General features: G+C 38.2%; 4 protein-coding genes and 1 pseudogene across 4 annotated transcripts; 2 read left to right on the forward strand and 3 right to left on the reverse strand.

The window, feature by feature from the left end:
* The first annotated feature begins 24,394 nt into the window (after positions 1–24,394).
* marcksl1b (MARCKS-like 1b) lies at positions 24,395–26,882 on the forward strand. Its single transcript, XM_087787512.1, has 2 exons — positions 24,395–24,644; positions 25,490–26,882. Exons 1-2 carry the CDS (start codon positions 24,558–24,560, stop codon positions 26,063–26,065), a joined length of 663 nt encoding a protein of 220 aa, XP_087643638.1. The 5' UTR covers positions 24,395–24,557; the 3' UTR covers positions 26,066–26,882.
* Positions 26,883–30,718: 3,836 nt separating this feature from the next.
* On the forward strand, positions 30,719–35,943 carry hdac1 (histone deacetylase 1). The gene is made up of 12 exons (XM_087787513.1): positions 30,719–30,838; positions 31,632–31,744; positions 31,932–32,049; positions 32,129–32,203; positions 33,015–33,153; positions 33,223–33,364; positions 33,450–33,542; positions 34,314–34,422; positions 34,485–34,865; positions 34,927–35,082; positions 35,300–35,342; positions 35,406–35,943. Exons 1-12 carry the CDS (start codon positions 30,796–30,798, stop codon positions 35,431–35,433), a joined length of 1,440 nt encoding a protein of 479 aa, XP_087643639.1. The 5' UTR covers positions 30,719–30,795; the 3' UTR covers positions 35,434–35,943.
* Positions 35,944–36,634: 691 nt separating this feature from the next.
* eif3i (eukaryotic translation initiation factor 3, subunit I) lies at positions 36,635–39,974 on the reverse strand. Its single transcript, XM_087785934.1, has 11 exons — positions 39,864–39,974; positions 39,521–39,613; positions 38,899–38,986; positions 38,358–38,423; positions 38,101–38,250; positions 37,791–37,918; positions 37,616–37,726; positions 37,362–37,451; positions 37,221–37,294; positions 37,016–37,108; positions 36,635–36,936 (listed from the first exon to the last, which is right to left on the reverse strand). The coding sequence occupies exons 1-11, from the start codon at positions 39,864–39,866 to the stop codon at positions 36,855–36,857; spliced, it is 978 nt and encodes a 325-aa protein (XP_087642060.1). The 5' UTR covers positions 39,867–39,974; the 3' UTR covers positions 36,635–36,854.
* A 484-nt stretch (positions 39,975–40,458) lies between these two features.
* txlna (taxilin alpha) lies at positions 40,459–45,941 on the reverse strand. Its single transcript, XM_087787514.1, has 11 exons — positions 45,827–45,941; positions 44,589–44,785; positions 44,283–44,522; positions 43,893–43,984; positions 43,648–43,818; positions 43,275–43,466; positions 43,079–43,198; positions 42,937–43,011; positions 42,541–42,633; positions 42,099–42,194; positions 40,459–41,686 (listed from the first exon to the last, which is right to left on the reverse strand). Exons 2-11 carry the CDS (start codon positions 44,764–44,766, stop codon positions 41,384–41,386), a joined length of 1,560 nt encoding a protein of 519 aa, XP_087643640.1. The 5' UTR covers positions 44,767–44,785; positions 45,827–45,941; the 3' UTR covers positions 40,459–41,383.
* Positions 45,942–54,811: 8,870 nt separating this feature from the next.
* On the reverse strand, positions 54,812–56,102 carry LOC148084457 (uncharacterized; annotated as a pseudogene).
* Positions 56,103–72,089: the final 15,987 nt, after the last annotated feature.

Genomic DNA, 72,089 nt, shown 5'->3' on the forward strand with positions numbered 1-72,089 from the left:
CATGATCTGGAATCACTGAAATTGTACAAATAAAATGTTTTATTTTCATCAGTAAAATAGTAAAAATACCATATTTTCTACACATTAATGAATTTAAAAATATTAAAAAAATATATTCTTTCAACTCAGTGTAATAGAAACGTAAAATAAATAAAGGAATACTTTATAAATAATCTCTCCTAAAACAACGTTTCAAGAAAAATAGAAAACAATTGGATCTGTTTGTTACAATAACATCGTCCATTTTCCTCCTGTTATCTCTCTTATCCCACCCACTACAGTAAACAATAAATATAGTTAGATATAGTTCTCCTGTGTGAATGTAAAGATCCATTAGATATTTATATGTATTTATATTTTACGTACTGATTGTGTATATTAAATAAAAACACAAAATTGCCTTAGTTTTAGGAATAAATTGACATGATAAAAAGGTCGCAATATCAGGTAAATTGTTTTTTATGGCTAATGAATTAGGTAAATAAAGTTCAAATGTTGCTTTTATCTGACACTGAAATGTCATTTAATTATGTTAAAATGTGATTTGTTGCAAAAGCCAAACAATTGCAAGAATTTGTGTTGCATCTGAAATGAAAGATTTTTTTTTTCTTTTCACTTAAATATTCACACGTCCCTTTGCCTAAATCTTTAGATAAAGAAAACAACAGATTTTAATATGAATATCAAAGCTACATTGTAATTTTTTCTCTTTTTTAAAAATGAAATGTACGGAGAAGAACGAGGACTGTTGATTGGACTGGATTACACATCATCAGGTCAATCCTATTACCACACATGGAGTCAGTCACTGCTAATCCAGCCGGGTTTGACATGGTCAGATTAACATGACGTGATGATGATGAAAAGGAATAAACGATGACAGGAAGGATCCGTGGACCTGAGCCACATTCAGAGAATAATAACAGATTACCAATGAAATGAAGCGTAAAGTCACTTTGTGTTTACTCCATCATCCATTTTCCTCCTGTTTTCCCAGCTGTCCAGGGTCTCAGCCTGCATTGGTGAAGTTTTCTAGTAAATTGCGAGACACAAAACCAGAAACCGAAGCACCCTCTTCTTCTCTCATCCCTCTATCTCTCTTCTCCCACCCACTCGATCACAGTAGGAGGCCTTTCACACTGGTTCTGAGTAGGTTTCTGCCTGTTTTTCGTGGCTACTGACTCTCCTATATTGACTTTATTGAGGTTCATCTCTCAAAGAAACTACAAAAACAAATATTTCTCTTTCAATTAATGTGATCCTGTTTCTCTTCTCTCAACACCAACCAGGACAAGCAGCTATTATTATTGTCTAAATTGATTTATATGAATATATAAAAATGTGAATACAAATGTATTTACAAATGAGAACTTTGACTCACACAAACAACTGTATTCTGTACGTACAATACCTGCACCGACACACTCCGTCTCCTGCATCTATTTATACACCACGTTTCATGTCTGTGACTTTGACTAGAAGCTTTTTCTCCGTCGCTGAAACATTCATGCTGCTCTGCATCTTTAGTTTTCACCCGTCTCTCCGGCTCTCTCCTCCCACTCACCCGCATCCCCACTCCACTTCCTTCTACCTCTCTTCACTCTCTTTTTTTTTAAAGATTTCTAACAGACATATCCTTCTATCTCTCTGCTCTCTGCCTCGCTATTAATTGGGTTCACATTCATATTTTACTGCTGACTTTATGAAACCTAGGCTGTACATCCTTAATGGTTTAAACACTGAGGTTTACTTGCTTCTCTGGCCTGTCATCTTTTTGATGAAAACGAGTAGAGGAAAATGTTTGGCTTATTTCCTGACTATAAGACACAATTTTTTTCACATGGTTGAAAGGTGTGGCTAAGTTATATATTTTACGGGTATGCAGTGTCCAGGAGGTGCTCTAGCAAAACTAGGAGGTGTAACACATTTTACACCATACAGATGGAAGAAATGTTGAAAGTGAAAATATATAGAAACATTTATTTTTATTTCAAAATAGTAACAAGAGCTTGTGTTTGCCATGACACGACTTGGGAAACATGTGCGATCTCTGAACACGGCCATTTCCATAAAACGTCTTAATAGTATGATTAATTTTTCATCATTAGATAATTTAGACTCCATGATTAAACCTTTCTATTCTTTGTCAAATTGGTGCTATAAAACTAGAAGAGACATTACAAATATCGGTGTTTATAAATATAATTGTGTTTTTGAATGCAACACACATATGCAATGGATCATTGATTTCCTAGATTAACACTTCTTAGATACTGAGGTTATTGTCATAAAATCATGGCAAATTGTTCCCGGATTCTCAAATTGAGCAGAATTTTTGGATTATGTTCTGACAGACCCAACTCTACTCACTCACATGTGTCAAATGTAAAAGTCTTCCTCTCCAAGATGCAGTAAATCCCTCATCCAGTTATTACTTTATAAAGTTCTCCCCAGTCTAAAGTGTCAAAAAAAGAGAAGTTACAGGTGCGGAGTCCATTATGACAGATAATGAGAAATATCTCCTCTTTAAGCCAGCTGTAATCCCGCCCACTTTGTTTATACAACGAGACCCTTGGAGGTGGAGACCTTCAGGATTGATGACACACGGTGACAAACCTTTATGCTTCACCGCAGATCAGGCGTGGTTATGGTAAACAAGATTTAATCTCAAGAAAAATTGAGTGTTTTCAGTGAGAAAAATAGAGTTTCGTACAAACAGAAACATACTGATGAGTACAATAGAGTCCAATATATATTTAAGACATACTTGAATCAACACAAAAGCTGCCTCTTGTCTACATTTAGAAAATTATTATTATTATTATTAAATTATCCGAGCAAAGAAGTGATTTGAGAAAAAGGTCATAATATACAGAATGATCAATTTAAAAAAGGTTTTTTTTGAGTTGAAAATCAATGTCAGTTTATACAAGCAAAATCCAGTCAAAACTAAAGAAAGCAGATGTTATCATCCATAGAAGATTGATACATTAGATACATTAGCAAACCTAGTTTTGTGAAGAGAAATTCAACGACCAGAAGACTAGGATGAGACTCATTTGTATGTTTTGGATGAAAAGTCGTCAGTCGCCTCTGGCCACGGCCCCCGAAGTTGTACTGTGAAAACGTATCCTGTGATTCCAGGAATGTTTATCTCAGCGTCCTATAACAGCTGCATTGTGTTGCCTTGTGATAACGTGGCCGTAGAACCGCTGCCAGGCATCTGGGCTGTTGTGTTGTTTACCTCGCAGTCCGAATTAAGAAGACAAGTCATTAACATTCTCCTCATTGTTGCCGCGTCGCTGTCAAGTCACCCAGCTGCATCTCAATGGACCCTTCATTCATATAGTCGGCCAGTCTTTTACTTCATCTGATAAGTGGCGAGAGTCGTCCCGGGGAACGCAGGTGAGCTGACCCCCGACTTCACAGATGCAACTATCAGGTACCATCATTGGATAGAAGATAGTCATGTTTAAAAATAGGCTTCTGGGGGACTTATAATTATTAATAAGAGGCTAATATGCTGCTAATGCGGATGTGAATTATTTATTAAGAGATGGTAATCGTAGTGCCAACTGTGGCTAGGGTCATATAAGAACACTGAACTTAAAAATAGAATACAATTAAATTAAAAATAAAAAGATGAACATGTAAAACCATCCTACAAAAATTGGAAATTGTTGGAAAAAAAAATTGATGATATTATAATGATGTGCATGATGATGTTCAGTGGTAGTTAAATTGAAAAAACATTTTATATTTAAAAGTAAATTAAGTCCATTAACGGAGGGAGCAACGATGCCTTCAATGTGGTAACGACCAGGTCTTCTTTACAGTGAATCATGTGGAGACGTGGCCATTATTATTGATAATCTCATGGTGTATGAGAAGGAGAACACACACACACTCTCACACACACACACACACAGCCAGTCCCCCAGGCTGTAATTGATAGGAGGACACCCCTGACAGATAAACAGAACCTAATGATTCAATGTAATGTGACTCAGTGGCTGCTTTAATGACATTACAGGACAGAAGCGGCGTGTCTGTGTGTGTGTATGTGTGTGTATATGTGTGTGTCTGTGGAGTCTGATAGCGCATAATTCAGTCTTGCCAGGTGAATTAGGCTGATTAGAAAGTGATGCAGCAGATGGTTTGAAGCTTTGTGTTAATATCTAGCGCTCATTGACATGGAGTTACAGAAAGGAAATTCTTATGTACTTTTACGCAAACCCTGACAAAATCAGACAGTGAAAAAGCAACAGATATCTGAGTTGTTTCTCAATCTGTTTGTAGGCTTGCCCATGGCCAACAATTGCTAGTTAATGTTGAAGACTTTGTAACTAGAACATACAATCACTGGCCACTTTATTAGGTACACCTTGCTAGTACCGGGCTGGACCCCTTTTGCCTTCAGAACTGCCTTAATCCTTCGTGGCATAGATTCAACAACGTACTGGAAACATTCCTCAGAGAGTTTGGTCCATATTGACATGATAGCATCACGCAGTTGTAGCAGATTTGGCAGCTGCACATCCATGAGGTTCCCATTCCACTACATCCTAAAGATGCTCTATTGGATTGAGATCTGGTGACTGTGGAGGAAATTTGAGTACAATCAGTCTGAGATGATTATAAAGGGATAAATATGGTCATCAACAATACTCAGGTAGGCTGTGCGTTGCAATGATGCTCAATTGGTACTAAACGGCCCAAAGAGTGGCAAGTAAATATCCACACCATCATTACACCACCATGACAGGCCTGAACCGTTGATACAAGACAGTGTGGAACCATGCTTTCATATTGTTGACGCAAAATTCTGACCATAACATCCTAATGCTGCAGCAGAAATCCAAACTCATCAGACCAGGCAACGTTTTTCCAATCATCTATTGTCCAATTTTGGTGAGCCTGTGCAAATTGTAGCCTCAGTTTTCCTGTTCTTAGCTGACAGGAGTGGCACCCGGCTCGGTCTTCTGCTGCTGTAGCCCATCTGCCTCAAAGTTCGATGGTTGTGAGTTCAGAGATGCTCTTCTGCATACCATGGTTGTCACAAGTATTTATTTGAGTTACTGTTGCCTTTCTATCAGCTGGAACCAGTCTGGCCATTCTCCTCTGACCTCTGACCTTTGGCATCAACAAGGCATTTTCGCCCAAAGAACTGCCGCTCACTGGATATTTTCTCTTTTTTCAGAACCTTCTCTGTAAACCCTAGAGATGGTTGTGTCTAAAAATCCCAGTAGATCAGCAGTTTCTGAAATACTCCGACCAGCCCGTCTGGCAGCAACAACCATGTTACGTTCAAAGTCACTTCAATACACTTTCTTCCCCATTTTGATGCTCGGTTTGAACTGCAGCAGATCGTCTCGACCATGTCTACATGCCTAAATGCTGCGAGTTGCTGCCATGTGATTGGCTGATTATAAATGTATGTTACTGAGCAGTTTAATAAAGTGGCCAGTGAGTGAACATGAACATTACAACCTTCCTATCACGGACAATCTCAGCTGCAAAAGTTTCCATTTTTGTTAGGCACTGAAAAATAATCAACCTTTATTTGTTTCATTAGGTTTACCGTCGCTGGTCACATTCAAAAATAGTATTTTAAAAGAAAGACGCATCTGGTCCTTTTTTTAGATGAAGAAAAACAACACTATGTGTAAACGGTGAAATTTTCTTTTTCAATTATACATCTTTTGCCAACCTTTCAGCCTGAAAATGCATGGTTCCAAAAGTTTTGGCGAATGGTTTCAGAGTCTATAAGACATCCAGGTGGACCCACCCACAAACACAGGTATAGATGCTGTATTTGTATATAGAATACTTCATATACTGTATACATATCTTAAAGAAATCTGTGACCACCCTAGTGTTGCGTAACGATTCACTATTCCATCTGCAGCATCCACCAAATACAGTAAATGAATATGCCAATAAAAGGATATTGAGATCTAAAAAACAATCCTGCCTTCATGTCTAAAATTGACAACCCTCTACTTTTGAGCAGATGGCAATAAAAAAAAAAATCAACCTTTATTTGTTTCATTAGGTTTACCGTCGCTGGTCGCATTCAAAAATAGTATTTTAAAAGAAAGACGCATCTGGTCCTTTTTTTAGATGAAGAAAAACAACACTATGTGTAAACGGTGAAATTTTCTTTTTCAATTATACATTTTCTTTGGAAATTTCTAAAAATGGCAAATGGTCGATTTTCATGTGAAATGTTGGATTATATTTTCAAAAGGAACAAAAAAAGAAGAAGGACTAAAATGTTGAAAATTGACCATAGATTATACGTCGTCTGGTTGGTAAATTTTGAGGTCATATTATGCTGAGCAACCTATTTTTTTCTGAGAATGGACAAAGAAAGGTCTTGCTTCGTGCCTCATTTTCATTTATAACCGACTTTTGCTGTAACTGTTAAGGTTTCCTGAATTGCAGAACTGAACCATTTAGAGCGCGATATAGGAACAAAGTACAATAGTTCCCCGAATTGAATTCATTTCCTTGAGAGAAAGGTGTCTGGATAGACAACTATGATAAGAGCACTTCTGGGACTTAAAGTTATAGTTCACCCAAAACTCAAATGTCACTCATTTTCAATTAATAAAGAGTTATACGCAAACATGTTTTCAACAGTCAATAATTTGTGTTGGAAACCCTGTTGAGAAGAAAGTTGTACAAATCAAGATTTAAATAAAGTTTCTACAGATCAAAATTGGTGAATAATCTTATGTCCACAGACATATCCATGTTGAGCTGCTTATGCAAAAAAACACTCTTGAGTGCTTGAACCAGTCCAAGGGAAATATGTTATCAGGCCACATGAAAATGATTTATTTCCTATTCTTTTTTGTTTATTACTGTCTAAAACTTGTTGCAGTATGAATAATCTCATTCACATTTGTGACTAGGTGGAATTTTATGGGAACTCCTAGTAGCAAATAATCCCACTCCCATTGGTTTTTTCTGCTCGTCATACTAGTTTTGCAGTTTTTATGTCAGTCTATAAAAATAATAGCACCATTATACCAGCCCATGGTAGCAATAAAAACTGGAGACCCCTGATGTAAAGTATTCATTGTTAAATGTCACCGAGAATGTAAGTGTATCTAACTGTCTTTTACAAGTCAAACATTAGTGAAGGTACATGGTACGCATGAAATAACATCAAACGAAACAGACATGGAACAGTAAAAAGTGTAATTAACCGCAAGATTTAGTAAGACTCTATGAAATGGTAAGCCACTTTTTTACTCTTGATTTCACACCTCGTGCCTCTTCGTCACCTCTGATATACATTTCCTGCTGACATTGTATGACGGGGGAATTCAACAACCTCCAATGATGCGTTTAATGGTCGACTTTACACAGGTTTATAACCATTTTTACGAGTAACTGAATGGGTCATCTGCCATGAAACCTGAAAGGAAAGTGTCACCATGACACAAATCTTGCCATCATTAAGCCGTTCTAGACTCGTGACTGACCTGATAATGTCTACGACAGTACTTTATTATATTATATTATGATTATATTACTTACACGGAAACTGATGCCCATCTACGACATAATGTTCTCCACCGTCAACCAGTTACAGAACCTCTCCTTCACGTCGCCGGAGCTGCTGGAAAGTTGAGCGATGTTCTGAATTAACCCCTGAGTCATGTTACAGCGAGGAGCTGAGCGAAGCCGAGATGCTCAAGACATAAAATCTCATCAAGAATTTTCACTCTTGCAGTAAAACCTTCTAAACTGTAACTGTAAAAAAAATGCTTTAAAAGGACAGTAAATTAAAGTTATGGGAACTAAAGAAGCTATAATTATCTAATAGTATGTAATAGAAGTGGTTAAAATGTCATCAAAATTGGACATAATCTTTTTTTTCCTGCAGGTCTTTTGCCAACCTTTCAGCCTGAAAATTCATGGTTCCACCAGTTTTGGCGAATGGTTTCAGAGTCTATAAGACATCCAGGTGGACACACCCACACATACAGGTATAGATGCTGTATTTTTAAATAGAATACTTCATATACTGTATACATATCTTAAAGAAATCTGTGACCACCCTAGTGTTGCGTAACAATTCAATATTCCATCTGCAGCATCGACCAAATACAGTAAATGAATATGCCAATAAAAGGATATTGAGATCTAAAAAACAATCCTGCCTTCATGTCTAAAATTGACAACCCTCTACTTTTGAGCAGATGGCAATAAAAAAAAAAGGTTCGTCCACACAAACACAAGTCAGTCTCAGCCATTACAGTACAGCTCTAACAGTTGCGTCTAGCACATGAGCAGCCGTTTGCACAGAACTAGGTCAACAATTCTCCACGCAACACCCCTCCTCTCTTTTCACTGTCTTCACTCATTACCAACTCATTCGCCTCTTCTAGCCGTCTGCGTATCAATTCTTCCTGCCAGGGATTTTTTTTTTCATTGTTCATTGTCATGCAGGACAACTCCCCTGCTTAAAAATGCAATGCGTCGCCATTTGAATCACATTTTCAAACGTTCACTGGAGCACAAAACTGTGACTTTCAGATGTAAAGGGTGGAGTTTATTTCAAACGTGATGGTTTGAGAATCCAAAACCATTTGAAACCAGTGTCTCAGCCAAGCAGCCATCTTGATATTCTCGGCTCGCTTTTTTTTGTCTGAACCTTCGCCATGCTGCTTCCCTACCCCCACCCCTTCCCTGTGCCAGCCTGGAGTGTGTGCTGGGATCTGTGTCTATGTGTGTGTGTGTGTCACAGTGGATGATGCCAACAGCAGCTAGCCCACTATAGGCTTCCAGTCTGCTTTAAGCCCCCCCCCCCCTCTCCACCGCCCAATTTCACCAGATTCACCAGTTCTTGACCTCATTACGTCATCGTCATGCAGACCGCATGCTGACAATTTCACCCTTTAGTGAAAATGAAGGGGATTCTTCACATTCCTAAAACAATGTGACGTGCCGGCGGCCAGGGCTCGGTCGGGGGCGAAGGATGTGGTCGGATGTCTTAGCGTTGAATAATGGACCTTTATTTGGATGCGACCACCTGATTTTCTTATCTTACGGAGGCATAAACTAGGCAATCACAAACCCATGTCCGTGTAAAGAGTAGAAGTAAAAACCTCTTGAATGCTTGAAGAGCCTTGAAGAATGGACGTTCATTTGGTTAACAACTTGCACCACTTCCTTTCGATGTTCATTCATAGTTTTAGAAGTGAAATAATGAATATTTTTGCAAGATCTTCTGTCCCATGTGAAGACAGACACTGCTACCACCTCCTAAGCTGCAGTTACAGTTAGTAACAAGGTTTAAAGTAATCATATATAATGGGGTGCAAAAAGCAAGCACAGTAAGCACTTTTATCGAAAGTAGCCACAGTGGATTTGTCATCTGATTAATCCTTTTTAATTATTTTCATTACTAGTTTTTTCTCTCTTCCTTTGCATCCTTATTTTGCAATTATAATTATCTTTATTTATTTTTCGATTTCATAAAGCATTAGTTTGAATACAGTTAATTGCCTGAGATTGAGGAAATGTTAAAAAAAAAAAACGAGTTATTTAATAACTATATTTTGTGCATGAAAACGTCTCAATGCTGGACAGCAGTGGGTCAGTGTGCCATTCCGTCCATTCATCAGCATCTCTCCCCCACAGCCGCCGTTTCCCTCGTGACTCATCATCGCCCTCCATCTCTCTCGTAGGGCTTGTAGGGATTACGACTCAGTACCTTCCGCAGCTTACTCACATTTGTCAAGTGTACACTTGTGAGTTATGCTCCAGCACTGGATGGGCTCGGAGAGAAAAAGTGAAGCCAGATCTTTTGTCTGAAGGTAATGAGGTGGAGCCTAATGAGTGCAAATGTTAAATGACTTTTCCCTTCATTTGTGTTTGCAAGTGACCAGTGGAGGACGTAGAGCGTTGGGGTTCAGCGTCAGGATTCAGATAATAACTGTAGATTCATGTCAACATCGTGAGTAAGATTAATTGGGGGAAAATAATTAATACAAGATCAGGAATGTCCAATGTAGCAGCTCTTGAACAGATTTCAGCTGCCAAACATCTTTTTAACTGTGTTAGTCAACCAGAAGGTAAAATACACATTTTAAAAACAAAAAATGTTACATCAGCTTTTAAATGACAATACGAGTGAAATAAAAAACATAACAAAGTAAATATGTCAATGCTAAATCCTAAAACCAGTTTTCCAGTCAATTCCTGAAGAATTCGATTATGTTTGAAGTGTATAAAGCTATAGGTGCTTTTTTTCACTTTATTCAATGTCACCCTTTTAGAAGACTAACAGGTTAGAACACACCTGTTATAAACTAATGTACCTCACACTTTTTTAAAATAATTATTTTAAGGCTGCACTCTGGTCTGGAAAAGTGCTATATAAATAAAAAATATCTTACTTACTTACTTACTTTCACTACTATAGGCTTAATAAAGGCCTTTAGGCTTGCGAAGATGAACAGACATGTATACTTGGTCACATAAGGAAACACATGTTAATGATTAATGAAACTAGGGTTTAATAATGGGTTTGTAGAGTATAGTCAATGCTGATCAAGATGCTAGTTACCACTTTATTCATTAAATAATGAAGGTCGAAGACAAGGGAAAAGTTCCCCCCAAAAACCACGAGTGGTCTTTTGACTGTATTTACGCAGCCGTTGTGAGGTCAGAATGAAACCAAAACTGATCACCATCTTCTTTTGTGTGCTCAATTTTAATATTCATTTCACTTTCATTCTTAATATGACTTAAGTTCATTGTTTTGTTGCCTTTTTTCCAACTAATTTCTTGGACCCTGAACGTGATTTTAAACATTAAAAATGTTTTGTAATAAGTCATGTTTGTTCCTTGGTTTTTATAGTTATCCTTGAAATAACGTAAATGGAATTGTAAAGTTAACCATAAAATACATATTAAATCATTTTTTAATGATTCTGTAGCACAATTACACTACACAACGTGTTTCTTAATCTAAAGTGTTACCATAAACTCACGTAATAGCAATCAGAAGCAACATTGTCGGGTCATTTTAAAAAGCCTTAACTGTGCAATATGTTGCCAAACTGAGGAACATGTGTGTTGTGTGTGTTTTCACAGTTCAACCATGTGATCTCATGAATGGAGAGATATTTTGGTCATCAGAGACACACTTTTTCTTCTGTCTTTGAAGAGAACATGTTTGTATTCTTTGCATTTGATGTCATGAAGAAAGAAGAGGTTTGTGTACGAAGCCCCCCGGTTGAGTCATTACTTTTTCAAAAACACTCATAAATCACATCTATCCCAAGCCTTTCCTTTAATACAAGGACAGTATTTTATTATGATGTGCATGTTTTCCACTACTATGTGTTCTATAAAACATACAAACAACATGGAATTACAAAGAAAAAAAAACAAACAATAATAAAACTTGGAGGCAAATACCCATTCTAGGAAAACAACTTAAGCCTTTCCCAATGAAGTAAAGACTTAACTTACTCGCTTGGTATCCATGTGGCATACACCATCATCCAATCACGAACACACTGATCCAACATTAAAGTCATTGTATTTGCAGCCAAATGGATTCCTTCAACAACTGCAGCACAATGGCTACTGTTGCACTAGTTTGCATAAACACTAATGCATTATTGATCCATTATTGTTAAAACTCACAGAAACACTCCCTCATAAAGCATCAAGATTTATCGTCCATCTTAAGTATTTCCTTCTGCCTACACATATTTGTGTACTCAAAACATGTTTGACACTTTCAGTGTGAAACCCTCTTAAAGTTTGGATAGTTCACACAAATTTTTACTTATTTTCTACTCACCCTCATGTCCACAAAGGCTTGGAATTCCTTTTCTGAGTAATCTGTTCCTTTTTGAATTAGTGTAAACATTAAACTGGAAACACTTACAATATTTACCTGGAGTGTTTCCTGTCTGTGTAACATGTTAGCCTTTTAGCGTCTGCTACAAACAAACTTAAAATATAGACTTGTTTAATTTTTTTCCGAACAGTTCCTCTTGTGTGGGCTTGAATACAAGATGGAAGTTACAGATGAGCACCACAGAGGTATTTTTATTTCTTTTTTATTTGTGTCTTTTTGGACAAAGAGGAAGACAACGACCACTGAGCTCCAGTCGCTACATTAAAATGGACTAACATGTTTGTCTACAACTCTAAAAAGGGAAATGAATACTCTGAAAATAATCCCTAACCTTAGTCGAGTAGAGGACGAGTGTGATTTGAATTCTGAATTGAGTAGATGTGAACTATTGGCACCATAATACAAAAGTCACACACAATGAACATCAGGTGTCTCGAAGGGCTTTGTCTTGATATTAATGAGAAAGGTATTTCCGAACTAAAAACCTAAAGCTAGTGGATGATATGAAAGCACTTGAGATCTCAGCCATGAGGGAAAATGTTGTAAGGTATGAGAAATCACTGTAACAGTTACAATTTCTTATCAATTATTTTAAGTTGTATTAAATATTTTGAAAAGTTGGAATTTTGAAAAAAAAAAAGTTGGAAAGCGAGATATTGTTGGCTGATGTAGATAAAGATAGGATAGTTTGGTTTTTGACATGGCAGCAAGTGGCTGAAAATGAGATTTTCTAAATCAAATAACGACGACTCTGTGTAGTTACGCTGTTAGCAATAACTTCATTACAGTGGCTGGCAGAACCTAATACACACAATAAAGATGTCATTTTGAAGATTATATAAAGGCGTATTGTTGATGATGATAAGAAGAAAAAAAAAGTCTCAGCTTTTGTTTTCCTTGTCATCCCATTTCCTTCCATCTCGAGACATTCTCGCTCCCTCGCTTCCACGGCGGATGAAGAGGCAAAATGATGGAGAGGAGAAGAGGCAGAGTTGAGAAAAGGGAGGGGGTGGATGTGTTGTTCAGTTGTGCTGAATGTGCTCACATGTATGAAAGAGGAAGCATTTATTTTAGGACTTGCGTGGGTGTTTGCAGATTTGTGACACACACACACACACACACACACGTGCGCACACGCACACACACTCACACACTCACACTGCTTGGAGATAGACCTGACCTACCTTTACATCAATCTTATCTTAAAAACTGCTGGAAGGGTTCATCTTCTATCTGGCTCCAGGACTTCCTTTTTTCTACGCATGCATTACACTCTCAGCACAGGTAGTTACGAATGAAGCAAAAAAAAACAGGCGAAACCCAAAACTGAAAAAAAAGGTTTTAAGGCCTGTATCACTAGGGCTGAGAAGTCAACCTCATGGTATCACATCACAGTTAGTGTTGGCACTGTTGTCTCCTGGGGTGTCAATGTTTTGATAATGTTATCATCCTCTAGAATGTGTTGTCATGGTAATAAGGTCAGTGGCATGCTTAGATGTCAAAACACATTTATTTACACTCAGATGGCACAAATGTGTGGGTGTGTACAGGAGGACAAGGGGTTCTTACATAATATTATTTGTGTCAAATATGGTCAAATTTAAAGTTAATGAGGAGAAAAAAAGGAACATTTGCATTTTGCATCAGTTTTGAGACATTAATCTGCGTTTCTGGAGACATGGGGAATATTTTAACAGTATAAAAAAGTAAATTAACATCCAAGAAAGGTCAAGCTTTAAATTAAAGTTATCCATACACTACCAGTAAAGTCCGCCCAATAATTGTTATTCTTTCAAAATCACTTTTTTACTTCTACTCTCTACAAAGAAGGATATAATTTCTCTCATATCCCTCACTTGCCAACCTTGCAATCGTCCTTGAGCTCATAAATTTGATCTCTTTATTGGTGCAATACTTTCTGTTAAATTAAATATTCATCTTAAAACTAGATTTGTCAAAAAGAGACATTTTCAATGAAGAGTCTGGATGTTCATATTTATAATGTTCCCAGATCAAATTATACTTTTCCTATAAATGACATGCTGGCATAGCAACAAGACAACCTATTTTCATAGAAACCCTAAAGAAGTTGAATGGCCAAACTCTCATCCACTCAGACCACATGACTGCTGAACTGAGCTGCCCTGTTGTACTTTTTGCTCGTCTCAGGAGTATGATGACATGTCAACAAGACACTCATGCAGCTTAACTAGCCAAGCTGAACAGGGTTCAACCTAACGTCTACATTTCCAATGGCTTGGAAAGACAAAACAAACAACAAGTCTAACTCAATCATAACATTTGGATAATTTATACAATCCTTTATTCAACATTCTAAACTGAAAGATTCATGGATTCTATTAGTTTGTTTATATAATGGGACTATTTCCCAAATTAATACACACACACAAAAAAGAAAAACTCCTATTTTTCTCGTAAACCTGACGACATGTGTCTGGGAAACTACCAAATCTTTAAGGGGATTACCAAAACTTGTACTGAAAGTGTCAAGAAGAGGAGAACGAAACAGTTTGTTATGACACACAAACATCTCCACTCTGGATTTCCCCTTTCTGACTGTAAATCAATGATGAGAGAGAAACAGAAAGAAGTAGACAGAAAGTAAAAGTAAAACCAAAGAAATCCCCTATGTCTCCATTCAATTGCTATTCAAATCACATTTTCTACACACTCTTATCTTTGCTTTTAGTGCTTTTTCTTCACCATAACTTAACTTAACATCTCAGATTCTAGGCCAGGATTCTGCTGTTTACTGTCCTACTGTCCTACTACAAGCTAATAGAAAACATACATTTACAGACGACGCTGAATAAAAAAGGACACATAAAATAATTTTCCTAATGCTTGTCAGGATTTACTGATAGAGCCGGGATAGTTCTTCAAATAGAGCATTTACTAATTTAACAAACTTTATATGGATATTTAATCCCTTAATCCTCTTGTCTTTCAAGATAATTCCTTTAACCAAGATATTGCATGATATTGGGTGCAGGGGAATAATTTTATTCTATAGTAGGGACCAAGTGGAGAAATAAATATTTCAGTTCCAAGATGGATGGTTTAAGAATAAAGGGAGCGAGTGTAAAAGTGTGCATAGCTCAAAAGATTGTCTAAATTTGTTGTGTTTCATCGTGAGAAATGTCTTGACAGATTTCCGATAAGCTGCGAGGTGCAAGGGAGCATGGGAGATGACTGATGATAAAAGTAAGTTGGTAAAAGCATTAAGGCAGATTTCATTTTTTGTGTTATGTACCTTCAGTCAACAAAGAAACACAGGGAAAAACCTTCACCAGTGTCAGGACTGAGGCTTGTTCTTTCAGAAATAGCTTTTAACCTTTACAAAGAAAGTCGTTTAGACCTACTTGAACATTTTTTATAGACTCATTTGGAGGTTAAAGGATATTATAACATTAGTCTTTTTTATGGAGTATATTGTATAGTACAGTTATTGACTGTGTTGAAACCGCCTCATGTTCAAATTTGTCAGTGTTTTATTGGCCCACATTGAACTTTTGCAACCTGGACGTTGAGGTTTATTATGATAGAGTCTCCCTCATCATATAAGTAAACCACAGAAATAGCATAGAAACACAAAAGTATGTCAATAGAAATCCAATCAGAAGTATATAAGCCGCCGGAAACCAGATATACATGTTTTATTCAGGTCAAAAGCTATCAGAGAGGGAACCAAAGGATTATTCATAGAAGCCCAAATGCGAGAACACAAATACATAACAAAAGATGACAACATCACCAATAACCCCAACACTAACAGTTGAAACACTAAGAAAGATTCATACAGAAGATCATCTGAAAGCCAGCATTGGTATACGTTTCAAATAGGAACTGAAAAATTCTGGGTTTGTTTAACTTGGATCCCTTTTTGAGCCAACTGTCAAATATAGCAAAGTTTGCTTTATGCAAAAATTTAGGAGACTTGACCGTTTACTTCAAAAACATGCATCTGCTTCTCTGTAGAGTAGTTAACGTTTGGATAGACAAAAGTAGTTGAACCTGCTCGGCACAACTCAATACTGAGGATGGCACCAAAAGGCTATTATTTGGTGGAGAAAGAGTTCTGAAAATTAAGTAATTTAACTGGAAAAAAATAGAAACATATAAGAAAAAAACATTAGCACAATTACAATAACTTGAATAAATTCAACCAATAAAATCGAATATTTATATTTTATTATTTATTGATCTTATTCGTGCAGGCTTTTCCCTGATTTTCTTGGACTCCTGTGGTTGTCTTATGTGTCTTGGCATTTTAAAGCATGTATTTTAGCTCTAGGTTGTTTTTATTTGTTTAAGTGTTTTGTGACCCTGGTCTAGAAAGGGGCTTTAGAAATAACATTTACTTACTTACTTACTTACGATCATCCATCTTCATTATAGTATTTGTCACTGGTGCAAACATTTCACACTACCATCAGCATAACGTACTGAAAGAGATGGAGATTTGAACCTTCCATCTTCACCAGTTCTTCCATCAATCCATCAGGGCTTTGACATAAGAATAATCTATGTGTCTTTTGTTAGAATCTGGTCTCTACCTCTTGATTTGTAAAATAAAAAATATAAGTAAGTAATGTATCCCGTAAAGATAACAAAAAAACAGATTTACATTTTCTCTTATTAAGTCAATACAGAGTTAATACAGGGATACCTGACAAACTGTAACATATTTTTGGGTGCAAACACAATGACGTAAAATACACAAAGCTTCACTGAACAACTGTATAAGCACATGGTAGCTGGTGTCAGACCGTTGATGACTTGTCAGCAGAATATATGTCGTCTTCACCTGACCAGTGAATGACAACAGCCATTTGTTATGCCTCAATGCTTCCCACCTCAGTGAACTCAGCCACAGCTGATCCATAAATCCTGATCCTTAGGCTACGACATTTGCGACTTGCTATCAAAGGAGAGGTCGCACGGCAGATCACAGGGCACCGAGACTTGTAGTGTATCCCGAGGGTGTGCACAATGTGACAAAGTGACAAAAATCTGAAAGCAAAATGGTATTTTCTTGTTGTCCAAACAATGTAGATATGTATTTATTTAATTAAAAAACTAAAGACGCCCACGTCACCTAGTATCTGTCATTTTAAATAACTTATAATGGTTTAAGTGAAAAATGTATACAATTTTAAATAAATATAAAGGTAAGATCCTAAAGTTGAACCATCTAAGAAATCGTTGATTCTTTATCCTAGCTAAATATGGTGCTCGAAAATAAGTTTATTGGCTTTGTGGTATTCCGGAAATACAAGGCTAAAATGCTTACTTTACTATGAAACACAATGTCCAGGAGCTCCTTATTAACACGCTTGGATTAAACTTGAGGCTGTTACTAAATCTTCTGCATCCTTGATAATATAAAGAACATACAAAAAGACCATCGCTCCCTTCATAGTGAGGAGTAAATCATTCCAAATTACCTCTTATTGGGCTTGTGAAAAGTAGTGTTGGTAAGCAGAACAACTAGGAATTTAGTATACAAATAAAATGAACATGAATACGTTCCACGTTCCATCGTTAAAATCATGTGTTATCGTTATTTTCTCTGCTCGTGCACAGAAATACATAACACACATCATAAAACAGATGGCTGCGGCAATATCATGACCCCCGAACATCAAATCACATCTGTGCATATTTCAGCTGCTTCATATCTACTATCGCAATAGAAATATAGAGGAACTTCAAACCGGCAGCTGCTGCTACAAGTCATTGTGACTGTAAACAGCGATGTGTGTGTTGACATAATCAAACCTGAAAATCCCCTCATCTTTGATTAATAATTAACATGGAAAAATACATAGTACAACATTATAAATAATGTCTGTGTTTTTCATTTTAAATATTTCTACATAAAGGGTTTATGTGTTGCTTTTTCTTTTTTTGTTGTTGAGTAAATTGTGTATATGCATGAATGCCTAAAGCACGTTGTGCTTCTCCCTGCAGCTGTTTTGGTTATGCTTGAGCAAGATAAATAAAATACATTTATAAATTCAATCTTTAATTTCTCCCTTCATCATCTAAATCCTTAACCACTCTGAAGCCACCATAAACCTTCCTCTGCCTCTATGCTGTCCACCTCAGTGAACTCAGCCACAGCTGATCCCCTCCTTGTGTGTTTTTGTGCGTATATGTGCATAATGTGTGACTATGTGTGAAGGATTGCTCCTCGGTGCCTTTCACTCCCTGACGCTGCGTCGTCCCATGACAATGCTTCCCTTATATGCACATAAGACACAGACGCACATGTGCGGAGACACAGAGCGATGTGTCAGGAGCCGTGATGATCCTGCGCTTCGTCACTCCCTCAACACAGTCATCATCACACATGCTGATGAGGTTTTTCTAAGAAAAAGAACAGCCACACTTGAACAAAAATGACCACGATTCCCCCCTTTTTTCCCCTCCTCCGGGTCCGAGTTACCTCAGGCAGTGTTGAAAAAAGAAGATGCCTTGAGCCTGCGTGCCAGGCATTCCTCTGCACACAGTGGACACTTTATTATGACATTTACAAGGCCAAATAGATAGATACTGTGTGATGTGTATGAAAAAAAAAAAGCTTTTCCTCTCTGCGGGAACGAAGAATGGACCAAGCTGAGTGCCACATGTGGAGTTTATCACAGCAATGTTAAACTGCATTTGCAGAGCAATAAAGAGGAAGACATTATTGTTAAGACGATTAGTGTTCACACAGTGTCAAATAAAACATGTGGTCCATTTGATGGGCTGTCTTGAAGAATGAAATACACAAAGTAAGAATGTACACGATGTATAAGCTCTACAGCAGGCCACAGATTTGCGAAGAGAGTTTCAGTTTTATTGTGGTTTAGCGACATACCGTAAGTTACATTTTCCTCCAGTAACTTTACCTATAAAAAAGAAGCCTTAACTTCTTCAATAGGCTACAGTAAGAACGGGGGTGTCTAAACCTTTTTCGAAATCGGCCAAATTTGAGGAAGTGAAAACGAGCAGGACATATTAGACGTTCTATTATTCACCATTTCAACCCAAAATTGAGGAGTTATTTACGGACCAGGAAGAATGTCTTCTGTTTTTAAGGGTTAGCATTACACACAGTAGCCGGACTTTGACTCATGATCTTTGACTCATTAGCTTGTATGACATAAAAAGTTCATTTTAAAATTGGGTATTTTTACTTTTCTTTGGTTGAATATTACAGAATCTAACAGAGATGGGGCCCCGCATGAAATTTGCTAAAGGGCTGCAAGGTCTCCCTCTACATTACTTTTGACAGGACCGTAAGAAATAACTTCCAGAAACAGATTTAACTTGTGGGGAAGCTGGTCTTCCAAAAACATGAACCATTGGTGCGAGTGTAGTGATTCCCAACATGGCCTCACAGCAAGAAGGTGGAAGGTTTCACTTCAAGCTTGGGGAAACCTGCTCCAGGCACTCTGGTATCTACAGTCTGATAACATACACATAAATCATGAGATTATATTGTATTTTCGTTAAATGTTTTTTTAGGGCGGAAATCACCTCCTGGCTTGACAGTTTTCAACTAAAAGCAATAGACAGAAGACGACAGTTCTCAGCTTTAATGTACAATAGGCCAAGATATGGGCGAAGATCTTTAACACGGTATTAACAAACCGTGAATGTGAGCCGTATGATTTTAAAGAGACTTTGTTGTACCAGAATTGTTTTCAAAGACGAAACTGGTCCTGGGACGGCTAACTTTGAGAAAACTGTTCCATTGCGAGTTCTTTTGCGATATGCAGGGTATTCGCAAATTGCAAATTCAATGTATAAAATGTAGTAGTTTGACTATAGTTTCAATCAATCTATGTATTCAAATTTGTCTCAATTAATTGAATGACGATTTGAATCTTTAATATGCAGTTCTAAGAAATCAAATCTTTTCAATAAGTAAGTCAATGTGTTTCTTTGTTTTATAAAGCGTCATCATTTGACCTTTTTGACAAGGTGTCTGTTGTATATGATTTACCACATTGGCCATGAGACTGCATGTTCATCCGATGATAGTGTCACCTTTGTTCAACAGGAAACTTGACATTTTCCTCGAATAAATCTCCTTTTTTTTAACAGAACATTTGTTCTTTGACTTAGTTAAATTAAACACACTCATGTTCCTAATTGTGTGTAGGTCAAACATCAACTGTGCTAAGACTTAATGTAAATCACTGATATTTGACTTTTATTAATGCAGATATCAAATTAAGACAAAATCTGTGTTATATAACACTACAAGACTAGGTTATATAATGTTTCTTACCCTATTTCTCCGACACTTTGGTAATTTGAAGTCCACTTACAACTCCTGAAGTTCTAAATTGTATAAAATATTTTATATTGCCTTTTGACTAATCTGTGCTGTTGATATTGAAGGAGACAAAGAATAAACTGGCAATGCTGGAAATACCTTTATTCTTCCAATGTTGGGTACATTTGAGATTTCAGCACAGCCTGTCTAAGAGTAGACAAACAAACATTTAAACAACTGAAAAAAATACATTTGTATCTGTACATTAACATTCCTACAGTGCTAAAACTGTGAACAATTTTTAAAAACAAATCCTTTAGAAATATAAAGTTTCATAACGTTACACGATAGCTATTTGCAAACCGTGCCTGATGGAACAAGAAACCATTTATGGGGGAAAATTATTTTAAATGTTCACCAGAAGCTCCTCTTTGCCTTTGTAAAAAACAAGCATGCCAATAGCATTACCACTTAACTGCTTTAAGGACTGTAACTGTTGTAATCAATACAAGCTTAAACAAAGTTTTGGTTTTTTTTTGTTAACATCAAAGGCCCTTACAATGCAACAATGCTTTCCTGTTTATGTCCACTTTGGGTGTTTGGTGCCTCAGCATAGATGATCAATCTAAACTAAAATATCCATCTAGAATGATGTTAGATTTTTCTTTTACACGACATGAGTGCACAATAACTGCACGTCATTCAAGTTCCCTCATTTCTGCCAACCATACGATTGCTAATGCATTTAGGAATGCAAGTATTCATTTGACAAATATGATCGACTGAACCAAAAGTCTACAGCACAAACTCATGGCCCGGGGCCAAATCCAGCCCTCCAAGTAATTTTATGTACAATCATCAAAGTAGATTAATGTTCATGTTGATATGGTGGCCCTTAGAGATGATACACATCAACAATTATACAAAGACTGTCAAGTTAGTAAGTAAATATCTTGAATATCAAGAATAAAGGTAATTAATACGAATAGACCCTTAAAAAATGAAGACAAAATTAAAACTCCTGTCAGGTAAATTTATATTAACCTTGCAACTTTTTGGTCCCTTGAGTGATTGAGTTTGACACCCTTTGTCCAGAGCAAAATGTCTTAAACTCGTCTTTGTCCAGTCGACGTTTTTTAACGTGGCCCATGAGAGATTAACGAGATAACGATGTAAATCTTAAATTGATCTGAAATTTAACTATAACTAAAAATCTATGCAGACAGAAGAAGAATTCAAGAAGATTGAGAAAGAGGAATTATGACGTTGGTGAATGAAGATTATTATGATTTATTTATTATGATACAATATACAACAGGTTACTAATTCTGAAATAATCTTTACAAGTGACTTATATTACTCTCTGTTTTAACTTGATTTTACCTTTTTGAAGACATGTCAATTATTTAGACAGTGCTTGTCTTTATGACTCCTTGCATGACTGCGTTTGACACCATTAGTCTAGACTCTAGAGGAATATTTATAGATTATTGCAACAGAATAAAAAGAAATCTCTTACTTTCAACACGACCACATTTGAAACGACTTCCTTTTCCAAAGTTCTTACCTTTCAAAAAAGCCTGTCAATCATAGGAATAGTTAGTCTTATACCCTTTAGACTTTATTTAATAAAGAAAAGTGTGTACTATACGGCTGTGAACTGTGCGGGTTTCTTTTTTCCCTGCGGACAGGAAATATCTAGAGTCGTTTCCACCTCTCCGATCAACACCGTGAAGGCAATATTGCACTCCTCCAGGATACATTGATTGATCACCATCTTCCTACACTATGACTTCTGAACATCTGGCTCACTTGAAAAACAAGCTTTTGTGGTGGTGGATTTGTACGATTTTATGACGTTACGGTACTTCTGTGACCTTCCGTTTCATCTGTTTTTCATTTTGGGTGGCATTTCTGGCAGGTTCTATTTTCTACATTTTAGATGTTTTTCTAAATCTGAAAACTATTTGGCAGAAAATGTGCTTTTAAAAACAATTAACACAAATTAAAACAAGACACCATGTTTGATACAAATTGGCCTGACTAAGGAAACCGATCAAAATAGTCTGGGCTCATGCAAACGTTACATCCTCCAGGGTAAGATATTTCCATTTTAAGAAGGTGATAATGAGGTTTTAGGTCAGTGAGTAATCGCTAATGCCTTCATAAGCTTCCTTTTTCCCTTTAATTACATCACCGTCCTATTGTTATACTTATGTAATACTCTACAGTGGACAGTAGATTCTTTTCTCCAGCTTATCTATCACTGAACAAATCTGTAGTATGAAGTCGATACCGAGCACAGCTTGAAAACAAAAAATTCCAATGTGTTTAAGTCATGTCGAATCAATTACAGTGATCAGTTGCAGCACAGATTCATTTTCCACACCGAACACTGAGAGCATTTTCCTGAGTGCGACGTGTATCTTCAACATCTGTTTTCAAGGAATGTTTAGGGGAAGAGAGTGATCAGGTGGAATGTGCATGATCATCACACTCCGCATCACATTTTTCTCTGCTCCTGGTATGTTGTTGACCAGCAGAATTGAACAACAAATCCAGTCATGGAGACCATGAGGAGTCAGCGTGACATCGACTTCGGAATTCAAGGCTGTTATTTGAGCAACACGACACTTGTAGATGACATTAATTTCCTATTCTGATGTTTGCTGCATTAAGCCTGAAACACGTTTACATTTAATCTCATGTTAATATGCTACCACCAATGGGCATTTTTGTTTTCTCTATGATAGTCTTTGGAAGCGATAATGTTCACACTGATGTCCTGTTAATAGAGCTTAGAAACCTTGACATTTGGTGTATAATACCATTGTTTTTTCTAAGTTAGCCAACTCTAATTTATCTTATTTCCCGATAGAGATCTCCATAGGGATTAATAAAGTCTATCTAATCTAATCTAGATCTCAATTACACCACAATGTGTCGGCTGGATTAGGTGATCACTGGACTGAGATGGCTGTTAATGAGCAAAATATATAACTAAAGTGATAGATCTCCCAAAAATCCATATTACACTCTGTGTCTTTTAGGAGTTACAGGAAGAAATGTATGTACATATAACCATCTATATTTTCTCGTTTGTTTGCATATAAATCCTATGCATGCACACTGTGTTGGTATTGCCTTGAACACCGTAAGCTTGTGCAAGATTTACACCGTATATTTACGCTATGAACAATCTTACAATGATAAGCTTTTTTCTGAAAGAAAGAGGGATATAACAGACAAGCAGTATGGAGTTATTTGGATGTATTATGGTGTTTCAAAGAAACATAAGCCCCTTTCGGGACCACCTTATAGACATACATTCTGCCTGTAACTCCGCTAAAAGACAGATTACTCTCTTAAGAAACTTCTTCCAACCCTTAGTCAACATAAGGGTGAGAAGAAAATGGGTAGAATTGGAATTCTGGGTGAAATATCAGAATCAGAAACTTTTATTGTCAGTGTTGTAAACAAAACATTGACATTTGTTGTGACGGTAGTACAGACTGAAAGAATGAAATAAGATAACACACAAAATAAGCAATAATAAACACAAAACCAAGCACCAAGGCAGCCATTCTGCGGTGCTTAATATCCCTATAATAATATCTAAAAACGAAAGACAAAACTATTGCAACCATTCTTCTGATTCTTATAAGTAATTATGTTTTTTTTAAATGAATCCTACGCTATAAAAATTTCTAATGTGTATGTAGAGAAAATAACACCATGAACATTATGAAAATATATATACTGTATATACTTCTAGCCAACCATTTCCTCGATAAGGTTCTTCTTCATGGAATCACTCACTCAAGCTTCTGACTTATATTGAAAGTGGAAGTTGTTTGCCTCGAAAATATGGCGTAATTACAAACAGAAATTAAAAAAAAAACACAAAATGAAGTTTAAACTCAACTGAAAACTACTGTAGACACCTATTGTAATTTTTGATTTAGGAAAATATTTAATCACTAACGGTTTTACTCCGTGTTTGTCTATTAAAAACACACAAAAAAACACATAATTGGAGAACAAATTTCTCCAGTCCTGGGGGGGGGGGGTCGTACAAGGGGAAGCTGATTGGCTGACGAAAACTCCTGCCTCCCGCTGATTCGTCCAGCCCGCCCATGTCCCGCCCCTCTCTCTATGTAGAAACGCAGAGCTGAGGCGGCGCTGAGTTCAGAGGCTCTCTGTCCACCGGGGTGTCACCACAGACCAGGGACCCTTACAGCTCGCATCCTTCCACTCGCTTCTCAAACCGGACACCGTACTCGCCCTGGGCTTGGATTAATTTAAACGCCCACTCTTTTTTCGTTTTTCTTTTTTGATTTGCTTTAAAAAGAGACGAACTCGGAGAAGATGGGATCCCAGGCATCCAAGGGAGAGGTGGCGACGGAGGCTTCTGCTGCCGCCGCGGACGCCGCAGCTGTCAAGACCAACGGACAGGTAAACCGCGACACCCACCTTTCACGCGCACACATGAATGAAAGTCCGATTTATTTTCCATGAAGAACGCGAAAATCGAACGATTTCAATGAATGGGCTTCACGTTTTTGCTCGACAGGTGCGAGATAATCGCTGGGAAATAATAACTTGAAATATCAGTTGTTGTTTTTTTTTTGAGTTCACCTCGTGCAAGTTTTGGTGTTTAAAAAAAAAAGAGTTAATGTGAACGTCAAAAACCTTTGTTAGACGATGCCAGGCGAGGAGGAGGGGGGGAGGGGAGGGGGGCGTCTTGGTCGCACGTAGGCAGTCTACCACTCCTCTCGTTTAAATGCATGTCTGGAGACATCCCGAAATACATCTTCGATCACACTAATACATTTTTTCTAACGATTCAACACCTTAAGAAAAATGTTGTGCGTATTTGAAAACCCAAGTTTTCGTGAGGAATTGCCAGAAATAAAATTCCAGACAGTTGGATTTTCCTCAACCTGTCGACCCTTTAAATTAATATTTTACGCTATAAATTGTTTTGTTTTTTAAATTACTCCGGAAGATGAAAACGGATTTGTCACCATACTGTTATTTTTTGACGGAATGAAAAACTATTTCATTCATTCTTCCATCACTTGACTCCGGTTCTTTGTTAAAGGCGCTTGTCTGGTTCCCTGAGCGCGTCGTGGAGCGAGATCGCCGCCGATAGACTGACCGCGGTACTGCAAGGCGTCGCCTCTCAGCAGGCGCCAGTTAATTGATAAATCGTGGCTCAGAGTCGTTTAAAATCGTCCGTTAAGTGCACGATAAATCACATTACTATCTTTATTAAAATGCTTAATGTCTTTTTTCAGGAGAACGGTCACGTGAAGACCAACGGAGATGTCTCTGCCAAGCCAGAGGGCGACGCGGCGGCCTCCAACGGTTCGGCCGAGGCGGCCAAGGAGCCCGAGGCCGGCGCAGGAGGCGATGCCATCGAGCCGGCGCCCGCCGCCGACGGCGAGGCAGCCAAACCGGAGGGCGAGGCTGCCGCCAAGGAGACCCCCAAGAAGAAGAAGAAGAAGTTCTCCCTGAAGAAGTCCTTCAACTTCAAGCTCAACCTGAAGAAGAGCAAGAAGAGCGAGGCGGTCAAAGAGGAGGCTGCGGCCGCGGCTGACGCTCCCGCCGACGCCAGCACCGCCGCCGCCTCCTCCGAGGAGAAGCCGGCCGAGAACGGGGCCACCGCCGCCGCCGAGGAGAAGAAGGAGGAGGTGAAGGTGGAGCCGGCGGCTGCTGCTGCCGCCGCTGAAGCCCCCAAAGCGGAAGAGGGGGCCCCTAAAGAGGAACCCCCCAAGGAGGAGGCGAAGGAGGCAGCGGCCGCCACCTCTGATGCCACGAAACCAGCAGAGGAGAGCAGCTCGACCCCGGCCCCCTCTGAAAAGAAGGAGTAATGTGCCCACTTTGAACTGGGTGAACTGTTTTTCCAAGAGAGATAGAGAGAATTTAAAAGTATATATATATATATTTATATATATATGTGTATATGTATACATATGTATATGGATATATGTATATGTAAATATATACACATGTATGTGAGAGACTCCTTCGACGTGCCACTTTTCGTCGTGATAACAAGACGACTGATTCACTAGATCACTTCCCTGGTTACTGCTCGGCATCCGGACCTCGACTGAGTTAAAGGCGCCACGTGGAAACGGGATTTATCGTAAGACGGATGAAGGAGGAAAACGTCTGAGCATCTTCTACTGTACTCCAAAACCTACTGGTCGAGATGCCTCCTCTCTGACGGAACCAAGCTCTGTACGAAAACTAGGACACCATCACCACTTGAAATGACTGTTACATAGACCAAGAAAAAAAAAAGAGCAAAAATGAAATCCGAAAAAGACTTGCCAACTTTTTACATTCCTATATTTTAACCGAAATTTGAAGTATTTTGTGGTGTATTATAGAGAACAACCATCTTACAGAGAGAAGCTATGTCTTGTTTGTTTAAGAAAAAAATAGACATTTTTGATTTTTACCTTACTATGGAAAAAAAAAGAACACTTAAGCTTGCTATGTTCACTGTCGCGGTTTGATATGAAGCAGAGTCGTTTTATCTGTCGTGTGTGAGCCTGAATCTGCTTTGTCTCTGTAAATACATTGGATTGATTTTTTTGGTTCTTTATTTTGCTAATGTTTACAGATGTTACTGGTTTTATTGTAAAGTTGATAATGGTAAATAAATGTTGGTTACCTGCCTGTTTACGTGTCTTTACCATCATTTACTTTGTACTTCTAATAAAAACAACAGTCCACATTTAGCTGCTCAAGTTGAACATTTAGTCAGGGAAATGTCAAAACGGCACAATATATTCAGTTAATGCCATTAGTTTGGTGGGATGGATCATTTATTAGTGAAAATTCAGGAGAGCATAAAGGGGAAAACACGGTTATGAAAGTAGAAAAGTTATATATCATATAGTCATATCTAGAAGGGAAAAGCACAAATTATTATTATTATTATATTATAATTATATTATTATAATTTATAATAAAAAAAACACACTTTAAAAGAAATATGGAACAATTTAGGAAATGTTCTTTAAAATAGTTAGTTATTGAGTACAAAAAACAAACAAGAATCTTCAAAATATATGCTTAAAAATAGGAACATATTGTGAGATATGTGTATTTCGGATGTAAAAAAAAAAGGTCTACCTAGTACCTATGCTAAAACTAAATTACTATTAATATTCTTAGTATTTGTGGGGAACTATATACAACAACAATGGTTAATCTACAAAAATCTACAAAAAGAAAAAGTTTAACTACATCTGTTTAGAAAAAACATGTAAGTAAGTCATTTTTATTTATATAGCGCTTTTCTAGACCAGGGTCACAAAGCGCTTAAACAATCAAAACAATATTCAATAAAGTATATATGTGTACTTTATATACATATCATATTCTAATTGCAATTCATGTAGTAAAAAGCATCTAAATGAAAAATAGATGATTCCTTGAGACAATAGGTTACACAACATATTACATAATAGAAAGAAAACAAGGGAAACCTTGATGTGAAGAAAAAGAGTGAACATTAGTTATTTAAAAAGGTTATACGAGTCTAAAAAAGCAATATAAATTATTGAAATAAGATGGTTTAAATATGAATAATGAACTATTAAATCAAAGAAACACCAAAATAACTAAGCTGGACAATCATCAAATCACTTTTTTATATTTACATCAGTTTAAATTCCCTCCTTTAAAGCCTTTAGTTGAGTTGAATTGAAAAGTCTACTATATTATATTTTTATAAAAGCATTTATATTCATTTATTAGAATCAAACTATCATTATGTGTAAGTCGTTAAACTGGCTGTTGCTCTCAACAGTCCAGGTTTCAGAACATCTCATAAAAACCCACAGTTGTTTGTGTTGCATCCAAAGGAAAATAACATATTTTCAACGCAATAGACTAAAAATATCAAGTTAAGAAAGCTGAAAAAAAAGTCCAAACCTTAATATTGTATAATAACCATTCTTATGTAATTACAGCTTTTGACCTCAAATTGAACTGAGAAAAATAAAAACCTTTTTTTCGTTCTACAAACATGGGCAATATGTGATTTTAATCTGAATATATCAGCACTAGCTTGTTTATTGATTCATTTTTAATCTTAGCCTGTCCTTCAGAACCTGCAGTTTCAGTATATTTGCAAGTTTTTTATACTCATAAACTTCAAATTATACAAGTTATTTTATTGTTTTGTATACATCATACAATCGAGGAATTTTAAACTACAATCAAAATTTTTGAATAAACTTTAGTCGACCAAATTATAAACTACAGTAATACACTTTTCAGCCCAAATAAAACTATTTTCAACTGTAATTAAACATGTTTAAGCTGATGAAACAAAAGTTTTTTTGTTTTGGTTCAAGATTAAAAAGGAGCTGAGAGAAGAACACTTTTCATACATTTCTATTTCACTGATAACATAATATTAACGTATATATAAAAACGTCATACTTGAATTATATTATTACATTTATTAATTATTAATGTTACAGAATACTGAATTTATCACACATGATCCTGTGTGTGAACAAAAACATATTACTTTCATTGGTGTCAATACCAATATGGTGCTTCGCCTAATTTAATAAACCTTTTGACCAATCGTTGAAAGGGTATTGTCTATATATAATCAAAATTGTGATTGAAATTATAAAATTTGTGGTGTTAAAAGCATGTATTTCATTCCAGTAGGCTGACAATTACACATTTTAATTGATCTTTCTGAAGGTAGGGAGAGCATATGGTCATGCATGTTTCATTTTACGTATGACTAAAGAAACCGTACATGCTGTCATTATATTCCACATATTTGAGGCTGAATTGATATCAAATCATTGCCCTACTTCTGCCTCAAAAAACCTGCATGTTGTGCAGCAGAAGTACGGTGTTGTGTGTTGAAGGTGACATGAAAGAGAGGAAGACACAACCTTCTTCTGGTTAAATGTGGCTCCGATCAAGCAAATCACTGGACCAGTGTTTGGTTATCGCAGGTTTGATTCTGACAGAAGACGAGGGCCATCGATTGGACTTCTTTGAAACAAACAATAATAAATGTACGATATATACAAGAGTGAGATTCATTGTGTTAAGTCCCTCTGTATTCATTTGTGCCCCAGGATTAGAACCATCACCCTGCCTCCCCACCTCTGCACGGCCCTCCATTTGAAGGTAAGCGTCCTCATGGCTAAGTGAACACGGCAGAGCTGATCAGAATGAAGTGACCTAGTTCACATGGCTGAGATTTGAGCTGCAAATGGATGCAGCCTGCACAGGCTCTGAATTATTTAAACACAGCTGCAGCGTTATATTGACACTTCTTTCAGTCTCGGGGAGCTAAATATAGAAAATATGACAACATGAATTTAATATTGAAGCTCCCAGGATCCAAGAAGACCCTCCTTATCATCTGCGTTTCTTAAATGCTTTCGTATCTATCGTGATAGTCGTTGTTTGGCGACGGTTTAAGGCTCTCGTGTCTCTATGTTTGCATGGTGAACGTAGACTGCTTGTTGCACTCAGTGACCGCAGAACCACTGAAATTGTGGAAATGGGTCCAAGCGGAGCAGAATGCTCGATGGCGGTTAAGCCTGGGCTGCCACCTGGTGGCAAACGTGAGAAAACGTTTATTCATACATTACAATTACTGCTACATTTGCACTTCAATTTACAACACTGACTGTATTCAATTGAATTCCTTTTGCTTACATTTTTTTAGTGTCATTGTTTTTCCATTCATTTTTTTACACTTTGAATTTTAAAATGATTGTTTTGCTTAAAATGTAATGTTTTTTCAAAATCAAACTCTGATCTTGATGCTGTAAAAAATCAGTATAATAAATGAATTATCAAAGTCCATGCCAGATATTAGCAATGGTAATTTTAAATCATAATAAAAATGATGAGGTATAGACAGACCAATTGAAATACTGTACAATGTATAATCATTCCTTTTTTATCAATATAAAAGTTGTTTTCAAACTATAATTACACTTAAATCCTACAAACTTTTTTTACAATTATAATATATAATTATATACGTAATTTTCCTGTTCCTATTGGTTGTATATTGTTTGTTTAAAAAAATGGTTGATTACAATAGTGCAAATTTTCGCTTCCACATACTTATGTTGCCTGCGATACTGGAAAACAGACCTCGAGGGTTTAGCAAAACATTTAGTTGCGAAAATACATTAAACGTTATTCCTGTATCGATACGTTTCAAATGTATGGGCTTTAAACAGTGCCAGATTAAATTGTAATTGAAGAAAATAAATACATTGAAAAAATAATTTTGGGAATCTAAATATTGGTTGGGAAATCACAATTGGAACAATATTATTTTTCAATATTCATTTTACAATGCAAATTTAAGGTGTCACTATTCTAGGCCTATTCAAATGTGTAAAACAAATAAATAAATAAAACACTTACAATAAAATGTCTGACGAGCGTCTCCTGCGCGGTCGTTGGTTTGCCTCACCGGCATCTACCGGACGGGCGGTGAGTGAGTGTGATTGGCTGACGGGAGCTCAGCACCAACATCGACACCAGAGAGAGTCGCTGTTTAAATTGAAGAGGAAACAAAAAAATGTCTCAAGGAACAAAGAAAAAAGTTTGCTATTATTATGACGGTAAATATTAAACTTATGTGCGTTTCTCTGCGCGACGTTATAGTTGTGATTCTTGGAGTGCAGCCGGTAAGCTAACGTTAGCACCCGATGTACTAGCTTACAGTAGAGGCTGTGTCCGCTAGAGAAGCGTTTAGCATTCAGTTAATATTGACGTTTTCTTTTTACATTTATAGTTTCTACTCCTATAGGTTTATATTATTGCGGATCGTGTGAGATTATTATGAACCACCAACCAAAAAGTATAAAGTAATTCTTGCTAAAACATCCTTTTTTAATTGTATTTTATACAGTGGTTGTTGTGAGGCCATCGAGCAAAAACGATTAAAGAGTTTAAAGCCTAAACCATAAAACCCCTCCAAGTTAAAAATCAAATTTATATAATTAAGGTACAAAAGCTAAAGTATTATTTTATTATACAAGTATAACCTTTTCTTTTTTTAATTTGACGTGACCCTTGTTTATAATAATAATTACTTTTTTGACAGGCAATACATACTGCCAAAAAGTAGTGACAAAATTCCTAAATAAAGCTCTTTATTCATATTTAGAGAGGAACTAGGAATGAATAAAAGATTAATACAAAATTAAATAATTTGTTTTCTACATGATCTTTTCCTTTGACCTCATGAGGGCCAATAAATACAGTCAAAGCGCCACTTATGCACTTTTCTCCTTCCTTCTTAGTTCTAAACACCATTGGTCGACTTTAAAATAGTCATTTGTAAGTTGTGGAGTTTCATGTATGACAACTTTACTTTGTCTAATTTTTCATCATTTTTAACTTGCATTTCAGGGGATGTGGGAAACTACTACTATGGTCAGGGTCATCCCATGAAACCTCACAGGATCCGCATGACACACAACCTCCTCCTGAACTATGGACTGTATAGAAAGATGGAGATCTATGTAAGTTTGACTTACATTTGTGCCGTGAAAATGTGGTTTCCTTGTTTGATTACACTTTGTGTTTATTTAATACAAGCTTTTATTTTGTTCCGATGACTGTATAAGAATTAGAAATCTACCTGCATTACCCACTAAAAATAGTGTTAACATTCCTTGAATATTTCTTATTGCAACATGCTTTTTCCAGAGGCCACACAAAGCGAGCGGCGAGGAGATGACAAAGTACCACAGTGATGACTACATCAAGTTCCTGAGAGCCATCCGACCGGACAACATGTCTGAATACAGCAAACAGATGCAGCGATGTGAGTGTGAAACTTCACTTCGCTGTTCAATTGAGCATTTGAATAACCTGTTCTGATTGGACGGCTTTTTATCACACAGTCAATGTTGGAGAGGACTGTCCTGTGTTCGATGGGCTGTTCGAGTTCTGCCAGCTCTCAGCAGGTGGCTCAGTTGGTACGTGTAAATGTTTCCCTCATTTTAAATGGTCCATCATTTTCCTTGTTACCTTTAAATTGACCAAGCAGGCCGCCATGCTCTCCTCTTGTCGTCTGAACTCAAAGAAGATTGACTTCAATATTTTCGTGAAGATCCTTTATTTCGTGAGGAAAAGACAAATAACTATCCTGAAATCATTTCTGTAGATTAAAACAAGATGAGACATTGTTTAATTTTGTTTAAAAACATAACATAAGAGTGACACAGACGATTGTGGTGCATTCAATAGCATGGGGAAAATTGAAGTCATAGAAAAACTAATTTTACTCTATAGCTTAAAGTAAACTAAATAAACAAATGTTTTGTCTGGAATGGAAACACTTAAGACTATAAGGTAAAGATAATAGAATAAAAATAATGTCAAGTTTTTTTTCCTGCTAAAAGTATTTATGCTTAGTTGAAATAAAAAGCAAAGCTCCCGTCATTGCTCTTATTGTCTCCAAAACTAGAATGCTATTCTATTTTTTGTAAGATGTATGTTTTAAAGTAATACGTTCAAAACATGGTCATGATGAGAGACTTACTGCATCTTGGAGAGGAAGATTTCAATGTTTGAAACATGTGAGTCGGTAGATTTTGGGGTCCTAATTTGAAATACGACTAGATTAAACTTTATAACCATTGGCTCAGATTCACTAACTCAATGAAACCTGGTATCATTTTCAATCTGAGAGTGCCATCAAGTGGCCTTGAAACTGTGTCATGAAACAAGATCTGCCTCCTTATGAGGCCTTATTATTCCATCAATAACTTATACCAATGTGTTCAGCCGGTGCGGTGAAGCTCAACAAGCAACAGACGGACATCGCCATCAATTGGGCGGGCGGCCTTCACCACGCAAAGAAATCAGAAGCTTCTGGTTTCTGCTACGTCAACGACATTGTTCTTGCCATCCTTGAACTTCTAAAGTGAGTTGAGTCAAATCTCTTTGTGCAGCATTAAAACACCGTCACACTCTATTGTTCGGTTATTCCCAGGTATCATCAGCGAGTTTTGTACATCGACATCGACATCCATCACGGTGACGGTGTTGAAGAAGCCTTTTACACCACAGACCGGGTCATGACCGTGTCCTTCCACAAGTATGGAGAGTATTTCCCTGGAACCGGAGACCTGAGGGTCAGTGTGCTTTAGACTCTGACCATTATGTTTTAAGAAGCTGTGTGGCCAAGAAAAGTGAATGAATGACTTGTGTGTCTTGCAGGATATCGGAGCAGGGAAGGGAAAGTACTACGCGGTGAATTACCCGCTGAGAGACGGCATTGACGACGAGTCTTACGAAGCCATCTTCAAGCCTGTGAGTTTTGACACCTAATGAACATCAAGCTAATTACTATTTATATATTATTATTGGTTATTTTAGCAACAATATGACGTTTTTAGAGAAATGTAGATGCAGAAGGTTGGCCACAGCAAAACATAATTCATGACATTGCAGTTAAGCATTATCTGACACTAGAGGGAGGCAAAAACACTTAAAAATCCTACAGATTGGGTCTTTAATCAATTTTTAGTAATAATCGTTCGCACAGATCCTTACAGAGTCTTAAAAAGTGTATAGTATATAGTATACAAGTATATATAAAAACAAGACCCTTAGTTTTTATAGTGTATATATATATATATATATATAGATATAGTTTTATAGTTTCAGTTTCAAATCTCCAAATATCGATAATGTTTATTTATTTTTTTGTTTTTAAAATAATATACAGTTGACACACAATCACAAATGCAGCTGAGGACTCTGACAGCAGTTGCACGTTGTGGTTCATGCGTTGAAAAGTTCAACTCACATTTTTCTATATAATTGAACGAGGTAACAGACAACATGTGCGAGTCAAAGAAAGTTTTGACTCACAATGTCACCATTCATTTATGTTAAAATAAAAAATTGGGTAAAATTATCCTTGAACTAATTAAACCTAATGAACTGAATTTATATGTTTGTTTGTTTTTTAAATTTTGGTTTATTGCAGAGTTAGAAGTTTAATGTTGACTTGACTTAAGCTGTTAAAGCAACAAAACATTATTTGTAAATAACCTTTGATTGACTTTGTTGCAACAGATCATGGCCAAAGTGATGGAGATGTATCAGCCGAGCGCTGTGGTCCTGCAGTGCGGAGCCGACTCTCTTTCTGGAGACCGACTGGGCTGCTTCAATCTGACCATCAAAGGTAAAACCTTCCACAGGAATCATCCATATTAGCAAGCCTGAATAAATGTGTTCCCCTCTAAGGTCACGCCAAGTGTGTCGAGTACATCAAGAGCTTCAACCTGCCCCTCCTCATGTTGGGCGGCGGGGGCTACACCATCCGTAACGTGGCCCGGTGCTGGACCTATGAGACGGCGGTGGCTCTGGACAGCTCCATCCCCAACGAGCTGCCCTACAACGACTACTTCGAGTACTTCGGGCCGGACTTCAAGCTGCACATCAGCCCGTCCAACATGACCAACCAGAACACCAGCGAGTACCTGGAGAAGATCAAGCAGCGCCTCTTCGAGAACCTCCGGATGCTCCCGCACGCCCCCGGTGTCCAGGCGCAGACCATCCCCGAGGACGCCCCGCACCCCGACAGCGAGGCCGAGGAAGACGAAGACCCTGACAAAAGAGTCTCAAGTAAGAACCATCTTTTTAAACTAGTTTGAGCGATGTGATGAAGACTGTTTGAACTCCGTAGTACGAGCTCACGACAAGAGGATCGCCTGCGAGGAAGAGTTCTCCGACTCGGAGGACGAGGCAGAGGGACAAGGAGGCGGACGCAGGAACGCTGCCAATCACAAGAAGACCAAACGAGTGAAGAAGGAGGAAGAAAAGGATGGCGAAGAGGAGAAAGGTGATTAGACGTGAAGGAAACATGCTTTAACCCTTGTGTGATCTCTGGGTCAAGGTGACCCAAAATTAAATGTGTCTGTCCCTTGAGTAGTCTCTGGGTCAAGGTCAAGGACCTCCCCGGCTTCCAGAAATACATATGGCGGTCGTTCACCTTGATCCAGTGACCTTGACCCGTGAAAAAAATGACACGGGTGATAATTTGAGTTTTCCGTCCACAGATATAAAAGAGGAAGAGAAGGAGGAAAAGATGGACACGTCAGGGTGAGAGTGACTGAATCATGAAATAGGAAACACTCGCTACATTGACGCGCTTCTGTGTTTCAGACCAAAAGAAGAGACGAAAGCTACATGAAGATTAAAAAAAACAACCTCCCGATCCTTCGATCCGTCCTCTGTGTTTCCAGACCAGCCGTTTACATGAAACCAACCCCTGCACTTATAGGCAGCGGAGCCGGGAAATCCGACATCAGCATTATCGTCTGATTCTACTGATTCTTTGGTGCTAAATGGTTTGGACTCCAGACTACACTGAACCAGCATGACACACGTGTGTGGACGCATGTCTTCTGTCGATACTTTTCATTTTTTACTAGGTTCACTGTGGAATGTCCAAATCTGTGCCCAGCAACTTACAAAGCCATTTACCCAGGCTTATCTTTCTACTGACGCCATCTTCATCATCATGATGCTCTTTCTGAACAAGGTTACGAAGAAAGCCTGACGGTGTTTAAAAGGAAGAGCAGCTTGTTTACACTAGTGTTTCCATTTTACGTGACATGAGCTTCCCTGTGTGGTGATTGTGCATTCTGAGCTTTTGAAACTTGGGTTTTTGTTCTTTGTAATAAAAGTGTAACAAATGTCATTGGTTTCTCTTACCCGACCCTGTATCACTAAATATGGTCAATGTAGTTTTACTGTCATCATGGAGAAATGAATCGAATCAATCGCAGGCAAAATGTGAGTTGCTGCATAGGTGATGAAAAGCTCCAATAATTTGTCAATGGTACTCCGGTAGATACTGTAAGTCTGAGAACTCATACTTCTCATAGCATTTGAGGTTGACATCCCATAATTCACCTTTTGCGATGGTAGGGATATAGATTAAATGGTATACAGAGATTTGCCTTTTGTCCAAGTATTCTTACCACCACAGATTGAGCCGCGTCAGCATGAGAACTGACATGATCGGCCTGTCAATCTCTGGCTCTAAAATACTTGAACTGCACTTGGAGAAGGATCTCACCCCCCCAACCTGGAATGGAATCACCATTTTATACTGTAGCAAACCACTCCACCTAGGGCACTAGGTCTAAACGAAACCAAGAGCAACACGTTTAAAATGCAGTGACCAGGGTTTGAGTCGCTCCTGGTAATTTTTGAAAAATTCAAAACTGATTATATTTGATTCGCTTATTCATACGACATGGTATTTTGACGTTTCTATTATTCTTATCATTAGATCAATATTGTTACATTATCTGTGGATAAATCAATCATTAATTTAAAAAAACATTGTTAGACCAGCTGGGATCAAATAAGACAGACAAAAGGAGTGGATTTGAAATGACTTTATGGTGACATTAGGAGGAATGGTTGAATTACAATAATCCAGTTAATGTGAAAGCCCAGGAGTTTCATGTCCGTTGATGACAACTTTGATAATCCTCTTCTGGGCGACCAGATGATGGAGGCGAGTCACAAAGTTAAATATCTTGAATAAAAGGTGTCCGTGGATGGAGAGGGGGTTGGGGGGTCTTGTCGCTGGATTTACACTCAGGCCTCCAGTTCAAAGTCAAAGTACTGAGGGTCAAAGTGGTGGATCCTCACGTAGCCGTCCTCTCCTCCACTGCTGTAGCTGTGGAGCAGCAGAGCACAGAGCCACGGTCAGCACAGGCCACAGTTACATGGCACGTAAACCACATAATATCACTGACCTTTTGCCGTCAGGATGAAACGCCACACAGTTGATGGGCCCGAAGTGACCCTTGACCCTGCCAAACTCCTCTTCGTAGGCAGCATGGAAGAACCTATGAGAGTTTTAAGAAATGTAAGATGCTTTAAAAATGCATTTGGCTTCAACTAATAATTCAGAACCAAACTCTTCTTTAAAACAGAAAGAAACCGACGGTCATGTCTCACCTGGCCTCAAACTTGCCGACCCTGCTAGAAGTGGTGGTGACCTCCATGGCCTCTTGTCCTCCTCCCATCACCACCTGATTCACAAACGTCACACGTCAATGATGTTTACAGACTTGGAAAGGGAGGCTGCCGGTTGCTTACATGGTCCATGATGGGAGAGATGGCGGCGGAGTTGACGGGCCTCTCTGTCCTGAAGGTCTTGATGTGATCCAGAGTGGTCGAGTCAAAGAGCTGAGACGAATCAGAACATCACAGTATTTAAATGTACAATTGTGTGAGACCAGATAGATTTCTCTTACACAGGAGTATACACAACTAAATCTAAAACCTTACTTATCAAGCTGCATGTTCATAGTTTTGTTTTATTATCTTAAGCTGCAGATTTTAGCTTGTACCTTGGCAGTGTTGTCCTTTGAAGCAGTGATCACCATGGTGAGATCAGTGGACGTCTGGATGTCGTTGATCTGCTTGGTGTGCTCCTTAGCCTTCTCCAGGATGTCTCCAGTCTGCACACAATTACACATGTGAGTCCAAATTCAATCCTCAACTGTGTGGAACCACAACACTGACCTTTGCACTGAACTGGTTGACCTCTCCGTTCTCGTGACCAGCAATGACAAACTCCCCCAGTGGACCCCAGACAGCGCTGGTGATCTTGGTGTCACTGCAGGGCACGGACACGTAGGGCTGGTTGTCCTCTGACGATGGAAACACAAACATGGTCTATCAAGTCCTGTTTTTATCTTATCAACTTCCGTTAAACGTGTGCAGCTAAAAAGGGCAACACAACTACCAGCTTGTTTATTTGTGAGTTCGCTAAACTGACTCCACCTGACTGGGAAACAAAACTACTACTGACAAATCTGATGAAAAAAATTACCCATTTGCTGGGGGTCCCGTAAGTCGAAGAAATTCAGGTAGCATTGGTAGCCCATCTGTTTGTCTGTGGAGAACATGATGATGTTGCCGCTGAAGTCAAAGCCGCAGGTTCTGACGGCAGAGTTAGTTTCCAACAGGGCGAGCTGTTTTCCTGTGGAGGAAAGACGAGAACTCCAAATTACAAAAAAAAATTACCATTACAAACGATAATCTCCTAAAGGGAGCAATAAACAGGATTGAAAATGTCGTTTTATTTACCAGTCTCACAATCCCACAACCGACAGCTGTTGTCTGCCGAGCCTGTCAAAACGTTCTTTGTGTCCCCTGAGAAAAATATTATTAAGGAAGGAACCAGAAGGTTTTTAATAAAATCTACTAAAGCTGAGATTCTTGTGTTTCCCCTCGATCAAAAACCAAGCAATTTTTCAAATGATTTTAAAATGTATTCTATTTGAAGATAAATTTAGTGACACTGTTAATAATTGATGCCTCAAATTACTGATCTTCACCAAACTGCAGAATTTAAAATCATAAGCGAGTTCCGTCATGAGCAAGATCAACAAGCTTGACCCACAACAAATAAACAGTGAATCATGTCACAAACGAAAGCTACTTCATAGGACTGTATTGGTAGACAATGTGATGATATATACATCTATCTTGTCTGAAACTACAGACACCCTCCTGAAGAGGATGGTCTTAAAGTCTTAGGTCAACATTCTGAACTTGTATAACTTTCAAGTAATACAAATATGTTTAATAAAATTGGGTTTGTTTCACTTGACTTTGGTAAGGATACAATCGCAGTCGATACACCACACAGCTCCTGTGTGTCCATTGTAGGTCCCCAATCTTTCTCCGTTCACTGAATACCAGGCATTTGCAACCTGAAACAAGATTTAGAAAATGGACATTTTAGTGAAACCCTTAAGACAATAGAAAAATCTTGTTTTAATGATAAATTACTTTACAAGTTTGGTTAAAAAAAAATGTAATCCATTATTTAACAGTACTATTGTTAATGAACTTTTCTGGCCCGACAAATGAGATCAGATACAAGTTGATTTTATCTACCCATTATTATTATTGTTATTACTATTAGGAGAAGATGTAATAATCATCTTCCATGAAACTTCACTGAAAAATCCTCTCACGGACACAATGATTTTAAATCAGATGTGTTGCAAAAATGATATTGACCTAAAACTTGAGAAGATTATTTTCATCGTGTCATTTAAAATAACAAAAGGTTAATAGTGGAATTGAGTTAAAATATGTTTCCTAATATTTTTATTAAGTGAAATGTAGAGATAACGATGCCTTACAAACAGAAATCAACAACCGAGCGGAAAGGACGTATTGGTTTTAATCGATCCGTTAGAAGAGTTTGAATGAAGGCAAGAGACATTTGCAATACTTACAGTATCTTTAGAAACAGAGAATATCAGATCTCCTTCTCTGTTGTATTTGATCTGTGTAATGGACCTCTCATGGCCCTGTAGAAGGATGGGTCTCTGTGGCAGAAAAACAAATCAAACTTTGTGTCCTCCATACGTAGCTTATTAACACAAGACAGAACATCTCCAGGAAAAGACATGGCGTCAAAACAACAATTTCAAAAACAAAAGCTATGGTGCTAAACTAGCATACGTGCTAACGATGCATGCAAGTTTTACGCGGCGCAGCTCAACCGGAGAATAAACGACACATCTTACTACTTCAAAACAATAAGAAAAATGAACAGGTGGCAGAATATATACAAACCATTTTGGCCCCGTGATGGTGTCCGCGCTAGAATTGAATTAAATACGACGCCCGAACAAACAGGCGAGGTAAATACTCGTGCTGGAGCGGCCGGTCACGGCGGAAGAGGAAGTTGACGTACTGGCGGTGAGAAAATGCAACACCAATTCGAGCGTTTCCCCCTAGCGATCGGGAGATGTATTGCACAGTTTTAACTTTAAATTAAATTTTATAACATATATATACAAAAGTAAGATTTAAAAAATATATAGTCCAAAACCAAACAAGCACTATAATGCTGTTCTGCAGGGAAATTGTTTAAGATACAGGAAGTGTGATACAGCCCTTTTCCTATTCACTATTTCCTATACATAAGTTTGACGACATTCTGCTGCAGGAGGCAGTTTTCCATTATGGTTATCCTGACACCACACAAACAATCCCATCATGTTTAACACGTAAACACTCTTGACACGATCCTATTTATGCTCTTCCTTACTTCATCCATGAACCTCTACCATGCTGTTCTTATTCTAAGTTAGATTAATAAAGTCAATCTATCTTACTCTTACAAACACAATATATTGTACAAGAATAATGAAACCAAATGACACACTTTATGATGTACAAAAAGAAACAATGAAAACCTTTATTATTATTTTTAAACACAACATCAGACACATATTTTCACCTTGGGGGGGAAAAAAGGTGATTTAAAATTCGACATCAGACAGGTAAAAATAATGAGGGTCATTTAACATCATGTCGAAGCAAGATTCATCAGTAAATCTGACAGTGCACGATGTGAACTTACATTCTTGGCAAAGTTGTTTCGCCATCACACTGTCACAGTATCAAAAGCGGGGAAATATAACCTTGCATAGTGGGATCTGAACATTCACACCCGGAATGGAGGGAAATAGTGGACAAAGACAAATTAAACAGGATTAGGTGTAAATATAAAATAGAATCAACAGTGGGGCTCTGGTCCTGTGTCGCGATATATAGACGAGTATGTTTCAGTGGTAAATATGAAAATAGCTACATTTCTATGTGGATTGCATTTGTTATTTGTTGACATTTGTCCTCATTTTAACATTTTGCCCTTAAGAAGACTGATCTAACACCAAGTCCATACACTTCTGATTCATGCCTATGAGACACTACACTGGTTTGCTGCAAACAAATTAAGGAATGTTAAGTCAAACTTTACTGACACAAAGAACATTTGCATGCAAACCTATATTAGTACTTTTACATCCAACGCCTCAACCTAAAACCCGACGTAAAGCAGTAGCAGTGTGAATGTGGTTCTGTTCTTAAAATCTATGCAACGTGTGAATCTACTTGACAAATGAGGCACATTATAAAGCTTGCAAAGGTTACAGGGCACAGCAGTTTAGAGTTTTAGCTAAAAAAATAAAAGCTTTCCTCTGTTTCTAGATCAGTGTCCAGCAGTTATGAATGCAGCAGAGTAGCAGCAGCATACAGGCTGGTGGTTTGAAGCAGGGGCCACGAGAAGAAGAGGAGAGAATGGAACCTCACTCCGGCTTAGACTGACCTTCTTCAGAGGACGGTTCTGGGTCACCGGGAGTGGATTGGGAGCAAGAAGGGGTCTCTGGAACAGAGGGGTTTTGGTGATTTGAGGTGCCTTCTGGAGGAGACTCTGCAGGAGGGGGCGACGGTGAGTCCGAGTCCACCACTCGGTCGGTGCTGCTCTGTTCACCGAGTAGCTGGACCTTCTTCTTGAGCTTGTTGCGTTCCACTTTAAGTGCCTGCTGTAACTTCTCAAGCCGCTGTACTTTGCCCTGCAGCGCCTCGAACTCACGATCCTGCACAGCTTTCTGCAAACAAAGGACACACAATGATACGTATAAATACATATATACGGTACTTTTCTCGTAATATTTTCAAATACATTTTCATTCTGACAGAGTTCCATTTTACTTTTGATAAAATCATTGTCAAGGTAGCGCAAGGTCACAAATTTAACCTGTGTATCATCTCTGGGTCAAGTGGACCCGGTGGCCGACCTCCAGCACTGCATATGTATTTTTGGGGGCCAGGGAGGTTGTCTGCATTGACCCAGAGACAACACAAGGGATACCTCAAACACATTTGTTTAGAGGCCACTAGCTGCCTTGACCCAGAGATGATACATGTGTTAAGGCACAATTTATCAAACGAGATAAAAGGAGTCAATTCTGTTTAAAAAATATATATTTTTAAGATAGAAGAGAAAAAAATGAGCATTACCTCCTCAACCATCACCAAAAGAGCTTTGTTGCTGCTTTCCCACCTTGAGCGATACATGGCTGTCTCCTTCTCCAGTTTCTTGATCTTCTTGGTCATCTACAAGGAAAGAAACATGTTTTTCAGTATTTTATTTAAATAATTAAACCACATGTCATGATCTAATATGGTCATGGTTTAATTTAAATGATCCAAAACATTATAAGTTTGTTTTTTCCATGGTACTCCGATTCCAGTTATAACTAAATTATAGCAGCAGAAGTTAAGATAAATACTTGTATCCTGTTAACTACACACAAGGACAAAGATCAGCACTAGTTGTTTAATTTTGCTTACATTTACAATAGTATATCCATCACAAACAATTCCAGTAGAACATATCAATATACTGTGCGATATGTAAATCCACATGAAATAAACACAGACCAGGAAGTCAAGAACGTACCTTCTCCATCTCCTGCTTGAATGTGGTGAACACTTCGTTGCTCTTTGACAAAGTCGTCTTAAACTCTTCAAACTTCTCAGTGTATAGTGACAACTGTGGAAAGACAAATTATAAATTTCCTCCCAGATATGAAAGAACATTTTATAAGAGCAATAAACAGAATGACTTAACACAATTACTTAAAGTTAGGAATAAAAAAATTATAAATAATAGCTAAAATAATTTAGAAAATATTTCATAATGTTATATTTTACATACAAATAAAACAAACAAATATATTGTTTTGTCATGTGATTTTAATAGGAAATAGGAGAGGAAATCTGTCTTTAACAGACCCCTTGTCACACCGTAGGTCTGTAATTTGAAATCGTCTTAAACATAAAAAGAGAAAACAACCTGTTGCTTGAGATGAACCTCCTGCTGCTTCATCAGTTCACACATTCTTTGCGACTCCACAGCTTCTTTCAGCAGCTGCATGGAGACACTGCATTAAAAAAGCTGACAATGTGCCAGAAAACGTCTAGGTGAAGATAATTACAATGTCCTTCTCTTTATCGTGTTGGTCCACCGACTCCTTGAGCAGCTCCTGTGCCTGCTGCAGTTTTGCTTCTCCCAGTTTCTGCTGCAGGTCTTTGTGCTTCACCACCTTGTTTATGTGCTGCCGGGACAAGAAACATAGATTAAACATCATCGATCAAACCCTCGACTCTTGGCGTCTGCGTCTCTGCTCAGACCTCGTCTCGGAGCTTGTACTGGTCGTAGAGGTTCTTTAGCTTCTTGGCCAGCTCGATGTTCTCCTGTCGCAGAGTTATGTTGCACTCGTGCTGCTCCATCTGAGACTGGATCCGATTCAGGGTGACTTGAAAATGGCAGCTCATCTCTCTCCTTTTTGCCTCTTCCAGTCGACTTCTGTGTATCCCTTCATCCTTTTTATGAAAATGTTTGATAGTTTATTCAGTAGAAGCACACCCTCACACTGAATAACTGTCACTTTAAATATTGTAAATTACATATTAAGAGCATAGCAAATGTACTTGACAACATATGTAAACTACATGGCAACATAAGCCTTATCTAAAAATCAGAAATGTAGTTCTGAGTGATTACCTTAAGAGTGCGGTTGTGTCTCTGCAGCTCTCTACAGAGACTCTCCAGTTTACTGCGGGCCAGGATTGCCTTGCTGTGTTCACTCCTCAGAGTGTGTTTCTCCCCCATCACCATGTTCTGCTTCTTCTCTACTCCTCGGATCTGCTTCTGCGTGGTGCGATGCTCCTCCAACTGTCGCACATGAAAAAAGCCAAAAAGAAATGAGCAAAAATACAATGACCTAACAATGGAGAGGTTTGACTCACCAGTTCAGCGTACTTCTTGCAGAGTCCTGTCAGTTTCTGCTCCGGGGTGCTCAGAGTGCTCAGGGTCTGCATGAGGAGGGTCACCTCTTTGCCTGAGTTTATAACGAATATGCAAATAAATTTAAACTCTGTGATGCTCTCTAGGATATCCAATGTAGGACCATTAAATAGATGTAAAATATATTTTTTTTTACAAAAAAAACAATTGCAACAATACACAAAAAACATGTAAAAATTATTCCTGAAAGAGTACTAAAAGAATAATAAAAGTTTCAGATGACGTAGATATAACTACAAATGTAGAAAGTAATGCTAGAATGACAATAAACATTTTCTTTAGGAGTTTGATCCATAAACGACATGTTGGAAAACACATTTCCTTCAGCTCACCTAGTCCTTTCCCTCGCTTCCTCTCCCTCTTGTGCCCCTTCTCCACCTCGTTGAGCTTCCCTTCATCCAGCTTGCTGTCCTCCTTCTCTTCGCTGTTGGGCTCTGGACTGTGCGACTGACCGTTGGGAAGTGGTGTTGCATCTTCTGTGATCATCTCATTGCAGTAGGTGTTAACAATGTCCTCCAGTTCTCTGCTCAGCTCATCGGCCTTGTCACAAGAGGATGGAGCTCCCTCTGCATCTACATGAAAAGTCATTATTTTAGGCAATGGAATACAAATGTAATATTTTCAGTAGTAACAGTGACCTTCAGTTGTGCCTTCCTTTTCCTCTGCAGGCGTGTCTGTTGTTCTGACTTCAGCTTCTGTTGGTTTGTTTATTTCCAAATCCTCTTTTACCAGCACAGCAGACTCCGACACTTCTGGAGTTGATGTAGCATCCTCGCTGTTGTGGGTGGATTCTTCATTGTCTTCCTTTTTCATCATTGGATTTCAGGTCTTACACCTACAGTGACAGTTACCATGTGGCAGTGAAATCTGAGCAACTTGTCAACAATCTGCTTTACCAGAAAATGTTAAAAAATAAAAATCATACCATATGAAGAAAACTTGCACGATAAATATTCTAAAATTTTAAACTATCACATCAATGGAGTTCATTTTTTTTTTTTTAATTCTTATTAACAAGTAAGTAACAAAGTAAGTCATTTTTATTTGTAAAGCTTCTCACGAAGACCAGTGTCAAGAAGCGCTTAACCAACAAGACAATACACAAGTGAGGTTAGAAATAATGCAGATTATTTAAAAATAAGATGACTAAAGATACAGTCTCGCTTAACAGTGTCTTTGACACAAGAAATACAATAACAGATAAATGGACATAGTACATTTTACTGATATACTTAATCCTCCAATGTTGATTTACACATTATTTGTTTCAGTGTTTATCTTTTTAATAAAGCGAAATAATTTGCCGCTTTAAGACTGAACATAATGTATTATTTGCTCCATTTACATTTTGAAAAATGCTTTTTCATAACGATTACTATTTTTGTGTCAGTTCAGATTAGGCCATCATAATGACTGATAACTCATACGCACAGACAGTTGGAAATAGAAACTCAAGGTATGAACTACAGCAACATGAATAACAAGCGATGGGTGACAGACTGAACATCAGATATGCTTAAGAATATATTTTCAACTCATTATCAGAGCCGTTAACTTGACATAATAATGGATGCAACTGCTACACAAATACATCTTTAATAAAGGTATGTTGTTTACATCTTATTTGCAACCACATGATTTGTTCATCTCAATGTGACTGACAAAGACATGTGTCACAATATGAATCCTTCATTATAGGCTTTAAAAATAACATATATTATACATGATGCTATAGACGAGGTGAAGCATCACTGGCTTATCACTGAAGTTAGCTTGCTAGCGGTTAGCTCGTTATATACGCAGCCCGACACCACAAGCACGTGAAAAAAGAGACTATTTAGTCGAAATGTATTAAAGAGACAAAAGGCGTGTTTACCTTATTACGTGTTAAGTGAGAGACTGACGTGCAGGGGAAGCAACAGCTTGTCACACAAGGATCACCGATTCTAACTTTATTCTCTTCTTCGCTCAGTTTACGTTTTCTTCTTCTTTCATAAACATTTCCGGATATTTGGCGCGGTGACTGAGTTTTACCGCCATCTACTGCCTAAATGGTAAACTACACTTCAAGTAAAGGAACGTGATTTGAATACAATTGACAATTTCACCCTCCTCTCGTGTGGAGGAGATATAGGACAGTAAAAACAAATACAACTAGACTTTAACACAGTTTATACAGCCTCCCCGTTAAAAACCTAAATACATTTGAATTGGAGAATCTCCGGCATCAGCACCAAAAAAGAAAAGTGTCCAAGAAAAACATTTACACAACCCAATGACAGAAGTAAAGGTAAAGTGCATTGTTCCAAGGGGTAAAGTGAATATGAGTTGGTGGACATTTACAAAGAAAATAACAAATAAATAATATAATAATATATACTGTACAATAAAAAAAAAAGAAGGTATTTTGGTTGCAATTAATTTCTATTCCTATTTTATTATTTTCACGTGTAAATAATATATATATATATATAATGAGTATTTATTTATTTACTCGATTATTATTATTTTTAATTTAATTTACTTAATACATTTTTAAATTGTGTGTTGTTTTGTATTGTATTGTTTTGCTGCTGATGGTGTAAGAGACACTGATGGATAAAGATAGCCCTGAGACCTGACCTCCATTAAGTAGTTTAAGATGGATGGATGGACATCCAATACATGTAATGTATACAGACCAACAATAACCAATCAACAGCATTTAATCAATATGTATTTTACAATGTCATTGCACCTTTGAAACAGAAGTTGTTGTATATTTTCTACAGTCACTAGGTGTCCTACTATCACCACGCAAAAACTCCAGCTATTGAGTCAAGTCCATCCGTGAAAACGATTCATTAAAAAAAGAGGTAAATATTAAAATAGTTACATACAACAACAACTGTATTGTAACATACAATAGAAACAAGCCATTTGTCTCTGAGTTGTCAAGACTAATGGAGCATAAACTCCTAAAACATTTGCAAACTTCCTAAGTGAATAAAAAGAGCAGATTCAACATGGACAACCATTTTTAGGTTTTGAATTGTTGTGTGACAATACTGTTCAAGTAACACTTCAGGTTTTGAGAAGTGAGCAAATACATTTCCAGACACAGCAAACAATACACAAATAAACCCATTATGCAAGTGTGGGATATTACATGTTCTTACTGGCCACATTATATATTGTAATGTGTTACAAGGGGGCATTGAGCAATACAAACAAAAAATAAAATAAAGAAAGAGGTTTAATACTTTAACTAAACAGCATGTCATTATTTAACCAGTATTCACTCAAAGTTGACAGTTGCTATTAAAGGAAGTACATATGAAGCTTTATATTTGAAGTGGAAAATGACAACTTCAATTTAACTCACCCCTAGGCATACACAAGACAAAAAGGATTTTATACTCCATTTGCTTGGCAAACTCTACACATTTCAGAAATGTTTGCATATTGTTAAGCATTCCTCTTCGTTTCCAGGAACAAGAAACGTAAAACATTGTAAAAAGTTGACCTTAAAATGGATTTACAAAAGTGACTAAATCTTACAGCTCAACAGCTTTGCATCTCGTGTCTCTCCGTGACAGGTTCCTACAGACCTTCAAAGAAGTTGACATCTTTGTGTTTACTAATAACATGTACACAAAAAGATGGGTATGCTTTTTTTCAAAATATATATATAATCCTACACATCATTGTTTTGAAATACAATTCCATCTACACAAAACTGCTAACAACTTAATTGATGATGCATGGTTTCAACCCCAGTTGTAAAAGCAGGTTAGATCACGACAACATGGAATGTGAAAGTAGCTCATAAACCAGGGAACCTGGTATCTGTAATGATTTCCTTCTACACAGAGCGGCAGCAGAGAGCAGAAATTAATAGATTATCAAGAAAGTAATAAATCAGTGAAACATTTTAATTCATGAGGCATCCATCTATCTATAGGGAGGAAAAACAGTGTATACTCTTTGTTTTTGACACTAATTATTTGAGTTATTATTAGAATTGTTTGTCGCTTAAGTAAGTAATGTGTTGATGAAGCTCAATGAAGCAATTTCCCATTTTCTTTTTAGAGCTCAGTAGGTGGCGCCCTCAGGTAAAAAAAAAAGAAAAAAGGGAGATCTTTGTGCAGAGTGCTATGAAGCAGGCTCTGACAATAATTATACTGCTTCATTAAGTTTCACAAACCCCTTAATTTTTAGTTTATTTAATCAACTTAACGCTTCAATGTCCACTAGATATGACCTGTTTTTTTAGACAGCTATTCGATTGAAACCTCACATCACTCTGAGCCCCAAAAAATAAGACACTGCTTTGTGAAGCATCATCAGCATCATCATCATTTTAATAACTGATCATCCCTGCAAATATTGCAGTACTGAAAGCTACCACTAGATTACTGCTTCATCCTATGTTGGAGTGTTTGAGTTTTGCATTACAAGTAAAAGTACCTGCTCTCTAGGTATAAGAAGAGGAGTTAATGAGGCCTCATGATACAGCATCAGGTATCTAATTTTGAAAGGCCACTAGATGGCAGTCTCTGATTAATAATCTTTGATTATGATCTACATGTGGTGCAGCCTACTCCCATCAGTATGTGTGAATGGCTGTCAAAGCGCTTTGTGACCCTGGTCTAGAAAGGCGCTATATAAATAGAGATTATTATTATTATTATTATTACTAATTAAATTCTAGTAAACCTGGAATCATTTACAAGATGTGAGTGCCATCTAGTGGCCTTTAAAACTGTAAAGGCACCAGCATCATGAGGACTCATCAACCCATGACTACTAGGTAGAGTCCATTTACGAAATGCAGTTGAATCAGCGGCTACTGGTTGATGTGGAACATACTAGAGCAGGGGTGACCATAATTCATTTATTTTAAGATCCTATTTATTAAAAAATCCTATGTTGTTTTCACAACACTGGCAATAAAAGTTTCTCATTCTGATAATGCCAAAATTTAACTTAATTTTTATCAATTTAAATTGTTATTATTATTTATTATAATTTGATTTTCCTTGATTTTCTGGAACTCGTGTTGTGTTTTCAGTTTTATCTTGATCTTTAAAGTATATACTTTATTGAATATTGTTTTGATTGTTTAAGCGCTTTGTGACCCTGGTCTGGAAAAGCGCTATACAAATAAAAATTACTTACTTACTTACTTACAGTTTATTAAACAATATAATATACAGCACAACAAAAGGTATAAAACAAAACCCCATAAAAAGAACAAATAAAGACAGAAAGTAGATATTCAAAACAAAGGTCTTTTGTGTTAAATTTAATTTTATATACCTATTTTAAAATATCATAAAAAAGCACCATGAGAAAAAAGATATTCAAACACAGATCTTTTAAGAAATGTAGGGTTGAACTATTAAAAGTTTTTTTTTGGAAACTCATTTTAAACATTTCTAAATGGCCAGTTTTATAGTATTATTTTGATTTTCTTAGATAAGGTTGGAGGGCCGCATGTGGCCCCCTGTAAACATTACCCAGGTCTGCGCTAGAGGGACCAAGAGCCACTCATAGAAGTGAAGTTGTTCTTTTAGGTGTGGTGACCAGCATCTCAATCAAAAAAGTCTCACCTTATCAAATGAAAAGAGGCAGCTTCATAGCTGGTTGCTACCGCCCGAAAGCACTCACTTCCATCCTCATGAAGAGCTTCGAGCCGCTATTCCTGCAACACATCAAGTCTGAGCTCCCCCCGCCCTGGACCCCTTCCAGTTTGCATATCGGTCTAACCGCTCGACTGATGATACCATCTCCGCTGCCCTCATCTCAGCCCTCACCCACCTGGAGACTAAAGACTCGTACGTCATAATGCTGTTCACCGACTTCAGCTCAGCATTCAACACCATCATCCCCCAGCAGCTCATCCTCAAACTAAACCAGTTGGGACTCAACTCCTCCCTGTGCTGTTGGACTTCCTGAAGGGGAGACCACACAGACAGTGAGGGTCGGCAGTAACACCTCCAGCACCATCACATCGAACAGAGGGGCCCCCCAAGTATGTGTGCTGAGCCCCCTCCTCTTCAGTCTGCTGACCCGTGACTGCACTCCATTATCCAGCTCCAACCTCTTCATCAAGTTTACAAAAGACACAACTGTGATGAGACGGTCTACAGGAGTGAGGTCAACAGGCTGACCACGTGGTGCAAAGACAACACTCTTCACCTGAACGTGGAGAAGACTAAGGAGGTCATTGTGGACTGGAGAGGGTGAGCAGCACCACGTTCCTGGGTGTGCACATCTCTGAAGATCTGTCCTGGAGCCACAATACAACATCACTGGCCAAAAAAGCCCACCAGCACCTGTACTTCCTCCGCAGACTGAGGAGGGCAAGAGCCCCACCACCTATGATGCTCACCTTCTAAAGAGGCACCATCGAGATCATCCTGTCAAGCTGCATCACCGCGTGGTACGGCGCCTGCACCGTGTCCTGCTGCAAGACCCTGCAGCGCATTGTGAGAGCAGCTGAGAAAATCATTGGTGTCTCTCTCCCCCCACTCCTGGACATTATAACACCCGCATCACCACTAAGGCCATCAGGATCTCTGGTGACCCAACTCACCCGTCCCACAGCCTCTTCATCCTGCTGCCGTCAGGCAGAAGACTGCGCAGTCTTCAGGCCAGAACCAGCAGGTTAAAGGACCAGGCTTTCAGGAGACTCAACTCCCTCCCTGTCCTATCATCACTCTCACCTGCGCTTGCACTACCTGTGCATTAACTTGGGACTGTGCGTTTTTTTTGTTGATATTCAGTTAATTATTTACATATTGTTGATTATTGATTTCATTTTGTTGATTATTTATTTTTTATTAATTTTTAATGTCCTTTCATTGTCTACCTCATGTTTTGCATCGTGGGTCTGAGACGACTACAATTTCATCTATGCTGTATGTCTTGCATATATGTATATTTGACAAATACAATAACTTGAACTTGAACTTGAACTTGAAGACCACAGGTGGTAGTTTGAACTGTGAAAAGAACCTTCCCTAGTTGGCTTTAGAGCAGGAATGTCAGACTCAATCACACAAGGGGGCCTGACAGGGTGGGGGACATGGGATCTCTATCACCTATTGTTCAATAAGAAACAAAATCATTATTAAGGGTGTATTGACAATGCAATACATATCAAGAGACAGGGATAACAATACAATATACCGTGATATATTGTAATACTGTAGGAACAAGGATGTACAGTATTTTGCAGAATGTACAGGCCACATGACTCTTGACAAAGTTGTAACTGCTTTCATTTGTTTTGAAACAAAATATGCCCAAAAATCAACTTAAAAAGCTTCTGGAGTGGACTGTATCCTCTCGTCCTCAGTCATATGTTGAATCTGGTGGGATTTTTTTTTTTTTTAGCTGTGGAGGATGTAATGACTGCTCCATATTGAGGCCGGGCCTTTATTTGCAAAACAAAAATGAACAAACTCTGAATATATGCATGTTATTTGTAAATAATATTAATATTCCTCACACCTGTAATGTCACTCTTATATACTGCATATAGTCCAATCTTGGTCAGTTGCTGCTATAATGTACTGCTGTTATTGACAATGTCTGCACCAGTTATCACATCCTTCTTTGACTTTTTGTGTGGATGGCAGGGTTAAAAAAGAGGACTCTATTTGATCCATGTTCTTCTATTCAATTGCAGAATTGTGTTGTATGCGTTTGTCCTAAGGCTCTAAAGCCTTCATCTAAAAAAGTCTCTTTAATCTGCCTCTTTTCAGTTGCTGCTGTACATCATTTATGGAAACACTCTCCTCGCTGTCTTTGATATACACGCATCATCCATTTCATTCTCTAACAGCATGTGTGTGTGTGTGTGTGTGTGTAAACATTCAGGGCTCCCTGGTGCTTATATGAATTAAAAATGACAAAGTCACACAGCCGTCATCAACAAGGGCCCTTTGCCGAGAGCAGGTGGCTCTAAATTACTGCACTATATTGTGAAGCAGAATCATCCACTGACATGTTACCCAGGGGTCTTGGGGTTGACGTACCCCAGATCTGACGACAGGGGGCAATGTTTCCCAAGCGATCCCGCGACGGTCGCCTGCACCAGGGTCAGCTGTGATTGCTGGGGAAGGTCAGTACAGCTGTAAATATTTGTCATGATTACCAAAAGTAAATAAGGAAAAGCTTGAGTAAAGCGGTGCTGCAAAAAGGCCCTGAAGGAAGGTCCAGTGAAGTAAAGACAAATCTGCAAACAAAGTCTGAGTCATACAATGTTTCGGGAAAAGCAAACAGGAGGTGTTTGTGCAACATAGGCAGAATTTCAATGACGATGGATCAAGTGTCCAGGTTTCCAAAAATAAGTTGTGGACTGCAATCTTAAATCGCTAAAGCAAACAAACCAACTTTGAATATTTATTTATTTATTCAAACAATTTAATAAATTATAGCACACATTTTGATGATGGGGGTCTTTCCTTGAAGTGTCACTAGACAAAACCAAAAATATACAGTGTATAATTTGTAATTTTAATAATATTACTGCCATTATTGACATCACAAAAGGTTGTTTTAAATCAATACCATACAACGATATTAATAGAACAAATACTCTAAACTAATAATGAATGAAAATTGTACATATATGTTTTACATCAGGGGTCTTAACTTGTGCCAACATGACATGATATTTTAAGGCCCTTAATTTATTGTCTTTAGTTTTTACGGGTGCAAGCAAAGCAAGAGACTACATTTTTGTTCAACGTCCAGTGGTTCAGCAATAAAGATCGTCGAATCAAATGTTTTCATTTGTATAGCTTGGATAATAAAGTTAAGGTGGAACCGATTTCTAAAATAAAATGACATAAAACATGACATAAAAAATGGCCTGAATTCTCAGTCAAACCACAAAAAAAATCTATAATATATTAAATATATACATTACATTTGTCAAATACGTTAAAAATGAATGGCCCCCGTGCCAGTTGAGTTTGTTACATCATATCTATGTGTGGACACGGAATCTTTTACTATTGTAATTCATTCTTTATTTAAGCCACAAGCACACGGGAGGACAACTGACCATCTCATTTCAAACATGTGTATTTTGAATTGTTTACTAAATTGAAACAAAAGTTCTGCTCTTCATTTATGTTCAAACACAAGTCAATTTGAATATGACGTTAATTCCGCTGGTTAAATTAAACGTTGATACAAACACCAAACTTGAAGTTAATTGGATTAGAAAGACACTTTGTAAACTGTTACGCATGGTTGGATGATGTGGAGGGAAAAAAAAAGAGACTGTAAACGCTGTGCTGTCCTCATCTACACCTTGAATAATGACACCATTTATATTCCAAATTTAGTGGACTCGCTCAGACCGAGGAGCACATTTGCAGGGAAATTACTCAATATTAACATCAGAGGGCATTTTACACTCTGAATTAATGCCGGCTCTAAATCTATCATAATTCAATTACACACAACAATGATAATGCTGGATTTTTTTTTTTTTGGCAATAAAAAAAGGGAAACGCTTCATTCTAGTCTTTGTGTGTGAGAACATCTGCAAGGCTCTGTGCTGAACGCTTTGTATGTGTGTAATAAAAGGGTGTGAAAGATAACACCATTGGGAGGGTAGTGTGTCGAGCGAGTGGTGTGTCAGCTCATGTGGGGCATAAATGGAAAAAAAGAGAGATATGTCTTCATAATATAGTGTTGAGAATTCATTCAGCTGTGGCACTTTCTCATTTTTTTTATCTGACTACTGTAGAGTCTACCTCACCCTTGTCCACACCCCCCCATCCTCACTGACACCCACCAGGTGGTGGAGCAGATAAGAAAAATGATGAGTAGGTGATTTTCCCAATATGTCAGTGGATCATTCCATCATCGGCCTGTGAGCGGCAGATTTGTGGGAACTATTTGAATTCCGACTGATAAAAGAACAGACCGTCTTTTTTCTCCTATAAGAAAAAGAAAAACGCTTTATTTCTCTCTGTGAAAAACAACTTAAAACCACATTATTGCAATCAGATATCAAGTCATAATTCATAATTATAATCGTATTCATGAACAAGTTTCCGATTCATGGCATCTTATTTATTTCAACAAACATCTGTGACTAGAATATTCCCTGTGGCCGGCGTCTTCTGGGCCTATCTAGCAAAACAAAACATTGAATTAGCAACAGACAAACAACTGAAGTTGGCTTCTGAATAATGTCTGAACAAAAACAACTCTGTCTAAAGTTAAAAATCTCTGCTGATTCAGCATTTTTTAAACCAATTTTTACGACACCAATTAATTTAAAACATTGTGATGCTCAAGTGACTCTAAGGAAATTGTTGCTTTCTTTGTCTTCTCTCACACCAACCAACTTCATGTCCTCTTTCACTTCATCCATGAACCTTCTCTTTGGTCTTCCTCTAGACCTCCTGCCTGGCAGTTCCAACCCCAGCATCATTCTACCAATATACTGTCCCTCCTCTGTACATGAGCAAACCATCTCTGGCCTCTCTGACCTGATCTCAAAAACATCTAACATGTTCCTGTGATTGACTCATTCCTGATCCATCTTCATCACTCACAAAGAGAACCTCAACATCTTACAACATCGTTGGTCTCACCACTGCCTTGTATATCTTTCCTCTTATTCTTGCTGATACTCCTTTATCATACATTACCCCTGACACTTTTCTCCACCCATTCCACCCAGCTTTAACTCGTTTCTACACCTCCTTTTCCATAATCTCCACTGCTCTGGACTGTTGACCCTACATACTTAAAATCCTCTACCTTCTTCATCTTCACTCCCTGTAGCCTCATGGTTCCACTTGGGTTCCTCTCATTCACACACATGTATTCTGTCTTGCTGGCACTAACCTTCATTCCTCTCCTTTCTAGAGCATATCTCCACCTCTCTCTTTTCCTCCACCTGTTCTCTGCTCTCACCACAGATAGCAATGTCATCTGCAAAGATCATACTCCATGGAGATTCCTGTCTAACCTCATCTGTTAGTCTGTCCATCAGCACCACAAACAAGAAGGGACTCAGAGCCGAGCCCTGATGTGGTCCCACCTCCACCTTGAACTTCTCTGTCACACCTACAGCACACCTCACTGCTGTCTCACAGTTGGTATACATGTCCTGCACCAGTCTAACATACTTTTCTGCCACTCCACACTTCCTTTTACAGTACCATGGTTCCTCTCTCTGGACCCCGTCATAGGCTTTTTCTAGATCTACAAATGCAGCTCCCTCTGACCTTCTCTGTATTCCTCTACCAACATTCCTAAAGCAAATACAGCATCTGTAGTACTCTTTCTAGGCATGAAACCATACTGTTGCTCACAGATGCTGACTTCTGCTCTCAGTCTAGTTTCCACTACTGCAATTCTGAACATCTCCCTTATTCTTAAGGATGGACACGGTTACTCTTGTTCTCCATTCCTCAGGCATCTCCTCACTCTCTAAGATCTTGTTGACTTGTCTCACCAGAAACTCTACTGCCTCCTCTCCTTGACACCACCATACCTTCATAGGCATATCATCAGGACAAACTGCCTTTCCATTCTTCATCCTCTTCAATGCCTTCCTCACTTCACCTTTACTAATCCTTGCTACATCATGGTTCACAATAGTCATCTCTTCTACCCTTAGCTCCCTTTCATTTTCCTCATTCATTAGCTCTTCAAAGTACTCTTTCCATCTTCCTATAACATCTGTGGCAACACATGTCCCTCTTCATCCTTAATCACCCAAACCTGCTGCACGTCCTTCCCATCTCTCTGTTTTGCCAACCTGTATAAATCATTCTCTCCCTCCTTACTTTTCAACCTAGCATACAAGTCATCATACACCCTGTGTTTGGCCTTTGCCACCTCTACCTTTACCCTGTGCTGCATCTCACTACACTCCTGCCTGCTCTCTTCAGTCTTCTCAGTGTCCAACTCTCTACTTTCCTTCCAGACGACACACCAAGTACTCTCATACCTGTCTTCCTGATTACATTTGCTGTAGTTGTCCAATCATCTGGAAGCTCTCCCTGACCACCCACATTTTTTTCTCAATTCCTCCCTGAAAACCATAGAACTATCAGCTTCCAACACTTTGTATTTTGTTCTGCCTTTGTCCTCTTTGTCCTCCTTGTCACCAAATTCATCCTGCAGAGCACCGTCCTATGATGACTTGCTCACCCACCACTACTTTGCAGTCACTGCTCTCCTTCAGATTACATCGTCTATACAAGATATAGTCTTCCTGTGTGCTCCTACCTCCGCTCTTGTAAGTCGCCCTATGTTCATTCCTCTTCTGGAAAAAGTATTCACTACAGCCATTTCCAAGTCTACCACGATCTGTCCCTCTGTGTTCCTTTCCTTGATACCAAACCTTCCCATCACTTCTTCATCCCCTCTATTTCCTGCACCAACATGTCCATTGAAGTCTGCACCAATTACCACTCTCTCACCTATGGGGATATTCTCCAACACTTCATCTACCTCACTATTGAATATTTCCTTCTCCTCCAATTCACATCCCACCTGTGGGGCATAGCCACTTATAAAATTTAAAACCACACCTTCAATTTCAAGCTTCACACGCATCAGTCTATCTGACACTCTTTTCACTTCCAGGACATTCCTAACAAACTCCTCTTATAGGATGACCCCTACTCCATTTCTCTTTCCATCAATATCATAGTAGTACAACTTAAATCCTGCACCCAAGCTTCTCGCCTTTCCACCTGGTCTCCTGGACACACAAAATATCCACCTTCCCTCTCTGCATCATCATCCCATCATCAACCCAATATTCAAAGTCCCTACTCTCAATCCCAGAGTCTTGCCTTTCCTATTTTCTTTCTGTTTCTGAACCCGCCTTCCCCCTCTCCTACTTCAACTTCGACACACAGTAGCCCAATTTCCATCGTTGCCCTGTAGGTTATCGGCACCAATTGCGGCCATTGTTAACCCAGGCCTACACCGATCCGATAGTCATGGTTGTGATTTGCATAATTGGTTTTGGCACAGATTTTACGTTGGATGCCCTTCCTGACACAACCCTCTGCATTTATATGGGCTTGGGACCGGCTCAATATATATATACGTATATATATATATAGTCTCTGTATTCTCATACACTTAGAGTTGAGTATACATCCAGATGATCTACAGTATTCCCGGTTTCCTCCATTTGCCATTAACCTCACAATTCTCCTCTTTCTCGGCTCTTTTGACAAATATGTCAGCAAACAGATGGGTAATTTACACATCCAGGACAGCACTATTATCATTTGGATAGGGCTTATTCCATGTTGCGAAGGTAAGTCCAATATTCACAATCCTTTATCGCTTTTTTCCATTTGCTCTGTATCAACACCCGAGGGCAATATCTGGCTCTTGATCTGATAAATGTTCCACTGTATTCCAGCTCTAGACGATGCACCGTATGTTCAGTACTGAACTAGTAGAATGGACATTTCTCAGAATATGAACGGGAAATATACATCTAGATTGAAGGATAGAGACAGTGAAATAAATGACTATGTTCAAAACTGTACGCTCAACTCGCGTCGGGTGGATTTCCCTTGTAACCATTATTGTTGGTCATCGGCTGGTGACGCTTCATGAAACCGTGAGTTATTTATTAGAGTTCAGTAGGTGGCGCCATCAGTTTAAAAATGATCCAGAGTTTGAACAGAAAAGTTGTTCAAAGCAATGGATTCTAGTCTAGTGTGGTTTGGTAATAAGGATACTTCTTCATGAAGCTTGATCAACCATCTATACTTATTAACCAACAGTTCACTGTCGATAATATCTAATCAATTGTATTTACTAAAAATGTTCAGTTTCAGGGGGCAGAGACATATCAGAAAGAAAGCATAAATGAAACATAAACTCTAAATAAATTCTCAGAAAATACAAGAGATCATCAACACTTTAATAAACATGTACGAATGATTGGATTGATACAATATTCTGACTGACAAAGGATCAAGATCTGTGGATGACATGCTCAAGTCTCTGGGTTAGCCTATCCATCTATCTATCTATCTAACCTGTTTTAGATTGAATCCTTGTATTGACTAAAACTAGTCTATTTAATAACTGCGTTCTCTTTCTATTTATACATTTATTTTACCCATAATATATGTATGTATATATTTTGACAAACACCTGAAATCTCCCCAAACTTGAAACTAACTTATCTTAATAAAACTTTAAATGTTATCTTATTTTGCTTTAAATTAAGTCAGTTTGTGACAGATAAATCCATGGGTGCCAAAGTTAAATGTCATCATAGTAATACTTTGTTTTCTTTAAGAAAATATTTCACAATACTTTAGACAAGACTGTAGCATCTTCCTTATGTCAACCAAATACAAGTAATGCACTGACGAAACTTCACGAAGAAGTGTGTTTGTTTTAGAGGCTCAGTAGATGGCGCTCAGCTATAAAAAAGATGCGAGTTGTTCAAAGCAACTGATTATAGAGAGGAGAGTGACATATACTAGACTCTATGGTGCCTTAGTGAATATCCACCAACTGCCAACAAATCAATGATTCTTGTGAGCAGTGAAAGTTGATGAACAAATTTGTTACGATTAATTGTCTTCTGGGCTCTGTTCTATTGATGTTACATTGAGAGGAAATTGATCCGAATGCTTATGGTATTATATCTATGAGGACACACAAATCAATTTGTATTGTGTATTTATTGATTAACCCATTCATTACTGATATGCAGATATAGATCCATCTGGATATCAAAGGTGTGTTGACTCAAAATGTTTACTTTTGGTTTTTTCCATAGTCATTGTATCTGAAATTAGATTATACTAGACGACCAGTCCTGTTCGCACTAATAGTCCCAGATCGGTATTTGGCCATCAGATGACCTTATTAGATTGTACTGTGTTTTTGTATATTATTGTGTTTATTTGTGTTCTTTATTTGTATGTGATGTTTTATGTAAACTGTCTGCATCTTCGTTGAGGACTGAAGATGGAAAGTAGTATTCTGCTAAATCAGGTGCAGCCATCTGCACATTGTCCTTTTAAATAAACTGAAACTGAAATTTTTAATACAGGGAATTCACAATGTAAATGATTATTCCTACATTTATAAATGTTTTAGTGGAGATCCCTACATTATATTGGGATACAAGGGACAAGGACAAGGGAGGCTCATCCTGGCTCGGAAGTCGTTGTTTGTCAAACTGAAATAAGTAAATCAATTAAATAGTCAGGTCCTAAAGATATTGTAGTAAACGGTAAGCTTGCTCGAGATGGGACACTCTGAGGAGATTATGTTTCCCGCTTAATGTTGTAATAGGTATTCTTCCAGGAGAGCTGGAAGAGAGTTCTGGGGAGAAGCCCAACTTTGGAAAAGCAAAAGACATGCGTTTTAATGACTTGCTCCAGATACCTTTCCATGCTTGGTACAGCCTAGCCTTACAAACTAAGGTGTCTTTATTTTACTTTTATTTAATAAACTTAATCTTTTTAATTATTCCTTCGGTACTCAGAGAGTAGTTTAAAGAACAACTTCCGAGCACGGATGGAAACAAAATATAGATGATGATGATGTTAAAAAAAACACAAAGATTCCTTTTTCCTTTTTTTTTTCCACTTCCGCTACTATACACAAAAATAACAAAAATAACAAAACCAACAAATACAAATACAACAAGGCCAAGACAAGGCCAAGACCAAGACAGGAGAGTAACAAGACCTAGACAAGACCATTATAGGAAAAGACAAGACCTAGACCAAGACCACTTTAGGAAAAGACAAGACCTAATCCAAGACCAAGACCAAGACCAAGACCAAGACAAAGACCAAACTGGACAGTAACAAGACCTATACAAGACCATGATAGGAAAAGACAAGACCAAGACGAGGACCAAGACCAAGACGAGGACCAAGACCAAGACCAAGACCAAGACCAAGACCAAGACCAAGACCAAGACCAAACTGGAGAGTAACAAGACCTATACAAGACCATGATAGGAAAAGACAAGACCAAGACGAGGACCAAGACCAAGACCAAGACCAAGACCAAGTCCAAGACCAAGACCAAGACCAAGACCAAGAACAAGACCAAGACCAAGACCAAGACCAAGACCAAGACCAAGACCAAGACCAAGACCATGATAGGAAAAAGACAAGAAAAAGTCCGAGACCAAGACCAAGACCAAGACCAAGACCAAGACCAAGACCAGGACCAAGACCAAGACCAAGACCAAGACCAAGACCAAGACCAAAACCAAGATCAAGGCCAAGACCGGAAAGTAACAAGACCAAGACCACATAACAAATAACAAATCAAACAGCTGAATCCATTTGTGATTGTTCATCTATCTTTTAACATCTCTTTCAATAACATCTAAGTTTAAGAATCAACATAATTATTTTGTAACCATACAAAACTGTATACTTTTAGTTGATCATAGATCTACAGTTTCATAGCGAAGCTTATTCAAGGAAAATGAAATCTGTATCCTGCAGGTTCATGGATTTTGGTACCTGCTATGAAGGAGTGGTAAAAGAGAATATGAAATGCACCACAGTGTTGAAGAGAAGTTCAAAAACACAGGATGTGCGTCTGAACTCACGAAAGGCAACACTTTCGTGGTGTTGCACTGCTCGCAGAGTAGACGAAGCAATGAGATCAATATGGAACAATTATAGAACACACACTTAAATTGATTAAAATGTGGCTTGAGAGAACTCCGTCTCTGCTCTTGGAACCTTACCGATCCATTTCAGTCTGATCGAATTAGCTCAATGAACTGCCTGTGCCATCGTTGCTGGTACATTATCAGCAAACACCATCATGTTTGTTTAAACAAATTGGCTTTCCAAGTATCTAATCACCTTCTAACTCAGGGATCCACGGCCCGCGGGTCAATTACTGCCCGTGAGATGATTTTCTGCGGCCCTCCTTTTGATGTTTAAGTGAGCGTGAGCCGAGTAATGGAATCCAAATCGGACTATATCAGATGGTTAAGGAATAAAGATACATATATAGCAATCATTTACGTAGCTTTGATTATTTAAGTTAAGATTGAAACTTTAATAAACAAACTTTAAATTTGACATTAAATAACTAAATATAAATCAAATTTATTCGACGACGTAGAAGGAATAAAAGCGGTTCTCCCTGGATTTAGCTGGTTATTCCTACAAAGAATGTTAATTAAATATCCTTGTATGCTCTTCAAACTGAATTTCGACAATTAAAAAAACATGTTTCCTAAATTAATTCCCCAATTATGTTGTAGGCTGTACGTTACTCACCACACAGACGCACACATGCACACACACACGCACACACACCACTGACCCTGACAGCCGTCTCATCATGTTGGTCTGCCACAATCTCCCTCCACCAGTAAATCTATTTAATAAACTGCAGCCGCTCCGTCTTTCAAGGTTTCTGGCTCCATAATATACTATGACAAGACACAAAATTAACTAAACAAAATTAAAGAGCTGAAACTGTCGCCGACGGGAATAGAAATTAATTTCCTGGAGTACAAATGGCTTTTCAACTTGAGAAAACAAGACTTGACAGAGTGTCATTTCGCCGGTTCAGATACGGTGTTGCAAGGCAATATTTTGAGCTCACACAACCAACAGAAACAACAAAAAAAATAAGTGAGATTTTCTTTTCACTCAGGAGGGTTTTGATGAATTGTTAGTTACCATCTGTGCTCTTACCGTAGCCAAAAAGTTGGTCTACCTGAAAATGGGACTTGGTGAAGACCCTGTTGAGACCAAGACACTAGAAAACAAAGACCAGGACACAACCAGGACGTGAGCTAGACCAAGCAAAAGACAAGACCAAGACTTTTTCAGACACACTACCATCAATTCTCAGTTTTTGAATTTGTATTTAAAAAAAATCATACCATTTCAAACATGAACCAATCAATATAATAACAATAATTTTAGAACCCTATATATTGCTGCTTTAACAGATAATTTAAAGGGCACCTAATGTGCTGATTAAAGTGTCTCTTAAATTGTTCTAGGATCTATATTATACTCATCAGTTTTATCTTTGCACAAAACTCTCCTTTAATAAACATATTTATATTAAAAAATATGCTTAAGCCCCGCCCACTTAAAATGCTCCGTTTCAGTTAAGTCAAAATCTCGTCCGAGCAACCACGCCCACTCTGCTCTGATTGGTCACAAAAACACGAGTTTCATTCAAGTACTCACGTAAATTTCCACTCAGCCCCGAAACTCTTGTTTTGTACATTAAAATCGAATAATAAAAATAAGGTTTTCCACTTAATGTACACATTACAGAAAAACCTAAAGACAGAAGTAACTCTCACCATGTTTACATGAATATTAATTTTGTTTCATGATTAACATGTAGGTTCTTAACTGATTTAGGGCTTCTAGGGGAGGACAATGTCAGAATGTATAATTTAAACAATAATCTCGTTTGGCGAGATTTCAGACGGGGGAGAACTTATATTTTCTTCTTCTTCTTCTTCTTCTTCTTATATAGAAGTTATAATTTCAAAACGGAGCAACGTCTTAATAATAATAATAAATGATAATGACCTTCTGCATTTTGAAGAGGACGACTTCAACATTTACAACATGTGAATAAGTCCAAAGAGTTGGGTTTTCACATTAGGTGCCCTTTAAGTACGGCATTCCACGCAGAAAATGAATAAAACTCACAATATGTTGACAAGACTGTTAGCAAACTGCCTGGCCTGTTTACTGGCCGGCATTAGAACGTTTCTTGTCGCCTTGTACAAACCAAATATGACCTCTACTGGCCTTTTGCATGTAGCAGGTGAGTAATTGAATGAAAAACCTGGTTGAAGTTAATTGGCTGCTTCCATATACCGCAAAAGCGGCTGATAATTAATCAGAGAGAACAAAAGCTGCTACATCACCACCTAATTACAGCTGAGTACTTGGCAGGCTCGACGCTAAAGTGTTTCCTCTTTCATCTGCTGTGAACATTTTTTACCTGCAGATCTGCCTCATTACACTCCCAACAATCGGCTTTGATTACAGCACCAAAACAATCCTCGCAACACATTTCTGACACTTGGAGTCATTCCTCAAAATGTAATTACTAAATAATAAGTGCCACCAAAATGCTCCATTGAGCTTTTCCATAAATTAAAGTCTTAGGCTCGGCTTTATCAGCAATTATAAAATGTAAATTACTAGGAAGGTGGAGATTTACCTTCTAATGCCCGATTGCCCGATTTGTCACAATGTGATGAAAATGAGAAAAAGGGGATTAAATATGTCGGATGAATGCGGAATAGATTCTGTTTGACATTTATGATTTTTACAATTCAGCGTCGCCACGTTGTAAATGATTTCCAGTCAACTACGTGGAGAAGATAATAGCATACTTCATTCTGCAGGATTATTCTTACATTAATGTGTCCATACAGTTTATTCACTTCAGGAACTTATTGACAACATGTAGACTTTGTCATGACCGGCTCCTTTCTGTTTTATTTTGTATGGCCGCTTCCTGTTTTGCTTGTTTTGCCATTTCCTGTGCTTGTACAGGTTAACTACAGACACAGTCCAAAAGCATAAGCAGGTTGTTCGATACATTTAAATTGTATGTAAGTGTGAATGTGTGTTGTCTGTCCCTGTGTCCCCTTCCTCTGGCCCTAAGTAGCTGGGATAGGCTCCAGCCTTTGCCACCCTTGCAATATTTTTCAAAGGAAGTAGCAGACGGTGATTATTTCACCCATTAATTTGTGGTTGAATAGAAAATTGAACCACGAATATGTTTCTCAGATGATGTTTTAGTTGACCACAGGCTGGTTCTGTTTATTGCCATCTGTCTTGATATCTGCTTCTGAAGTACTTAATGCGTCGCACACTGTAATCTTTCATCCTTCAGATTATCAAAGAGATCGGCAGAAAATGGATTGAGAAAAAATAAAAGGGATTTGTATCAGTGACATCACTTAACCGATAAATTACTTGATTCAAGAAAGCTTATAAACTTCTTGTTTTTCCAACTGGGAATCTGTGTTTGTGCCACAGGAAAACACTTTCTACCAAGTCTCTGCTGAAGACCTAATTCCAACTTTAAAAAATGGGTCACGGATCATCTGAGCGATTAAACTTAAGAATAACTTTTCTTTTAATTAAGTGTCTTTCATTTAGATGGGAAATTTTTTTTTTCCTGTCTTAACGACAGAAAAGGAATTCTGGCTCACTACATCAAAAACATTTTCGCAAACAAAATATGACCCGTATAACTCTTTGTGTTTCATGGCTGATTGATGTTCTCTCGACTGATGTTTTATCTTGAAACAGAAACTTCAAGTAGCGCGCTCGAAGTCCAAAGACAACGCACAGTTTACTGAGAGAAATTAAAACTTTCTTATCAGACACAGCTTGCTTGATGATCAATTAATAGTTCCACTGGTCTGATGTGGCTTCCATTTTTTATTCACTGAGATCCAGTGCAGTCTGTCTTCCTAATGACTGCAGCAAAAAGTCATCCAAAATGTGAAGAATGTTTTCTTCTGTCCCCTTATTTCCTCCACATCCCTGCTCGCCTGTAGCACCAGCCTTTTATTAAGGGATGTAATATCCTCCATAGCATAGGAGCAATATTCCACCGCCCCAGCACCCATCCCCCCTTTTTTAATTTTTTTCTTCAACATAGATTCTCGCCCTGGCAGGAGCTTCATCTTAAAGAAATGAGGGAAGCATGGGAGCAATTAGATTCAGCTGGAGTCTTTTTCTAATGTGAATTTCTCTCCAATTCGGTGCTGCTTTCCTCCCGAGAAATCTCAAAGTCAAATATAGGATCTTTGATTGCTAAACGCCATATGGCTTATGTGTGTGTGTGTGTGTGCACGAGGACCAATAATGTCAAATTTATTCCATTTTACAGTTGATGGATCTTTTGTTTCCAGAAGAGTGATTTTATATTCATTTGAGATATTATGATTAACATTTGGCCGAGCGAGAGTAGGGGAGGAGGTCCAGGTCTGTAAAAATTCTCAGTTGCCAAGATTCTTGATTCATGCATGTACTTTTGCGCTGGTGTTTTTTGGGTTGAAAAAGCAGCAACATCGTAAAAAACATTTCCCTTTTTGATTATATTCCCCTTCATAAGTGTTCTTGAGTTTGCATGATAAGGGGCGTGGTTAAATGGAAAGGTAAGAGAACTAGTATTAGCTGCAGTAGCCTCAACTATATGGGCGTGGTTTCATTATCCAGCAATAATTCTGATGGTCTGCCTCAACCGAAGCGGTTGTGACCACGGATTGGCTCAAAACGGTGGTTCAGTAAACAACACTTATAATGATTACTGTGGTGGCTTTTCCACTGTTATTGGCAGCATCATGTTACGCAACCACTGTACTGGCCAACCTTGATTTAGTTACTCGTGAACTCTGCAAATAACACTTTAATATGTAACATGAGCATGTGTTTTGACATTCTTATTTCTGTTCAACTGGATTTGACTTTGCGTAGGTTAGATTGTACTCATCAGATTGAAAGTGTTTCCATTCAAACCATGATCATAACATCATATTCTGTTTGATATTCAAGCTGAGCTACGTTTGCATCATGGGAGCATGGTAAGGGATCATCATAAGTAACAACATATTCACAAATAAATACATTGTTCATCAGGCCTGATCTAAAAATCAAAGAAACGTACTGTTTGATCAGACATTTTGCCTAGAGGAAGCACATCGGCTGTATATAAAATGGATGTCGCATCTGTGACGTCAACCGTCTGTTGCTGAACCACGATTTTTAAGCCAATTCGTGGTCGACACCTTTTACAGTTTTTAGGTTTCAACCAGAGAACATTTGTTTAAATGTAACAAAACAAAATGAACACAAGCTTTTTGGACAAGGTACCCTTGAGTCAAAGGGAAACAACACAAAGGTAAGCTGCTTAATGTGGATAATTCCTAAAATTATTTGTACTGTCTAATCATTGAGGGGTTCTCAGTGTTGTGCTGGACTGGTTGAAAGAAAGATCTTTCATATAAAGTAACTCTTGGTAAAATGTTAATATCGACAATTTAGCCCACACTAAGGCCAATGACTCAATGACTTTGAGTGTATTCTTCCCACTCTAGAAGCTCCTGAAAAGTAGTTATGTAAAGTGAAACTTTGATGTACTTTTAGTTCTAATTTTCATGATACAAGTGAAGTAAGCATTTCTAATTCGAGGACCCAAACCAACATGAACATGTGCTGGAAATACGACAAATGTTTCTTTTATGATCTTTTATTTAAAAAACCCTCTGCGTCTCCCAATAGCTTTCCTATTTGTGACTGTCGACACTTTTTCCTCAGACGATACCTGAAGTTGCTGACTTGGCAGTTGGCAAGAACAAAATGATTCAGCACAATAGAAGCACATCTGTTTTGACACTTTTGTATGTGGTGAAAAAACACTATATTTACTACCTGCCATGCCACACGCAGCGGGGAAAAACGGCCAAAATAAAAGCCGGTTGAAAAGAACCTGTGTAAAGGAGGTAAAGATCTGGGTGTGTGTGGCAGTTCCCCTGCTGCTGCCTTCTCTTGTTAGCTCCAGTGGTGTGGCGGTTGTGCTGGAACTGTCAAAGGTCTCACCTTGGTTTAGTCTCAGCGGGACAGAGTCGGCTGGTCAGGTGACAGAGAACAACTGCTGCGGGAGTCAATGCTGTGATAAAGACATTTGTCCAGTCCATTTAACACACAGGACCCAAGATGGGGTTTGATGGCACCACTTGAGCAAGAAACTTCTGTCCATGATAAACACTATTGAAGGTTTAAATCAGCCAGTCTGCATTGACTTAAAAATACAAATAAAATAAGTACAAATACACTTAACCCTTGGCCCTTGACCCTAAGATGACACAAGGGTTACTAAAAAGAAGATGGAGGTTTGAATATTTACAATATAGTATGTATTACAGATTGAAATGATGAGGTTTAAATTCAAACAAACAAGAAATATGAGTATATAAGGGAAAAAGGACACATGATCATCATCTGACTTGTTTGTAACCAGACTACATATAACAGATCCAATAAAAAACTATTTTATTCAACTGAACTAATTACCGTACACTATTTATTTCTATTTAAATTGATATTGTATAATAATGAAAGCAACACAATAATCAACAATATGAAACAATGTGTCTTTGATAAAAATGATTCAAAGCCTTTAACCATTTTTTTCCTCTCAAGGTCAAGGTGACCTGAAAGAAAATGTGTTTGTGGTATCCCTTGTGTTGTCTCTGGGTCAATATTGGTTGAAAATTGAAAATATTGGTTATCAGCCTAGTTGTTGAATTATTATCATTATCATTATATGTCCTCTTATTATAAATACAAAATGTATTTAGTTTGACGGGTCGGATTTTCAATGGTCTACAGTAGAATGAATTTACCAAAAAAAAGACAAATAGAGATTTTACATTTAAATGTATTACTTGTGATTTGTTTTTTAAAATAGGTAAAGATGTCAGAACTACTCTCTCCGACTTGTGTTCTTTTTCTTAGTCTCTATAGTCTTAAAAAAACGGATATACGCTCAACATATTAACTTTATTTATAGACAGACATTTCAGGATGTTATCTGAGCACAGCTCATACAAAAACGAATTATTACTACTGAAACGTAATAGTTGAAGCTCCTCATGAACCCTAAGTGAGATGGATTGCAACGACAGATCCGAAAAACACCCCTTAATACCAGCATTGTCTCATCTGAATCTGAAACAAACGATGACAAAGTCACCTGATTATTGATCAAAGATGAACAGCTCTTCTTTGGTTGTATTTAAATCCCTGGTTTAAGAAGACGAAGGAAACAAGCCAGTGATCAATGAGGCCCCATAACCTAAACATTCCACCTTCTGTCTTCTCTGTGTCCATCAGATGACTCGGGTGCACTAAATGTCTCTCTAGCTCAGATAAGACACCCGCTGGAGGTTTCAGGCATGATAATAACGTATTGACTCGCCCAGCTCATTACTCTGCATATGGATTAGTGATCACTAATTCCTTGCAGCTAATTTCTCTTTCCATCCAATCAACTTCAATCCCCGTCTTTGCTCGTCCATACATTTAGAAGCTTGTTTCTCTTCCCCCCATCGTCTCTCTCAGTTGCTCTTTCTATTCCTCTGCTCTTCCCTGTTGCCTTTCTCATTTCATTTTCCTAAATCTCTTCTCATCCCTCTATGTCGGTGCATGATCCAGATGACTTTTCAACACTCACGTCTCTCACGTTACACCGCCGGAGGGGAGCGACCTCTCTGCTCTACATGGCTGGAGAAAAGAGGGCTTCTTAATTTGGGACGCCATCATTCTTATCTTGATGAGTTTTTTGGTGAAGGGATTAAGATAGATATGGGTACTTGAGGTAATTTCAAAAATTGGATTCTGGGCTATTACCCCTTTTGGATTGGTCTGCTCTTAGTGTCTGCAGTCAAAAATGGAGTGTAAGGATGAAAATCATGTTAGAGTGATAGTACACCCAAAATTCACTCCATCTACTCACCCTCATGTTGACAAATATTTGGGATTCTTTTCAAACTAATCTGTTCTTTTTTAGAGCTATAGGCAAAAATGTAAATTCATATTATAAAATCTGAAATTATTCCATATATATATATATATTGTTCTGTCATCTAGTAGTGTGAAGACACTTGGTAAACCAAGGAAAAGCCTGCGCAAATAAAAATGTAGAACAAAAACTCCATCAAACGCAAAGAGAGAGGAAGATCGTTCCAAAGCTTAGGAGCAACAGCCTGGAAGGATTTCTCTCCTTTGGTCCTGAGCCGTGTGCAATCAGTAGATTCTGATCCACAGACCTCAGAGCCCGAGCTGGGGTGTAAGGCTGGATCAGATCACTGATGTAAGGAGGAGTCTGACCATGAATAGATCTGAAAGTAAGAACCAGAATTTAAACGTTGATCCTGAAAGAAACTGGCAGCAAGTGAAGAATTTGAAGGATCAGAGAAATGTGAGTTATTCTACTTGAGCTGGTCAGAATTCTCGCTTCAGATTTCTGTATCAACTGCAGGCGAGACAGATCCTTCTTGTTTAGACACGAAAATAATCTGTTGCAATAGTCCAGACGAGAAGAAACAAACACATGGATTACAAGCTCCAGATCATGTTATGACAACATTTTCCTAAATTTAGAGATTTTGCTCAGTTGAAGGAAACAGTTTCTGGTCAGTTTTGGACTAGAGGCATGTATTTTTCAAATACAACACCCAGGTTTCTCAGGCTCAGTTTGACAGACTGAACTAAGTCACCCAAGTACTGACTCAACCCTGGAACTTTATCAGCAGGAGCAATAACCAATAGCTACAATACTGGACACAAGACCAAGGCCTCTCTGACTGCAGTGGACACGGTGGAGGAGGCAAATGGACTAAACAACTTTTTCAACAGGTTTGAGCAGGTCACCTTACCCTCACTGCTGCCCACCTCAGGACCTGCCCCACCTTCTTGTGCCCCCCCCCAGCTCCACACAACCACTTCCCAGCTTCACCTCACTCCAGGTACAGGATGTACTTCGGAGGATTCGTCCAGGGAAGGCTGCTGGTCCTGACAAAGTGTCTGCTCGACTGCTAAAGACCTGCGCTGCTGAACTAGCTGAGCCACTCCAGCATGTCTTCAACCTCAGTCTACGGTTGGGGAAAGTACCAACTCTGTGGAAGACTTCCTGTATTGTTCCAGTCCCAAAAAGATCCGACCGAGCGTGCTGAACGATTACAGACCGGTGGCACTGACTTCGCAGCTGATGAAGACACTGGAGCGGCTGGTCCTCAAACACCTCAGGCCACAAGTCCAGCACGCGCAAGACCCCCTGCAGTTTGCCTACCGGCCAGCAGTTGGTGTGGAAGATGCCATCCTTCTCCTCCTGCATCGGACCTACTCCCACCTGGATAAAGGAAGCGGTTCAGTGAGGATCCTGTTCCTGGACTTTTCTAGTGCCTTCAACACTATCCAGCCCACTCTGCTGCAGGACAAACTGACACGGATGCATGTGGACCCTGGTCTGGTCTCCTGGATTACGGATTATCTTACTGATCGACCACAGTATGTCAGGCTGAAGGACATCACGTCTGACACTGTGGTGTGCAGTACAGGAGCACCTCAGGGGACAGTACTGGCCCCTCTCCTCTTCACCATCTACACTTCAGACTTCTGCTACAACTCAGAGCTGAGTCTCGTCCAGAAGTATGCTGACGACACTGTCATTGTTGGATGCATCATGACTTTGTGGACTGGAGTGAGAGGAACCACTTGCAGCTGAACACCTCAAAGACCAAGGACCTGGTCTTGGACTTCGGGAGGTCCAGGACAAAGCCACGTCCATTGTCCATCAGAGGTGACGAGGTGGAGATAGTTGACAACTATAAGTACCTCGGCGTGTGGCTGGACAGTAAACTGGACTGGTCCTGCAACACAGACCATGTACTGTATATAAGAAAGTTCAGAGTAGAATGTACTTTCTGAGGAGGCTTCGATCATTTAACATCTGCAAGAAGCTCCTCTGCATGTTCTACCAGTCTGTGGTGGCCAGTGTCCTGTTCTATGCTGTGGTGTGTTGGGGTGGAAATGTATCCAAGAGGAGTGTCAACAGGTTGGACAGGTTGGTCAGGAGGGCTGGCTCTGTGGTTGGCATGAAGCTGGACTCACTGGTGACAGTTGCTGAGAGGAGATCATTGAACAAACTACTGTCCATCATGGATGATGACAGTCATCCTCTGAACACTGTCATCAGTGAGCAGAGAAGCAGAATGAGTGCACAAATGCTCCTTCCCAGATGCAAAACAAATAGACTCAAGGACTCATTCATTCCTCGGGCTATTAAATTGTACAATTCTGGGTTCGGGGGCAGGAGTGGATTGAAAGTATCTGGATGTTCTGTTCTATGTTAGTCTTTGTATCCTTTGTCTTTGTTGTTTTTCTTTGATCTATGTTCTTTGTCTTTATCTTTAGACTTAGATTGTGTAATTGTGTTCTTTCTCTTTATTTCTCTTGTTCTTATTTTATTTTGATTTATTCTTTTTATTTTTTATAAAAAATTGCTGTACATATTGGCTACTGGAAAAAAACAATTTCAAATCAATAAAGTTTTACCTTACCTTACCTTACTGTAGTATGATTGATAGAAATGAATCACTGTGATCATTGATAGTAAGATTCATACTTGTTTATTGAAATTTGATTCACCTTATCCAATGACAACTGAAAAGCAATAATAAATGGATCATATAATAAAGTTTCGCGAAGGAACTTTAATAAAATGCTGCATATGAAATATCAGTGAGACTAAATAAATCCAATCTTGATTGCAGGATATGACATCAACTACCAGGCAGCACATGGTTTCCGACATCCTCTTTAACACTCAACCCAAGTCACATAAAATATGGAAGTCACGAAAACACTTCCTATGGAGATCTCATGCAAAATGCACTAGAAGCACCTTTACAAAACATTCAAATGTATTTATGAGGATTTATAGAACATTTTTAAAAGTTTACAATTATATATGTTAACTTATTAACTATTATTATTATTACTAGCTTTATTAAGTATTAAAGTATTGATCATTATGAGCTTTAAGTTAATTGTAAACACTGTTATAATAGGGAAATTATAATGTGTGACAGTTCTCAGAAAACGGTCTACAGTATAGCATGTAGCTAAAACATTATTAATGCTGGATTTACCATGCAATAGGTCCACCATTTATAATACTTTACAGGATTAATATAAGTTTACATAATTTATTATAAACAATCATAGCATCTCCAATGATGTCTTATACATCCACCCATCTATCCATCTATCCATGCATACATCTACACAAACCAACAAAGAATGTTTTGAAAAGTTTATATTTGCACATATTATCCAGTATAACATTAAACTCTCACGGATCAAATGCATTATTCAAAATCGGATGCATCTTGGATCAAACTGAACAGTATAATGAGTCTATTTCATGAATAACTACTTCTCTGCATCAAGTGATTCCATTAGAAATAGATTATATTTGTATGCTGTCTCGTGGAATTAATACTTTTTTTCATCCTGGAAATGCCTCATATGAACTGGGATAATAATTGAGTTTGTGGGAGAGAA

Source organism: Callionymus lyra, chromosome 3 (assembly GCF_982586985.1).
Source record: "Callionymus lyra chromosome 3, fCalLyr1.hap1.1, whole genome shotgun sequence".
NCBI classification, from domain to species: domain Eukaryota; kingdom Metazoa; phylum Chordata; class Actinopteri; order Syngnathiformes; family Callionymidae; genus Callionymus; species Callionymus lyra.

What these genes read in the sequence shown, in the direction of transcription:
- marcksl1b (XM_087787512.1), top strand. Translation starts at nt 24,558, where the DNA reads ATGGGATCCCAGGCATCCAAGGGAGAGGTGGCGACGGAGGCTTCTGCT. An exon ending in CTGTCAAGACCAACGGACAG is followed by an intron (nt 24,645 to 25,489) that starts GTAAACCGCGAC and finishes GTCTTTTTTCAG; the next exon opens with GAGAACGGTCACGTGAAGAC.
- hdac1 (XM_087787513.1), top strand. Translation starts at nt 30,796, where the DNA reads ATGTCTCAAGGAACAAAGAAAAAAGTTTGCTATTATTATGACG. An exon ending in AGTTTGCTATTATTATGACG is followed by an intron (nt 30,839 to 31,631) that starts GTAAATATTAAA and finishes CTTGCATTTCAG; the next exon opens with GGGATGTGGGAAACTACTAC. An exon ending in CAGCAAACAGATGCAGCGAT is followed by an intron (nt 32,050 to 32,128) that starts GTGAGTGTGAAA and finishes TTTATCACACAG; the next exon opens with TCAATGTTGGAGAGGACTGT.
- eif3i (XM_087785934.1), bottom strand. An exon ending in TCAACCAGTTCAGTGCAAAG is followed by an intron (nt 37,727 to 37,790) that starts GTCAGTGTTGTG and finishes AATTGTGTGCAG; the next exon opens with ACTGGAGACATCCTGGAGAA. An exon ending in GTCGGCAAGTTTGAGGCCAG is followed by an intron (nt 37,109 to 37,220) that starts GTGAGACATGAC and finishes AAACTCTCATAG; the next exon opens with GTTCTTCCATGCTGCCTACG.
- txlna (XM_087787514.1), bottom strand. Translation starts at nt 44,766, where the DNA reads ATGATGAAAAAGGAAGACAATGAAGAATCCACCCACAACAGCGAGGAT. An exon ending in ACGATAAAGAGAAGGACATT is followed by an intron (nt 43,012 to 43,078) that starts GTAATTATCTTC and finishes GTCTCCATGCAG; the next exon opens with CTGCTGAAAGAAGCTGTGGA. An exon ending in TCAAGCAGGAGATGGAGAAG is followed by an intron (nt 42,195 to 42,540) that starts GTACGTTCTTGA and finishes CTTTCCTTGTAG; the next exon opens with ATGACCAAGAAGATCAAGAA.